The following is a 67,737-nucleotide window of genomic DNA, read 5'->3' on the forward strand; positions in this document are numbered from 1 at the left end:
AGTCGTGTATAAGCAAACGGAGAGGCCATGGGATTGGGCGACGGAGCTTTGGACAGCTATGTACTGCGCACGTATCGGTATTCAATGTTGGGGACAGCGGGACGGAGACCCAGTATCAACTTTCGGATGGGCGAGCTTGGCTGGGCTGAGATGCAACGGGGATCGATGGCACACAGGCTTGGGTTGTGGTCCTTGGTCCTTGATGCTTGGGCGTCAAGGCCCAAGACGAATCGACGAGATGAAGAGGGGGGAAGGGAAGGAATAGACACGATTGACGAGGGGCGACGGGGATCCAGTCTGTAGCTAACGCGAGAGCAAGGCCAAAAGGAAATGAAATGGAGCACCAGAGCCAGAGGACGTAGCTGGGAGCTCGAGTACTTTACTCGAAATAAAAAAGGAAGAGGTCTGGGTGACTGGAATTACAAGGGGAAAAAAATCAAGACGCGGATGGTAGTGAATACGAAGAGGGAAAGAGCAGCGAGGGGCGTCACGTACAGCAAACATTTGAGCGAGTTTGGACTGGAAATGACCCCCCTCTTGTCTCTGGCATCGACAGTACCGACATTGGCATCGGCATCGGTATCGGTATCGACGCCGACTGCGGCGCTAACGGTTACGATTCTGACGTCTTTGCAAGCAGGGCTCAAACGTCAAGTGCTTGGTCTCAGCTGTCCCAGGAGGTGTTTACTGGATGGGAGCGAATGGCCATTGAAAAGCGACTAAAAGAAGCTGCAGCACACGGCTCCGTGGATCACGAATGTGGACTATCACGGCCATAACTGGAGCAGAGGGTGGTATTTTAACAGACCCAGAGAGGTGGCATCATATGTGAGGTACATCCAAAATCTTCAAATTATCAGGACAAGAGTCATCAAGACACTTGAACCATGAGACCAGGTATGCTTGGAACTTGGTCTTGGTGTGTCGTGCAACCGCAGGGTTCCAGCTCGAGCTTCCAGCCATCTGCTCCCACGTCCTTGCGGCGTTTGTAATACATGAATGGATTGGGACACGGCAGCAAAAAGCTGGCTTGCTTCAGATGTCGCGCTTGACCTCACCGGGTTGATCCGTGCTCCCTACTTAGCAGGTATGGTATGGACACACTCCGTTTTGTCCTCCAGTGCTGTCTCTTGAGCCTTGCCCCCCGGTCCGGCAATGTTGTATGTATGTATCGTACGCTTGGGTTCGCCTCTGCATGCTTCGGCATTGATCTCTGTGCCAGACACAGCCTGACTAGCATCGAGGTCCGCCGTGGGCTTCGTGCTGGGATTGGGATTGAGTGGCATCGAGCCTGGGTTCTGGTTGCTGTCTCATGTATTGCTTCCTTGTTGTATAAGCATATTGGATTATGGAGGGGACAGACAAGTAAAATCCCTTTGGTCGTGTGCGTGCTCCAGTCGTTCGTCTGTGTCATGGAGCTTCATTGACAGCCAGGGGATCGATGGAGGAGCCAACAATGCATGAGACCCAATAAACTGCTCGGTAGAAGCATTTGTATGTATTATGGCTCCTGGACAAGCTCCATGATATCTCGGGTCGCATTTTGGTCCTGACCAGCCCTGCTGCTATGTTAGCGTCCGGCCTGTTTCCAGTGGAAGAAAGCCCCTACCATGCAGGAGTGTTCAACGGCGCAGTGCAAGGGCTTAGCGCCATCTTGCCATGGGGGTAGTGACCTAGGATACCGTACGAGAAGAGTCGAAATTTTTGCTAGACCTGGCAACGGCAGGCAGGCCATGTTGGTCTAAATTTAAGCCGGCACCCAAATCCCTGCTGTTCACGTACCAGAGACGGGAGAATAACGGATTGAGCATTCGCACTCGTGGCCGACCTCCATTGTTCGACCCGCCAACCCAGCCAGTTAGCTTAGCCATTCGGCTGTCTGCCCGAGAACGGGTACTCTGACGGCACCGCAGGTCACATGTTCCAGTGGGCGTCGGTGCGGCAGGAGCCAACTTGGAAGGTGCGGCTGTCTCGACTCGTCCTTGTCTACTGTACTTGGATGCTTGCTTCACACTTGAAGCATCAACGACCCAGGTTCTTCTCCATCATCCGCCGCTGGCATCCTGTTGTCTCCTCGATACTCTCCCCAACCCCATGCCAAGGCAAGCACCTACAACATCCACTCACACTGGCACAGATGTCATATTGCGGTCATGTTGGGGCCATGCAGAGAGGTCTCAACCAACCCCCTCCCCCCCCAATCGCCCGATTTGCGGCAAAAAACATCACAACGGCATCTATATACAGGACTCGCCTATCCAGCTCGTATTCCCATCTCCACATGTTCAATTGCAGTCGATATATCCACTCACAGTAACTGACGTGCGCGGAAGCGTGCCAACACATCAGGTTGAGGCAGCTTCTTTTCTTACAATTTACATTTACTCAATATTTTCCCCGTCTGGCCCCTGCACCCGCCACCGGTTCGAGGCAAAAGAAAGAAAGGAAAAAAAGCGCCGCCTCGGCACCTGGCCCTCTGTCGCCACTATTACTACTCCGTACTGCCAAGCACCTTGCACCGATGACGGCGGGGGTCAAAAGCCTGGAAGGGAAACCCTGGTAAACCAAGCCTGGGCCCTGCCAGGGAACAAGCAAGCCGTGAGGAGATTAGTCGTTGATAAAGATGGCCCACAGACATCGTTTATGTAAAAGCTGACCGTCTTGCCCAGAGACGACCGTGGCTGACGACGCAGGTGTCATGGCATGGCATGCATGGCCCATCTGGGTTTCCCATGTGCTTGGCGAACTCGGTGGCTGCACGCCCGGAGTCGAGCGTTGACGATGTGCCTCACGGACACCTGCGTCACTTGTGTCGGAGACAAACAATCCACTCCGCGTTTAATACTTACCGTCGCCATCGACGTACGCGCCACCTTGAGGCGTGTGCCTTTTGCAGCAATATTTAGTGGATCTTGTACATGTTGCGCTGTGGTGGCTTCTTTCGGGTGCGTATCCATTATGCCCGTCGATGTTGGCGCACCAGATAGTGCCGCCATGATGACAAAAGTACACATTTTCCCGCCTCTCCAACTTACCGGCAGTGTGGCACCGTACAATTTAGTGCAGCATTGGCACAAAGGATCCTGCCATTATCAACTATTCTGTCCTATATTAAGCCAACCTGCGCGCCATCCAAACATGGTGGTTCTCCCGCTGCCAGTCTGGTAAAACCAATATCTTCCGACAGTTCCATCAGTGGCAGAAGTGGCAAAGAACCTACAAAGAAATGGCGGTCTAAAGCAGTCTGTTCTTGGCTCTCGATCGTGGTCGTGGCAACAAAACCGTCTGGCGTACACTCGGTGCTGCACCATCCATAAAGTCAAGGTCCCCAAGAGGGCCATCGTCCACAACAAAGCAGGATCGTATCTCAGGCCAACCACCTCCATTCGTCCGCCCGCAGTGCTCTGGACTGCATTGGAACCCGTAGTTGCATATCCTACCGTCGGTAATTGGTCGTCCTCAAGAACAACTATCTTGTCTGAGCTTTTGCCGTGTCAAACAGACGAGCCACTCGACGTATCCCTTCTCGGATGGCAAACACTTATTTGCAAACCAGATGCAGAACACGTCCGGAACTAGATTGGCGCAAATTTTATTGCCTTTTTGCCTAGTACGCACATGTATTCCCTTCAGAACGAAGTTGGGATTGATTCATGCTCATTCAATCATGGCCACAGCCAGCCCGTGCCGCGTCGCAACTCTCTCAAACGCGCGCAAGGTGGGTGGCTTGTTATACATAATCTGGGTTGTATCCAACGAGACTTCAACTCAAGGTCATGAGTGCAAACTTGGGCGCGATTTCAGAAGTGCCGTACTGATCTTCCTCACCTCTGTGGGACAGGCACATGGGCCGTGCATGACCCGTCGATAACGACACCATTTTCTCAATACTAAACCAAATCTTTGACACTTGCATATACGACTTTGGAGACGCAGCAGTAAAAGCAATTTACTAAATCAGCAGAACAAGCCACCAGTCCGTCTGACATGAGGCGCCGCTCGCCTCCGGAGCTCCGGGCTTGTCTCGCCTTGGCCATCTTAACACCGGGCGGGTTCATTGTCACCGCTCCGGGAAGTGGTGTCTCAATTTGGACGAGATACATATCCTCCGGTTTGTTTCACAGCATTAATTATACTCTGGTACTAGTAACCCACCCGTTCTAACCGCTGTTACACGACATGAGCACCATTCCCGATGGATTGGGGCTTATCATCCGCACAGCGACATACGAAGTCCGCACAACATGCAGCTATCCTCGGTGTTTGTGAATCGCACGGCAAGATATGTGACCATCTTAAAATAGATCCACATTATGTTGCGCACCCGGGTCATCCCAGCTCTTATTTGCCATGAACTATTTCGGAGTCCTTGGAATTCACAAGTCATAGTATCCAAATCGGTGCACGGGAACCTATCTCCCACACGATATACAGGCCAATCCGCGGCTGTTGACAAAGTCGCTCCAGTTTAGCACGTCTGTCATGCCTCTTCTGACAAGTCCTTGCTACTATTCTGTTTCTCTAGGGGAACACGTTGTCATGTTGCACGGAAGGCGAATATTATTAGCGGGAGCACCGACCAAAGTAAGACATTTCGCGTGGGTGGGCCAAGCTATCCGTGAAACTGTGTCCCATTTGAGGCTAGCTCAACATGGGTGAGGTAGGGATCGAAGCTTCCTGGGCCGCTGGCCCCTGTCGGGGGCGAGCCGTTTATGAAACACCCCGCCCTCGATAGAATGAGGGTCCTGTTTTAAAACCTCGAACTAATGGTCCGTACGGAGTAGTACGTACCAGTCTCTCAAGTTAACCTACGTGAACCCAAGAATGAGAACAGTCCATCTCCTCAAGGGCATGAACTCGGCCATGGCGGCGGTGTGAAGTTGCGGCATGCTGACGAGCCACAGGTTTTCATTCTTCTTGTTGACCTACCTCATTGACTGTCGACATACTGCTACTAGTCAATTGCAATTGACCCCCTTCGAGTCTTTGGAGCCACGCTGCATGGGTTGTGTCTTGCCCTTTTGCCCACTCGTTTGGCTTCTTCAGGAGATAAGCCAGCCCAGGCAGTTCTGATGCAGACGCTCCTTTGCTCAGCTCCCAAGCGAAGGGGGAGAGTGCTGCCCTTGCGTTGACAAGAATTCCAGAAGCATACCCAACAGCCATTGTTTATTGTACGAATGTGCCGAGTACTGCCAGTAACACAGCGCACTCAACAAAGCGACCCAAGGTCCGGGCCGCCGCATTGGCTGTACAGGGTCGTTTGCAGTCTCCAGGTGCAACTCCGTTTCATCTCGATTGTGCCTGTCTGGAAATGATACATGGTTCATGCTGCTGGGCTTGTTGATGCTACGCTTGCTTCTCGGATTGTCATATTTCCGATGCTGGGCTCCTGGGAAGACGTTGGAGCAGGACTGTTGTCCATGTTTGAGAAACACAAGCATCCTGGAGATCTCTTTCTACATACGTTTTTACAGGGATAAAACCGGCAATGACTTCCTCTCCCAGACCTTCGGATTTCATAATCCTACTCCCTTTTCCCTGACGTTGGCTGGAAGCGAAATTTGAGGCACTCCTCTTTTGGAGTAGAATGAGGTTTATCATTGTTCAATGCTGCCTTCTCTTCTAGGAACTACCGTCGAAACAGCCCAATTCAAATTCGGTCGCTGTTAGGAGGGAGGCCCCCTCCCAGGAAGTTCTGGACCAAATTTCAGCAGGAGACAGGATACCAGTACCAATAATGAAGCTGCGTGTAAGTGAGAAATCCAAAGGCGGAGAAGAGTCCACGGATGATTGCAAAGCGTTTGGTCGCCTAGTGGCCCTGTAATATCAAATAGTTCATCCTGTTTGGGATTGTAGGTTTTTTTTTTTTTTTTTGCTCGCCTGCAAAGCACGACACACTTGCATGCCATTATTCCCTGTTATGGCTAGCATGTGTGTGCAGCTTTGGGCAGGAGAGGGGACAATCACACACGACACCGCCTAGACTGCTATTACATACCTCTCTTTGTCTCTTTGCAGATGACTTGTCTCCTGCTGTGCAGCCGAAACTGTTGCTCTGGACGACTGTTGACGAACAAGAGTGGCATCGGATCGACAACCGGTTGACAAGATCCTTCTGCCATTAGGGCACATAGACCCAGAACTGTGGTTTCAAGAGTCTACACGCCACTTGCTGCTGGCAAATACAAGGTGCAAATTATCTTTATTTTTGAGTTACAAGATGATGGGATTAATCTCATGACCACGATACATAATGGCTTAGATACTTGCCAGGCCAGGGACACTTCAAAACGGGTTTTTGTGCAGGGGTGGATGCAGAGAAGCAAGGGCCGCTACAAGCAACTGAGAGATGCAAAAGCGCTATTGAAAGACGATGAAATGGATCCATTGTCTGATGCATCTGCCCTGTTTAGTTTGATGCGCGGGAGAGGTCACAGGGCGACATCCTTGGCTGTGGCGTTTCAACAATGAGGCAACATCAGCATGGTGCCATGGTGGCGCGCAGCTTGTCGGCCTAAACAGATCAACTCCCACGACGACCGGTTAACCACGAGGATCCACGTTGGCGTTTACCGGGGTTTGTTTCACCAGCTCCAGGGTTTACCACGTTCCAGTGGACGGTCTGATTGTGGATATTTGGGGCAAGAAAAGACCAAAAGCAAAAAAAAAAGAAAAAGGAGAGAGACAGAAGCAGAGAGAGAAGGGGGGAAAGGAGGAGAGGAGACAAAAGAAGAGGGCGGCAAAGGAAAAAAAGAGAGGCCACCAAGACCAATATGGGAAATCTGGCGGAATAGGGAACGAGGGATAACTACTCAGTACCTACATATTGACAAATTGACGGCGACACAGAGCACCTCGCACCACTCGAAAACCCTAAAAAGGGACATGTGAGCAACCTCTCGGCCGCCAGGTCTCTTCTCCGTTTACCAATCCGATTCGGGCGAGACGGTTCAAGGATCAATTGAGCAACTAGACCTGTTGGCAGTTGTGTGGTTCGTCTAGATTGCCCTGTTCATGTCCTCTCTAGGACCGACACGGCACACGCTTGCCAGATTGTCTCGTCCTATCCCGTTGTCATGGGTCTCAGGCGGCGGACGACCCGTCACGGGCCAGCCTGGGATCCCGTTCTGAACGACTCTTTCCATCGAACCCATTCATCAATTATGGAGTCTACAATAATGCACTCCCCCCGCCGCTGACCTCGCATCTGGCAACGCCTTCGGCCCAGCTTCCACATGTACGTCTTCTGGCATGGAGGAGGGGCTCAATTCCTCTTGAATCCCTTTCGGGACAATGGTCCATTCCTCCCACAGACGGAAGGATTTCCACACCACGTCGTCGCCCTGAAGAGCTTTCTGCGCGTGTCATGTAAGCAACCGAAAGAGCGAAAAGAAGACGACGAAAAAGACACTCTCCTAAACTTGAAAACGAAGTACTAAGTCAACTAGTTGGTAAATCCCCCAGCATTGGCCGCATGCCGCCTGGGGAGCCAGCCCCCTTCATCTATATTAAGCCTACTTATGTACTATACAGGGATGCTGAACCTCAACCGTTCACAGTCAATACTACTTTACATAGTACTACTCCGTAGTAGGAACACAATAGTGTCACCGACGAGCCGCCCTGCAGCTGCCATTGGAGACGCCCAAGAACCATGAAAAAAACAAAACATGGCTGATGGCAAAAAAAACTTTCTCCTCACTGGGGCTCGTACAAGCTGATCTCCATTCACAGTCATGTACTTGATCTGCACTGGTTCCCGCCAATACCGGCACCAATCATTCACATGCCGCTTGTCAGGTATCCGTCACCAGAGGAGAGCCTGGCCACACAACTCAAACGAAGAGGCGACATGCCCAAGACCCCTGGTCAGAGTTACTCTGTATGTACATGCGTTATTGCGAACACATCGTCAGAGATGGGGTACGCGTTCCAGCCACCGATTTAATTTGGAGAGTCGATCCGATCCGGTTTGCATATATTGGGGGCGTCATATGCCATGCCTGTTATATGCCCAGAGCACAAATCAATCTACTACATGTCTACTCTGTGCGCGTGCCAGCTCCTGGTTATGGTGCATACATACATACAGCTAGGAAACAAACAAGAAAGCCAGGCACAAGCTACCACCGTCATATCCATGCCAGCCGTGATATTCATCCACCATTACCACCCCATTCCCCTTGTCGCGCTACCAACACGACAACTACATAGGTGCCGGATGAGCAGCGTTACTTTGTGTGTGTCCTGCTCATCTATATTTGCAAGACGTATATGACGGGATTCCCGGCGCAACATGTCCCCATACGAGGTCGTCGTCGCAAGCTTTCAGAAGAGGCCACGGTGAGCCCCGAACAAAATTTACCATGGCACGCCGAGCCAAACTTGTAGGGATCACAACGTAACCCTACCCCCTCCCCAAAAGTGCAAATTAGTGCAGTAGGATCGCCTATCGAGTGCGCATCACAAAGTCGGCCGACACAATCAGCCACGTGTCCCAATGTGCCGGTCCAGCAAGCGCACAATGCCAAGCGATACCGTGTCAAAAGACCTCGCACAAAGTCGGTGCTGCTATCTATTGCCGAGGCGGAGTTATTGCTCATGGTACTAGTATGATGAAGGGCTAGAGACGACGGGCTACTCCGTCATGTCGTGAGTCGTCTAGACCTCAGATAGAGTACCAGAACATCACATGGCAACGCATGTACCCCAGCGAGTAGTAGTATCAAGGCACCAAGCACCGCATATACCCACAGCAGAGGTCGAATCGGACCAACTCAAGCACAGCATTCACGCACGCACAATGAATCAAAGCAGTTGTTCAAATCGTTCATCTTTTCTATATACCCCCCACCATGCACCACCGTAAGCACCCAGCTTACAACCAAAACAAGCATGAATGAATCCTCGAGCCCCAAAAACAGGGGGGGAGGGAGCCCCTTGCAACACCAGAAAACGAAATGGGAGTGAGTATACAGTAGACTTTTTCTTCCTGGACATGAGATAGTAACTTGGATGTGATGAATGTTCAAAAGGTGGTCGGCCGTTAGACGTTAACATCGTATATATATAATATATATTGACGTGGTTATGCGGAATTTGTGACGGTAGAGTTTTCAAGGTCAGCGGTCGGGTATATTAGCTTGTGGACACTCGCTTCTGCGAGCTGTTCAAAGATTGGAAAAAGGAAAACACTCAAGAAGCATCACCATTGGGGTCGTCCGCAAGAGGCTGTTTCTTGGTCAACACCCCCTTGTGCTTCTCCCTGTCCTTATCGACGGGTTTTGCCTCGGCATCCCAATGCGCATCGCTGTTGTCCCGAGTCTTGGTCAATTTCCTCGGCTGTCTCTTGGGCTGCAAAGCAACTGGATCCCCCGTGGACACTGCCTCGGGAGTGCTCGCCTCGGTGGAAGGCTGGCTGTCGGAGTGGTTGGTAGAATTGCGCGTGAGCTCAGGCAAATGCATCGACAGCGTCCTTTGGTCGTTGTTGTTTGCGCTGAGCACGGGGCTATCGGCTGCTTGAAGGCTCGTCGAGTCCAGGGGCATGTTGTACACGGCATCTTCCTGCATTGGATCGATGATGGAGCTGTTGGTGGCTCTGGTATCCCTGAACACCTTGTTACTCGAAGCAATCGATGCCAAGCTTGTGCCGTTGGCCTCCAGGTCGTTTGGAGTTGTTGGAGAAATGGGACTGATTGGTGATTGTACAGTGTCGATAACGCCAGCCTTCTGTGCATCGGGTCAGTATGCATGTTATAAAACGTCATGATCGAGGCCTCTCTCTCTTTCCTGTGCGCCCCGGGGGTTTCGGTTGTAGAGGATAGGGAGCTTGGGGGAGACGCAGCCTTACCGAAACGTCGACATAGGCGTCCAGTTTCTTTTTCAACACTTCAGAACGGACCGGCTTGGCGAGGTAATCATTCATCCCGGCCGCCAAACACTTCTCCCTGTCTCCCTGGATTGCCGATGCCGTCATGGCAATCACCAGAACCTTGCGTACAGCCTCAATGGAGTCCTTCCTGATGAGTTTTGTGGCCTCGTACCCGTCCAACACGGGCATTTGGACGTCCATGAGCACAATGTGGTACGGCTCCCCTTCCGCAGCCTTTTTCCGCAGTCCCTCAATGGCCTTGAGCCCGTTTTCGTAGGCGACAACGTTGGGGTAGCCGAGTCGGTGTGCGTACTGGATAGCAATCTTTTGATTGATGGGGTTGTCTTCAGCCACGCAGATGCGGACGTCTTCCTTTGAGACCTGAGACAGGTCCATGAATGGGTTTGGCGAGGCCACCCTGTCAAAGGGCGACGTCATGAGCGAGTACCTGTCAATGGGCGGCGACGCCTTGCCGAGCGCGTCTCCAGCAGACACGTCCGCCTTGGCCTTTTCGAAAGTAACTGTGAACCAGGCGGTTGTGCCCTCGCTTTCTTCACTCTCCAGCTGAATCTTGCCCTTCATCATAATCTCAATCAGCGATTTGCAGATGCTCAGTCCCAGACCGCTTCCGCCGTACTTTCGCGCTGTGCTGGCATCTGCCTGGCTGAAGGGCTGGAACAGCTTGGCAAGCTGCTGCGCAGGGATGCCAATGCCGGTATCTCGGACCCAGAACGTGAGAGTCGCGCTGTCCTTGGTTTCGGCGTCCAGCCGTGCCCCTATGGTGACGGAGCCGTCCTCTGTAAACTTCAGGCTGTTTCCAATGAGGTTCCCCAGCACTTGATGGAGTCGGATGGGGTCTCCGTAGATGAGCATCGGCGGGAGGTTGATGTCCTGGATGATCTTGACGTTCTTCTTTGACGTCTTCTCCCGATTGCTATAGGACACTGCTCGGACAACCTCGCGAACCATTTCCTCGGGGTTAAAGGCAATAATGTACAGTTTCATCTTGTCAGCCTCCATCTTGGAAAAGTCCAAGATGTCATTGATGACTGTCAGCAGCAAATCTGCAGAAACACGGATCGAATCAGCCATCTCGAGCTGCTCCCTGTTGAGGTCACTGTCCCGCAGCAGCTCCGAGTTGCCAATGACACCGTTGAGTGGCGTCCGCAGCTCATGCGAGACGTTGGCAAGGAAAATGGCCTTTGCCTTGGCAGCTTCCTCCGCCAGCTTGACGTTCCGCTTGGCCTCTGCCTCTGCGTGCTTTGCCTTGGTCTCGGCCTCCAGGGCCTTGGCTAGGGCTCGCTTCTGAACCGACACCATCCCGCGGTTCTCGGCCGAGATCTTCTCGACACTCTTCATTGACAGGGCGTTGGAGTAACTGATGCCGATTTGGTTGACCAAGAGCTGCAAGACGGTGACGTTGCGATCCGTAAAGGACCCTGGCTCGCCTTCGAGGTACAAAACGCCGAGGAGGGGCTTGGTGCCGTGCAGGATGGGAATGGAAATGATTGCCTTGCCCCCGGGATACCGCTGCAGCCAGCCTCCATTTACATTGCCGAACCGCTCGTCCGCGAAAAGGTCGGGGATGAAGACGGACTCTCTGAAACGGGTACAGTAGAGGACGACATTTTCGGCGATGAGTGTTGATCCGGATAGCGGCAGGCCCGGTTCGTGGGCAGACGCTCCCCTCTCAGGATCTCCGCTTGCCGCCACACACCACGATTCCGTGTCATTGTCTTGGATGATGATGGCGGCGCGGGTAGCAGACCCGCCGCAGGTTTGCAGGATGACATCACACATTGTCTTGAGCAGCTCGTTGACCTGCAGCACGGACGAAATAACTTGCGAGGACACCAGGATCGCGTGCAGGTCAATCATGTCCAGGGCTGGGAGGCCGACCCCGTCCTCGGTCGGCATACGCATAGATCCGCGCCACGCACCAATACGTTCTCCCCTGAACTCGGACATGGCGTTGGAAGGAACCTGTGTCAGCTCGTCGCCATCCACCCCGTCGACGGGGCGGTACTGGGCGGGCGGCGGATCCGCGACAAAGTCTGTCTGGATGCCAACCTCGACGGTTCGATGATTCCGGGTCGGCCCATGGAGTAACAGGCTGTGCTCCTCCTCAATGGCAGACGCGACGCCGGCGGCGGCTATTTGTCGATACAGGCCCACCGCATCCTGGAGGGCGGCTCTGGCAGACCGTCTTGCTCGCCGTCTGATAAAGAAGCCAGCCATGACGTAGTTGCCGAGGGCCTCCTCGAATATGAAGTCGTGCTCGGCGGCATGGTCCAGCGCCTCCTCGTAGTGTTGAATGGCCTGGCCGTGGTCTTGGGACAGCTCCGCGACCTGAGCATTCAACAGCCTGGACCAGGATCGGTAGTTGACGTCGGACACGACCGACCAGTCCTCCATCATCTTGACAAAGCCGGTGAGCTCGTTGACAATCTCTTCCGTCTGGGCGGTGAAGTCGTCGGTTTGCGAGCGAGGGTCTTGCATGAGCCTCAACAGCTGGCCGGCTCGCGCCAGCCCGTAAAAGAGCAGAATCAGCCTGCTGTTCCGCGCCGACCACAGCATCGGAAGCTTCTCTACGCATTTCTGGCCAATGTCAATGGCGCGTTCGTAGTGGCCATACAGGAACAAGGCGCATAGCTCGAGACTCTCGTAGAATAGGGACGAGCGGTTGCTCTCTTGCGTCTGGCTCGTGAGCCAGCTCTTGTATCCAACCGAGTCGTGCTGGTCGTCAGTCATGACCCTCAACGGCTCGTGGGTGCAGGTCTTGCCCTGCAGGGCGCGGGAGAGCTGTCTGACGGCGACGAGGAGCGCGCCACCGCGCGTGTCCAGCGACCAGTTGACAATGTCCTCGCAGCCATACTGGCAAAACGCCTCCAGGTCGGAGAGGTTCTCGCTGGCAAAAAACTTGGTCACGGCGCAGAGTCCGTAGCTGAGAATGGTGGAGAGCCGGTCTCCGCCAACCGACGCCAGCTCAATGGCATCGTCCATCTGGGAGGTGGACAGCGACATGGAGTACTGTACATGGCCAATGAAGCACGAATGCAGCATCTGGCCGCGAGCCATGGAAAAGGCGTCTCGCGCAGAGTAGAGCAGGTCCTGGCAGATTGTGCCCATGTCGACGGCAAACTGCGTCATGTTGAAGCGGGCCAGGCCAACAACTCCCATCTGCAGGAAGGCCATGCCGGACTGGGGAAAGGCTCCACGGGTGAGGTGCATGTCCAGCATGACGAGCGTGAGGTGGTAATACTGCAGGCAGTCGCTCCACCATGCGGCAGAGGCCGTCTCCGACAGCACGGCTCCAATGGAAGCCGTCACGGGTGCCGTGTTCTTCTTTGGGTTCATGAGGGCCTGGCGGTCCATTTCCTGGACCTGTTTCGCCAGCTTGTGGAACTTCTTGTCGCACTTTTCATACGTGGGCTCGTCCTCGAGAGGTACGCCCAAGGCCGCCAGGCACTCCTTCAGGGAGATGAAGGCAGCGAGCGCGTTGCCGTTCTGGGCAAATATCCTCGACTGCAACACGTATGCCGGGGCCTTGTCCATTGCCGACTTTGCATTGGCAAAGAGGGTCGAGAGCAAGTCATTCGCCAGCGAAAGCTGTCCCATAAACAAGTGGCATTCCGCGGCGCGCAGGTAGAGCTGCATCGTCTCCTCGTAGGACACATCATCGGCATCATCCGACCACGGGTCGCCCTGCAGCAGCTGAATTGCCGCGCCATAGTACTTGGCGGCTGTCGGTCTGGCTCCATTCTCGGTGGCGGCTTGGGCGCAGTCAATCAGCAGCTTGCGGAATTCCTGCCGCACGGGGACTCGCATCTTGATGATGGAAGCGGCCTCGCAAATGTGACAAGCGGTGCTCTCTCGTTGTCTGGCCTCCACGGCGTAGTACTTTAGAAGGGTCTGGGAAATGATAAAATGCATGCGACGCGCATTACACTCCTTCAGTGCAGCCGAGGCATTGACGTACCTGTCATGCGCAAAACGGAAGCGGTCGTCAGTCTCGCTCGGCACGATGATGTATGCTTGGATGGCTGCTTGGAGACCAGCAATGGCCTCCGCCTCGGTGTATGAGCGTTTCGACAGGTTGGGGCAGCAGTTTGGAATGTCGTCGTCCCCGTAGTCAAACTCGCCCTTCATCAATCGACTGATAATCTCGAAAGAAAACGAGTTGCCCAGCAGAGCAGCCCACGACAAGACGGCCCTGGCCGCGGATGGCAGTTCGTCCAGCCTTCTTGTGATGAATCCGGTGTCTAGCACGTCGTAGTCCTTCTCACCCTGGAACTGTGCAAACAACCTGTCGAGATCGAAATGCCATATGCTGTCGCGATAGTCATACCAGATGCACTTTTTCCGGTGGCAGGCGCTGAGCATCTCCCGCATGTAGAACGGATTGCCAGCGGTTTTGGCCTGGATAACGAGGGCAAGCGACAGAATTTCCTCTTTTGGCCGGGACAGGGTGGCGGAAACATAGTCGAGTATCTCGGCCTCGCTCAGCGGCTCGAGACTGATCCTCGTGACTCGGGGTCGGCCATTCCGGTGGTTCTCTTCTACTTGGGCGGGGTATATTATCCTGTCCATCCTCTCCCTGGGGAGCTCCTCGGGTCTATACGTCATGATAATCAACATCTTCATCTTAGCGCCGATGATTTGGGTTATTAGCTCCAGAGACTCGTCATCCGCGAAATGGAGGTCATCGAGACAAAAGCAGATGAATTTGTGCGTGGTGAAGACTCGAAGAATATCCAAGCAAGTATTCATGAGGCGCGTCGTCTTTGTCGACGTGCCCGCGCAAAGATAGTCCTGAGAGCTCTGGGAGCCCGCCGTGGCGGCGGCATTGGCAGCTTGGTGCTGGCTCAGCGGGCTCGGCGAGCTTCCCGGCGACGACCCGCGCCGTTTGCCGCTACTAGACTTGACGCCACTTCGCTGGCCGGCCTGCTGCGAGTTGTTCGTCGATGGGCGTCCGACCATGGGGCTCGCCGACTCGGGCGGCCCCAGGAGAAACTCGGGCAGGCCGAGCACTCTATGCAGCATTGGCCAGACCGGTCGCACGTACTGTTTGAGAACCTGGTGGAAAGGTGTCTCTGTGTTCGTCTCGCCCCAAACCTGCTTAAATAAAGACGAGAGCAGCTTCAGCAAGGGACCAAATGCCGTCCTCCGGGCCGTGTCGAACTTGGCGGTGGCGCAATAGCCGCGCCGCCTCGCTTCTCCGAGAACACTTTGCACCAAGAAGCTCTTTCCAAGCCCCCCAGCTCCTTCAATGGCGACGACCTCGCACTGCCCACGCCGTCGAAATTTGGCGGCGCCCAGCTGTCGCGACAGGCTCGAGCCGCTAGACTCGGTCATGCCCCCCATCCGGCCACTCTCGGGACCGCCAGTGCTCTCCACGGCGCTCGCTGTTTCTACTGATATTGAGTGATGTCTCTCCCACGGTCTCGTCGGTCGGAGCTGTGGCCCAGATTGGTTCGAGGATACAGTCTCGTTTGATAGGGTCTGCGTGTCAGACAAGATGGACGGGTGGAAGCTGTTTCTGGGAAATTTATATTCTGACGATCCACCGCCCAGGTTGAAAGAGCCGCTCCTTCGGTTGGTGCCCTCTACAGAGCGTACAGAGCTTGCGCCCCCTTCGCTCGAGACGTCGTCGAGGACGACCAGTTCATTGGCCAGGCCAGATCCGTCCGGGAAGCGATTTCGGTTGCTGCCGAGAGAATGATTGCGCGAAACACGGTCAATGACTTTGACGAGCTCGCTCTGCTCTGCAATCCGACCAATCATGTTTGTCGGGAGTATAAAGAACGACGAGATGTCCTTGGTCCCAATCTCCAAGTCTTTGAGCGCCGTCGAGTCGCCATCGGAAAGCAGCTGCTGAACATTGACCAGGTCGTGGCGGAGCCCGCTTGCTGAGTGATAACGATCCGCGACATTCTTGGCCGTGCACTTTTGGATAATGCGCCCGATGACATCCGGAATGTCCATCCGCACCGTAGCCACGTTGGGCACCCTTCGGCCGAGCACGCCCTGGACGATGTCCATGGGGGTGTCCCCGGTATACACGGGCTGTTGTGTTAGCAGAGTCCACATTAAAATGCCCAGCGAGTAGATATCAGTCCGGGTATCGGGTTCCGCTGGCATTCGGCCAGTCTGTTCAGGACTAATGTAAAGGAGCTTGTTCTTGACGCCAACCTCCTTGGAGAGCGTCAACCAGCCGGTGCTGGTTAATCCATGCTCAAAGGACCTCAACCCAGTGCCAAAAGCCACAATCCTGACCTTGTTCTCCTCGGCGTTGAAGTGAAACGCGTCCCCCCGGATCTCACCGTGAATAATGCCCTGCCCATGATGAAGAATCTCCAAGCACTGCACAGCGCCGATGGCGAAATCCAAAAAGTATTCGAGGTTTATCGGCGGTCGTAGATGACTAGACGTTGCGGGGCGGTATGAGACGTACGCATCTCCTTCTTTTCGCGCCTGATAGAAAGCAGGTCCAAAGTCTAGGACTTTGCCCAAGTAGTTGGCACCTGGGTACTGATAGATGGCGACGGTGATGTGATTACGATCTCCAGGGCCGGGATTCAGTCGAAGTAGATCAATGGGCTTGGCAATATGCTCGCCTAGGGGGTCGGCCGTCCCCGCAACGTTCTTGGCGATTTGAAAAGCCCGTTCTTCTCGGAGATTGTGCGACGACACGCGGGCGACAACCGACTCTTCAACTATAGGAGGGCCATCGGCGGATGACGGCGGCGACGAAATGGGCGTCGACGGACGGTGCGGAAGCGGCGTTTTGGGGGTTTCGGTGCTCTGTGTCTCCGAGGGCGGGACATGGTTGCCATGTTCAGAGGGAGACGGCCGGCCAGATTGTAGCTTCGTGATGGATCCGAGGCTGGATTCGTTGTGCCCTGAGCTCGGAGGCGACGGTTTCGAGGATACAAATCGAGTTCCGAAAACGAGCCTGTTTTGCCATGTCGCCGACGTCAGCTCCTCGCCCAGCTTTGCCGCTTTGAACCAAGGCCAAAGAACCAAACATGTAGATGTAGATGTATTTATATATACATATAATATAAATATGTTTTGCATTCGAACCCGCGCCTCCCGTTGAAGAACAAAGCCCACTACCAATGCGGCAAACGAGAAATGAAAATTGTAAGAAAAACCCACCAGAAATCATAGCTCGAGTGGATGGGCTCCTTTGTTTCGTCCCAGGTGTAGCCAGCTATTTGGCGAAGGCGCTCGAATAGTCGAGGCGGCGGCGGGGGCCGCGAGTCGAGGACATCGTCAGGCACCAAAACGGCGCCGTCCATGGTGGGAAACAGTGCTGTCTACAGGACGGCAGCTTCGACTTGGAAGGGAATCTCTGCGACAGTCGGTGGTGGCCGAGGTTTCGCGAGCTGGATGGAACAAGGGCTGGTGGTCAAGAACTCAGTGGCTCAGACATGCGGTCGACGAGGCAAACCCAGATTCAGTGCCCATCCTCGGTCGGCCGGCGGCAAAAGGGAAACGCAGGAGAGGAGCAGAAGAAGAAGAAGAAAGGAAGGAACAAAAAAATGATCAAGACTCCGGCGCACGATGATGGCGAAATGCCATGCAGGCAGGCGATATGGCAAGAAAAGCGCGGTGAGGCAATGGAAGAAGCGGTAGTCGAAGCTGTGGCCGCCCAGTCCGAGTCTGGGATAATGACCCAGCCAAGCGTCGTTGTAATAGTGCTGGTGTGGTTGCTGCGGTCCAGTCTGGTGGTGTGCGGTCTGGTGCTGGCTGCTACCGCTGGCGTCTGGTACGGGGTGCGGCGCCCTACTGCTTCGGTGCTAGTGCCAGGTCAATCCAGCACTCTCGCCACGCCATTGGCCTTTTGCGGACGACTTCGTGCTAACTGGGCATGTGTACAGTGGGTGTAACATTTCCTGACTGGATTGTGCTGCAGAGCCAGCGTCGATCCACCACTCTCTCTCGTGCTGCATCCCACCACCGGACGCTCAGCCAGGCTGTTTCTATTCCTACTACACCCCGGACCGCGCACCAACACGCAAAGATCACCGTGCTATTATTCTATAGGCTTGTGCACTCGACCATCCTAGCCGTTCTTCTCTCTGCCCGTCAACTCGTCAAGCAGATATATCGACATTGTACTCTGTACATATGTACGAGGCATGTACGCCACTGTTTCTGCAGTGGGCCGCGGCAAAAACCACCAGTCCTCAAGTCCAACAGTTCGATACCGGGGGGCCGCTCGAGCCCGTCAAGACCAACCCTGGAGTGCTACTAGTAGTAGTCAATTTTGAGGAGCAGGAACCAGCAGCGGTTCCCAACGGTGCAGATGGCGCCGGGTTTTGCCCTCTGCGCGCAGATCAAGTACCACTCGTCCCAGAATCCACGCGTCGTTGGCCGCCTCTCTCCCGCACGGCTCGTCCACTCGACAAGGTCAAGGTGCCTTGAAAGAAAAGACCCGGCAAGGTCAGCTCTTGATGAAATCCAATATCCACGTTTGACCGGCGGCCTGAGTGCGGAACCACCCAGCCAAACAACCCTTGGATAAAGCCAATCATCCATCCCCCTTTTCACCCAAAACGACACCCATCACCAACGAGCCAATTCAACTCCACCTCGACCAAGATGAACAATGGCCTTGTCCCCGCTTCCAACATATACCGAAACGGGGTAAATAGAGTACTAGTCATTTCTACACAGCTCTACATTCGCCATCACGCGCTAGATCATCTACCGCATCCGCAGCCATAAGCCATATACGGAGTATGTCCCTGACAAACAGACGGCACCTAGGAGCATGCCATGTCGACCTTCTACCCTAAACAGTCACAAACTCGACCAGACAAAGGCTCGAAGCTCTTCCAACCCCCAATAGTGACACCAATTTCCCCTCGTACAAGGCAAGTGGGTACCTCACCGAGTCATTTCTTCCCGAAATGCCTCGTCCCCGTACAGTCTTAAGGAAGAGAACAAAAAAAAAGGATTACCAGTCCTGCAGCTGTTCAGCCGTCAGAGCACTTCACCTGGAAAACTCCAAATCTCGAAACGGCCACGTATACCCGGTTTCATGGTGAACAGCAGTGGACTCGTCAAATAGTCGCCAGGCGCCGCGCCAAATGGATCCATGGCAACCGACATCGAGTCCTTTCCCCCCTTCTTACTCCGTAAGTACACGAGCCGCAAACACCTGTCTATGCGTTGTGTACCGTCAAGTGAGACTCGACGCATGGGCCCAGGCGGCAAACCAGTGGAATGATGTCACTTGTCCGATACGCTCGCCGGTTTAATTGACCCCCTTTGCGTCGCACAAAATAGTAATGCTGTTTGCCTCGTTGCATGCGGGCTTGCTTGGCCCGGCACCGGCGCGGGGACTGGTTGCATCACACCACATCTTGCAGAGTACGTACGGAGCACCTATACGCATGAATTTGCCGCCACCGATAATGTGCTCGTTGATACGACCCGGGCTAGTCGCCTAGCGTCTCGAAATAGTCACATGCTTTTAGGAAATACGTAATTTATAGCCTAGCTATTGCATAGTCTAAATCGAGAGCGGCCCAGCTCTATTCTCTCTTTCTCGACCGTATCTATAGTTCGAAGTTTAGAAGAGATCAAATTCTATGCCAACCTCCCTTCGTCGCGCGAGTCTGGCTGATAACTGCTGTCCCTAGCATGACCTAGTATCAACGTCCCCCCACCCGCTCTAGATATCCCGATATGACCCGAAATCCATCATTTCATAAGACTCGCAACATTTGTTCACCCTATCACCTATCGTCTGGGAATGCTGGTTTCTCTTGGGTGGTGGTGGTGGTGGTTGTTGTTTTAGGATTAGATCCTCATGGAAACCGGATCCACATTCCCCATCATTCTTTCCCATTCATGTTTACCCTACCATATTCCGCCTTGTCAATTTCATTCAATTGACCTGCTTGGAGGACTTTCGGCTGTGGCCGCCGTTAACAGAGACCTTGGATGAAGCACGCTCACGGCTGGGCAAATCAGTGCCGTTGGTAACACCATTGGTGGTGACGTGGGTGCCATTGGTCAGAGCAGAGGAAGCAAAGTTGAAGGACTGAGCCAAACGTCGCTCCTCGTTCTTGCGAGTGTTGACAAAGTCGGGATAGTTGAGCGTCAGTTCGACTGCACCGTTGACAATGTGGTCAACAGCCTCGACGCCCAGCATGAAGGAGTGGTCCTGGTTACCAACTTCATATCTCCAGCTGCCAAATCGACCACGAGACAGAATGTCCATATCCTGGAGCTTTGGCAGGACCTGCTTCAGCACACCCTCACGCTCCAGAGACGGCGTAGGATAACCGTGGTCAAAGGCGCGGTGGTAGGTGGAGACGATTTCGTCTTCGGGCTTGAGCATCTCAGTATTGATCAATCCCTGGATGCTGTCCTTGAGCAGGTTTTCAACGTCGACGGGCTTCATGGAAGACTGCGAGACTTCCAACATGATGGACCAGTAAGGGCCCTCCTTGGCCTCAGAAGACGTCTTTGTGCCGTCGGCAAGATACAGAGTGGGCAGTTTGGCGTCCTTCTGCGGCTGGTTGTAAGGAGAGTAGTTGGAGAAGATGGTGGCACGGTAAAAGGGGCAGTTGTCCTCGGGGAAGTAGAGCTACAAGGCACAGTTAGTTTGTATTGTTCGATGAATGGGGCCCAAAAGAGAGTAAATCTGCAGGTCTTACCCAGCACTTGTCACCGATGCGCTCGGGGCGCTCACCGCGAATACCAACACCAACAACGTGGGTGGTGGAGTAGAAAAGCTGCTTGGTAAGGCTCATGAGCTCCTGGTTGCCCATCTTCTCGGCGAGGTGGTCGACAGCCATGGTGTTGACCAGCTTGCCATAGCCAATGGTGGTACCGTCGGCAAAGTGGACAACCTTGTTCTCAGCGTCGACTTTGGTAACCTCACCCTGCTTGCCGAAGCGCTTCTTCTCCTTGGGAAGAGTGTCGGCGACGGCGATCCAGATACCACCGGTACCATCGCGGGCGGGGAACCGGAAGGTAGCGTTGGGGCCCCAATTGCCGGCAACCTTGTTCAGGATGACATTCTTGGTGACGGTCTTGATATCAGGAGCAGCGACACGCTCACCGAGCCACTCGCATTGCATCTAGTTTGGTTCAGTCAACCTTGAGGACGGAATTTGGGAGTTATGACAGCGTCAACGGTGTCATCCTACCTTTGTGGTGGGAACGGCCCAGACCTTGTAGTTGTATGGGCGCATAAACATATCGGCAATACCCTCGCCCTGCATTCTCAGAATCCACTGGTCAAAGTCCTTGGGCTTGGTGTTGGCCACACGGCACTCCATGGCCGCATCAATGAGACCATCAATGGCCTTGACCTGGTCCTCCTTGGGCAGGATGGAAATGTTGTTCTGGAAGGGATAGGGGACCCAGAGGCCCTTGTAGCGAACGTAGGAGATGCGCTGGTGAGTGTACCAGTCATCATCCTTGGGAAGCGCCTCGTCGAGACAGTCGTCGAAGTACTTGTAGTGGGAGAAGATGACGTGGCCGCCAACATCGTAGAGCTGTTTGGGAATGGATCTGGTTAGCCTACAATTGCCTTTGAATTGCAAAAGGTCGCGCGGAGCGAGTAATCGAAGCAGCGCCAGCCAGCCTCGGGATGATGGAAACTTACGAAGCCCTCGTCGGTGGTATCGGTGCCGGCGAGACCACCAGCCTTGTCTGAAGAGTCAACAATCAGCCATGATGGGCCGTTCTGCGCGGTAAGAAGAGAAAAGAAGTTAGCAATCGACCACCGCACTAGGATGAGAATCTGGCGGTGAGGGCCTCACAATCTGATTCAGTCGCTTGGCAGCACCGAGACCAGTAGGTCCCATGCCAATGACGAGGACATCAACGTTACTAAAAGAGATGTGCGGTTAGTCTGACTGATTTTTCCATCACGTCCCAATGCGCTCAATGCACTGTAGGCGGTTCCCGAGGGCAAAGGCGAGGAGAATGGCAACAATCAACTCACATGTCGGCGCCCATGGTGGGGATTGTGATGCGGTGACGGCACAAGCGTAGATGAAAAGACTGGTAGGAGCAAACGAAGTAGCGTTTAGCCACAACAAAATGCGACGCCTTGGAAATGCGATGATGCTGAAGGAGCAAAGAGGACAGACTGCGATCTCAAACCAGCGCGGGAATGCAGAGGGATGCTAGCAACGCTGACTGACCGACCAGTTGCTGTAGATATGTTGCCAGTGCTCAAGGAATTGTTTTTCTGTGGATCCTTGGACAGGCGGCTGCAGCAAAGGGGAAAAGGGGAGGGGGGCATGTCTGCTCCATGGAGGGGCTAAAATTATGTTGGATCCAGGGGTGGACGGAGACCAGCACTTACGGCCTGGTTGACATGGACCCCTCCAACTTGGGCAAGCCACTGCCACTGCCACTGCCACTGCCATCGGACCTTGAAAAAGGCTCGCGGCACATGCAACCAGCCATGCACCTTTAAAAAGGTTGTGGCTGTGGCTGGGTGCTCGCTCGCCGTGGTTTGCCCACGAGGTCACGGCCGCCATGCAAGATGAGGACGCCGCCCCCTTTCTCCCACCTTCCAATGCCATTGACCACACACATCTCGCCCACGCTTCACGGGCCAGCATTCCGGCGCCCATGTCCTGTAATATGGACAGGCAGGCATCGTCGACCGTACAACGTGTATACCGCATACGGGTCGGTGATTACAGCCGAGTACTCTGTACTGGTCTGTACTACGGAATCTCATCTTGTATACTCTATTTACCTGGAGCCAACAAGACAAGCACCCCTTGCTGCCCAGCGAGAGCTTAAACGAGTGGATACCACACAAATCTCGACCATCGATCGTCAAACCTGTTGTTCACAGTGGTACGGAGTACTCCGTATATTAATTATGCCGTGGACCTTGTCTGCGCAACGGTCAATGGGATGTTGATGCCTACGACCCCAGAATGAAGAATCCAACGACCCCCAACCGCATCTTTCTGGTCTTGTACGGAGTACTCCAGCTGGGAAACAACACATGTATGACCGCGAGCTGCGCCGTTTTAACCTCGAAACTGCGCGCTGGTGTACGGGACAGACACTCTGTACCCCGTACGCGGCAGCACCACCAGACCCCTTGGGCAAGATCTGCAGCTGGTAATAAACGATGAATGATTTTCACTCATGGACCAACACAATGCTAGTACATACGTACCACAGAACGTAATGACAATGACACGACAACACGACGTCCCACTATTATTACGGAGTATCTTCATCTCTTTTTTTCTCGCACTATAGCCAGCCCCCAGCGGCCTGGTGAGCCAGGGTAAGGTACGTGCAATTTCCTGAGATGATGGTCACCGAAACGCCATTATCATCATTAATGGCGTTGCTCTGGTAAATATTGAGCCATGATATCAGTAGCAGCTGTCCCTCTGTAACTACGACTGGTACGGAGCACATGATAAGCACTGGTTTGACTGTCGCCCATGCTGTCGCGCACCTGACTAGTTTGCCCGTCCCAGGATGAACTTTCAAGGTGCGAATGTTACAATGCACCAATAAGGAGGAACCGTGGTCACCTGGGGCTGGACTTGGAAGGTAACACGGGTTCAAAAGTCTTGATATGCGAACTCTGAATTAGCGACTGTACTACGGAGTATATAGAGTGCTTGTCAGTTTACAGAGTGCGATTATCAGGGACGAGCCTGGCTCGCTTACCACGGCTATCTACTCCCAATGCCACGAAGATGCATCCTGCCTCGTCACCCCTTGCCCATGGTACAGAGACAAACTCAAGTCGGACAGGAGTGAGGACGAGTTATCAAACTGCCTGTCCGTATTACGCATGATAGGATTTTACTCGAGAGCACCACGGGGTAGGTGTTGATCAACAAGCATGCAAGCATGAAACCGGCAAATGAATATTCGCAGTTGATATTTCCGAACATGGCCCGGAAAAGGCTTCATTTCTCATTGCAAGCATGTCCCAGCGTCATTTTTGGGAGACAGCCCATCCTGAAAAAGATCAACAGACGCCATGACGAAAAGCCGATAAGCCGCTCAATCAGAAGCTGACCCGTGCTGCGGTAATGTCCACACTCAAACTCTGAAACATGAGCAGATCAAGATCGGCCATTCGTCCATCCCTGGCTGATGCCTCGGACTTCATCCGTTGTTGTTTTACCACGGAAAATTACCTGTTGCCATTTAATTACCATCAAACAGCCATACTTGCACAGAAAAGGGGGGGGCATGGAGCAGAGAGGGTCGCAATGAAACGGCCTATTGCTGTGGGCCGCTGAAGCCGCCAGGGCCCACAAAAAATGGGCGGCGGGTTGGACATCCACATGACGGCGCAAGCGGCATGTTCGAATAGTACTCCGTACTACGGAGTCGTTGTGAAGATCTATGGGCTGGCTGGGCGGGTGTTGTATTCCGCAAGGAGCACTATGCGATGCATCGCTGCCTCCATTGGACGTTGAGAGCGATCATGATTTTCCAGGGCGAAGCGCGAGGCCAGGAGGTGAAGCCACGGGTTATGACGGAGTTTCCTCTGGGAGCTGGAAGAGAAGTCGCTGCTTGTGTCTCTCTACTCAAAGCAGGTGCATGAGACAAGACTACCAACGTTGCATGCGGATTCCCGTCGACTTACTCGGTACTCGAAACCAAATTCGATTGTAGAGCACGCCGGCAGCATATCTCTCTCAACTAGTACGGGGTACAGTGCGGGCTGCTGGCCGTCTTCGCTCATGCCCGAAGCGATTGTCAGGCTCGATACCCGCCAGGCGCCCGTCTCGGAACATGGGGCGGACAGTCGCCTGCAAGTCATTCGAATACTTGACGGCATGGCAAACGACGGCATGCATGGTGGACAATGATTCGAGATGTCAGAGAGACAGATCTGGATTTATACACATTGCCAAGCTTCGTCGTTAAAGGCTGGGCGCGCGCTAGAAACTCCTGGGGATGGGCGGTTGTGAGAGAAGGCGGGAAAGAAGAAGCTTGGCATGCTCGTGGCTGCGAGCCCCTGCGAGCCGCTCATGTGCCCCCTGTCGAAACCCAAAATACTAGTGAAACTGTGGGCAGCATTGAAGGCCATTTTCGCATGCCTCACTTTTGGTGCCGGGTAGGGACGTCCAAGTGGCCGTCTCAGCATGCCTTGATCGAAAACGGACAAGACGCTGTTCTCTTGACACTCAAGACATTGGCCCGTACGAGCATGACTCCCTCAATAAAGCACAGCAATAAATGCCATGATATTCTGGGCCGGCTTCAGAAGGCCCAGACGTGATTCATTGCACGCTCGGTGCAAAGGAGCCGTGTTCCAAGTCGAGCATCCCAATCGACAGTCTGTCCTCTGGCCCGGAGTCCGAGTCAGGCTTTCTTGACAGCTGACGCAGAAGGCCTGCGGATGGTTGTACAACGGAGGGTTTCCCTCCTCTTCTCTGTCTTTTTTTTTTAATATCCTCTCGCTGTGAGATCTGCTGTCAATCTCAGCTCCAAAGCCTCTGGCCATGGATGATCCGTAACTCATATCGTGTATGCATGCTGTGCTAGCTCCACCTAGTCGTCCAGTCTCCCTGTCATGGCGGCGTCGAGCCTTATCAGTGGACGGGTAACATTCAGTCGGTTCTTCAACGTGGGTGACATCCGGCGGTGTGATTCGACACCCACCCACCAGGTTGTACCCGTTTGCAACACTGAGTACTCGGCATAATCTTGCAGCAGACCGTTGAAATTTGGCGTGTTGGCCTGTTGGGGTGCTTTGCCGTGTTTGGGACACGGTAGGGCCCATGGTGCTTCAGCACTGGAACTTGTTGTAATCTGGACAAGAGTCAGCGTATTTCGACGGAAGATGACTCGGGAGCAGTTGGCGAGCTTCGCTTTGCCAATAGCACCGGGTTGTCGATCTGCTGCACTCGGTAGCCTGTTTCTCCTCCATACGGCCCACGCACGCGCGTCACGAACGGATCCCGCTCCCACACCCCAGAGCAGGGTCCTTCGTGTTTCGGCACGTCACCGTGAGCAACACTACTTCGCCACCGTGCTTTCAACACTGACCGGATTCGAAGGCTGGAGCAGTGACCAGCGGCCAGTACCAATCAGCATTTGGTATGCTGACTGTGCGTTCACCAATTGACGCCGTGAAAGGGGGAGGGGAGGGCCGAGTACAGGTGGTGTGAACGTCTGCGTGAATGCACCTGCCCAGTAACGGTCCGAGACTGCACCCCCCTTGCTGACTACAGAATAGTGCTCCATACTGGCTCAGTGTTCAATGTTCCGTTCTGGCACTCCGTTAGCATGCAATTGAGAACTTGCTAGGGGGCTAGGGTGTGTGTCAGCAATTGAGCCTACCAGACTTGTGTCAATGGTCCTCTCGTGCCCGCAACGCACTCCATTCCCGTCACTCTCCTCCCCCCCTCTCCAATTTTATCCTCCCAGCAAGACTAGTTCACCTTCTCTTACGGAGTACTCCGTAGAAGCCTTTTCTTCTTGCTTCAACCAATTACTCTTTATTTCCTTTGCGTGCCTGAGCCCCGGCTATCGCTTTGCACGATTAGGTGCCACCAACTAGACATTTGATTCTTATTCTTATTGATAGTCCTTTTCTCCCCTTGTTCTGCCGAAGCCTCGTCAATTGCATAATATCTGCCGGCTTCGCACACACACACCCTTTTTTTCTCTCTTTCTTTCTTTCTTTCCTTCTCCACCCAATCCGCCAACCTTTTTGGACCCAGTGTCTTTTTGCTAGAGGACACGGCAGTCCGTCCGCTCGTTTTGCGCGTCGCCTCAGACTCCTCGACATCGCATGCATCACCACAACCTTGGCCACTACCATTAAGGAAACACATCATCGCGCCATAGATACATCCTCATCATGTCTGAGGAAAAGTCTCGCGTCTCTGGCGAGGTTCCCCGTGCGGAATCCTCGTCGCCCGTCTTGCCCACGGTCAATCCTGCAGTTGAGAAGCCCCAGCCTCCCAAGTCTGTGGTTCATCCTGCCTTCTACGTAATGTAAGAACGACAAACGATTTTTCAGCTGTGGAGGAGAATGCTATGGGCATGACATTGGTTGCTCGTACCACAGCGCTGACATGAAGTCTAGTGTTTGGATTGGTTTCAGCTCGTCGGTTATTCTGTTCAACAAATGGGTTCTGGACACCTTGAACTTCCGTATGTTTTCCATCCTCTGCTTTTGCGACTTGTTGTCCCGGGGACTCGACAATGGACAAGTTGTGCTAATCGAAGTCGTCGTCCAGGTTACCCCGTCATCCTGACCACCTACCACATGGCCTTTGCGACTATTGCTACACAGCTCATGGCTCGATTTACCCCTCTTCTGGATGGCCGAAAGACTGTCAAGATGACTGGACGTGTCTACCTGCGTGCTGTGGTGCCCATTGGCCTGTTCTTCAGTTTGAGTTTGATCTGTGGAAACCTGACCTATCTCTACCTCTCGGTCGCTTTCATCCAGATGCTCAAGGCCACCACGCCCGTCGCTGTCTTGATTGCTGGTTGGTCTCTGGGAGTCTCCCAGCCCAACCTGAAGCAGTTCCTCAACGTGTCCGCCATTGTTGTTGGTGTCATCATCGCCTCGTTTGGTGAAATCAACTTTGTCTTGGTTGGAGTCCTGTACCAGATTGGAGGCATCATCTTTGAAGCTCTCCGCCTTACCATGGTTCAGCGACTTCTGAGCTCTGCCGATTTCAAAATGGACCCTCTTGTCTCCTTGTACTACTTTGCGCCTGTTTGCGCCGTCATGAACGGTGTTGTTGCTCTCCTGTGGGAGGTACCCAAGGTTTCCATGGCTGATGTGTACAACGTTGGCCTCTTCACCTTCTTCCTGAACGGTCTTTGCGCTCTGATGCTCAACGTGTCTGTCGTTTTCTTGGTAAGTAGTATTGCGACAACAATACGTGGTTCTGTATAGTTTCAAACATGCTAACAGGAAACCCTAGATTGGGAAGACTTCTGCTGTCGTCCTCACCCTCTGTGGTGTTCTTAAGGACATCATGCTTGTTGTTGCCTCTATGATGATCTGGGGCACTCCTGTCACTGCCCTCCAGTTCTTCGGTTACTCCATTGCTCTGGGCGGCATGGTCTATTACAAGCTTGGCTTCGAGCAACTCAAGGGCTACATGGGCGAGGCTAGCCGACAGTGGGCCGAGTTCGGTGCTCGCAAACCTGTTTTGCGCAAGATTGCCATCATTGTTCTCGCAGTTTTCCTCTTCTTCTCCTTGTTCACTGCTCTGGCTCCCTCATACGCTTATGACCCTACCAGGCTAACCAACACCGTGGCTGGTCTCGGTAAGACTGGTGCTCAATAAATGACGAACCGCCAAGGCTCTGTAGGCGGGCGAGTGGACTTCGAGCTATTACATGCACTTTTTTCACATGTCAGAGATGCTATCGGGGTGTCAGTCGCGCATCAAGGTAGTCAGTCTCTGCACCACGTTACTGTCAGCAGTAGCAAAGGCGTTTTTTATTCATGCTACTTCTTTCAGTGTGCTTTTTATTTTCGCCTTCGTCTTTTTTTTTAAACTTCGAATATGCCATTACTTCCCGCACAGCTGGTGGCCAAACAAAAATCCAACTTTGTGAGCTCTGATTTTAATTTGGAGACAAGGGAAAGTGGCTATGAACTTTTTTAGTCGGTTGCAAGAGAGACGCGCCTCTCAATCGTATTACGCATATAGAGCAAACTTGGGGCGCTGGGCGCTGGAGCGCATTCCTGGGCGGAGCTTGCACGGGACGCGGCATTATGAAGTGTCTAATCTGATGTACTTTAGACGACGTTTGACCTATAGAAACGTAGAGATGAAATAGCCAAATTTGGGCAACGATGTTGATGCTGAGTGACCTGAGATTCTGGTGAAGCTGAGGCTGACTGTCCCATGAGCTTGCACGTCGGTCCAATTGACGGGTGACGCATGAATACAATGATCAAATGGACAAGTCATGGATCAAGAATTTGATACACTTCAAGATGTGTCTACAGTCACATGTATCCACAGCTCATCTATCATAACGCGACAACGTCACGCCTCCAGTCAATCGCATAACTGGTTACAAACGCTGTAGAATGGGTGTTCTACTCCAGAGTATCATATCCTGGAACAACACACCACAATCCCGGACAGCAACCCCCAAAAACCATGCAGTTTAAACCACATAAACCAGATGCCTTTTGTTGCTTGTGCAGTTTCCCGTATGCACAAGTTTGTAGGTCTTCACGCGGCAAAAAGAGCAGACTGGATGCAAAAAAAATAATGAATTTTTGGTTGTGTTTAATGAACTTTCATTTCATTGAGCCCATAACCCTTGCCATGCTGTTCACAGCCTGTGTCCTGCCAACTCCCGGTCCATAACGTTTAAAATCCTACAGCCCAAGTTAGTTGTCGCTCTCCGATTGTTGCAAAATGGCACCCCTCGCATTAAAGCAAGACACAGGAATTGATTGCGTGGCAAGATGGATGAGAAGAAAAAAAGACAATGGGAACACATACGCAGAGGGGTAAAGAACCAGCGGTTCTTGCCGCTTTTGTAGCGATCCTCCAACACAGTCTTGACCGTCTTCTTCGCATCCTCGCGCTGGGAAACCTCCTTGAAGGTCTCGCCGGAGATGGCGCCCTTGAGACCCTCCAGCTCGAGGGTGTATCGTGTGGGCATCAGGTGGTTGTAGTTGATCACCTTGATGAAGGGCTTGATCTTGGATCGCTTCTCCTGGCGGGTCTTGGACATGCGGCGCGTGATCTTGGAGGGGTAGCGCTCGATGCCGGCGACGACGGCGTGGCCGAAGGGGTGAGGCTTGTTGCCGTTGTCGACGGGCTGGATGATGACGACCTGCAATGTTCCTGTCAGCGATTTTTGTCTTCTTGCTGATCGCGCGTCTCGAGTGATGCGTCTATTTCTTAATTGTCCGGCAGTGTAGCGAGCGTTAATTTTGAATCGGACTCCAATGCGTTCTTCTTTCCAATTTTCTTCATCCCGTCCTGTCTTCCAGCACTTTTCTTCCTTGTGTCATGCAATGGGATCCGTGTTCGAGGATTGGCAAACGCTTCACTGCCGGGACGAGACGCTGTGTGTATTCTGTGTCTTCTTTTCAAATCGTACCTTCTTGCCGGCATATCGGCCACGGGTGATGATGGCGACTCGGCCGACCTTGAGGAACTTCATTTTGTCCTGCTGTGTGGTCGGGATTGTGGTTAGTTTGGGGGAGGGTTTCGACGTCGTGGACCGTGGACCTAAGAAATTCCAGTGCAAATTTTGGGGTTTGTGGGTTTGGCAAATTTGGGGCAAGCGAGTGCATGTGCTATATCACGTGATGAATTTTTGACCTGGGCTTGAGGTGCTGTGTGTCATGATTGGCGGATCTGGGGCCAATGGTGTGCAAGCTTCACACTCCACGTACTCCACAGTACAGCCAGCTTCTACTCCTGACAGCCCAGGCCGAAGCCTCGTTCAGAGACCATTGCTGCACTCGCGCAGAGATTGTCACGATGCCTGCACCTACGTACATCATTTCAAAGATCGCTGACCCCATTTTTGCCGTCTTTATTGGCATATCAGCTGCGGCCATGCGCATCAATCGGGAGGAAAAGGCCAAGGGGTACACCACCCAACAGACCATCGACAACGGCTTACGGTATGTAGAGGAGCAAACGATTTTTGGCATCAATACATTGCTGATAGATCACCTCAGGCGTATCGGCTTGTCCAAGAAAACGGCATGATTTTCGCATCAGCCTGGAATCAATTAAACGCCTGCTTATGATGTAACCCTAGCAAATGACCCTAATCCGACGCTCCAATAAATACCCTAGGGCAATAAGTCAGAGCTTCTTGCACTTTTTCTTCTTCTTGTTCTTGTTCTAGCTCCTGCTCAATGAAATTCTCTACGCATCAAAAGATGGCCCGTATTCCTTCTTCATGGCCTCCCGAACAATCTGTCCGCATAGCTTGGCTGTCGGGTTGACGCTCACAGCCAGCCCCTTTGCAATCTGATTACCATAGCGACCACCATACGCCAAGTCGTGCGAGGCAGCCTGCTCAAACTCGACGCGATTCCAGTTGGCCTCGGCTCGACTCTCGTCGATATGCAGCAGTCGGTCGGACAGCAGCTTGGACGTGCGGAGGTAGATGGCCGCGCGCTGCGTATACGCCATGGACAAGGTTCGTGCTGCTTGGGGCGAGATGGGAGTCGACAGGGTAGCCGGCGACAGTAAAGAGATGGATGTTTCCAGGTCTTGTAGGGCGCGGACGGCTGCCTTCTTCTTCTCCGTGGCGTCGGGCTGCTCAATCAGTGGCAGTGGTATGCCGGTGGTGATTTCGAGCAGCATGGCGTCTCCGTAGAGCCGTCTGGTGATTTGCGCGCGGTTATTCCGAGCGCTGGCGTACTTGGGAAATTCTGAAATGAGAGTGTCTAGCTCGGCAAGGCAATGTTGATACCCCTGTATGGCTACTTCGTTTGCATCTTGTGATTGGGATGCGCTGAACTCGGTCTCCAGGGCCTGGATTTTGGCAATGATGTTGCGCTCTTGCTGCACAACCTTGTCATAGTCGGCCGAGTTGGTGACGTGAGGGTCGCGGGGCAACGACTCGTCGGTGATGACGCCAGCAGCCGGGTTGGACTCGGGGTCCTTGATCTTTTCGAGGACGTTGACGTCTCGCGTGCTCAGATTGACATGGGCCATGGTATTTGCGTTGCAGTTGGAAGTGCGGTGAATGTCCGACTCTTATTTCGGTTCGGGTTGGTAACGTGAGTAAAGAGATATGCGGGTTGACGGAGGGGCACTGTATGGCTACTCTCAGCCAGATTCCCCTTTCTTTTTTCCTTTCCTTTTTCCTTTCCTTTTTCTTAAAAGAAAAAAAAAAATACATCCAGCACCAAGGCCAGGTGGGATGCAGACACTTTGAATACCGTCAGTGGCAAACCGGGTTCAATGAGCCGATCGTGGACGTGCGGGATACCATCTCAAAGTTCGCACAACAGCGGCAAGAGCGGAACTCCCTCAAAGCCGGGACAGCTTCGCCATGTGGACCGTCAATGCAACCAACACACTCAAGGAGTGGCATCGAAAAACTACCTGCTTTTTCATCGCCCTTCCGTTCCCCGCCATGCGCCAGTAGATGTGGAGAATGCCGTCGACGGTCGCATCGATCAGAGAGGCATGAGTCGCATGACGACGGCGAGAATGGCAGACTCCAGGTGGGCCGGCAACAGGCGGCTTACTTCGGCTGCAAGCCCGCCGTGCGGAATCGTGCCGTGACGGCGGTCGGCTCTGCCGCCGAAGATGGAGGGGCCGCTTCGGATGTGGAGGAGCGGCTCACGGCCCAGGCTGAGCCTCATGGCAGGGCGAGGATGGCTGCAAGTGCGTCCATGGTTTTTTTTTTTTTTTTTTTTGGGGCATGGGCCAGATCATGTCACTTGTAATACGCACCCGAGTATTTGCTACGTCCATCGGCCCATTGTCCCTGCACATGAGCATCGTTGCATGTATACCGCGGGCAAACACCGAGTAACAACAGAAGGGCAGCAAACAACATGTCCGGCTTCTCAGATGCGTCCGTACGCAGCAGTCCGGAAAAGCAACAGAAACCCAAAGATTGGCCCGCTGGCTCCGCCACAAGGGCCCCAATGTCCCGGTCTGAGACAAGATGATTTCCCTGCCGGGCCCCGATCTGGTTGTCCCCCAAAAGACGCCACCCCAATCTCGGCGGCCTAGCACTGGCATCCACCAAGCACCCTTTACTTAGACCGTGAGATGCCATGTGCGGGCGATTTCCGGGGGGAAGGGCGGCCGTCCGAAGACAGACCAATCTTGCGCGAGAGGATACATCTTACGCACTACGGAGAAAAGCTTACGGCCACTTCGGGTATGTGAATTAAGAACCGCGTGCCAACCTCTGTCTCGCTGTGATGGAATGGGACGGGATTCCATATTAAAGGAGTTGCCCTTCCCACACACCCCTTGGCATCTTTTTGATTTTTACTTTTCCTTAATTTTGTTTTTTTGTCTTGGTATGACATACAGATCATTCCATTACACACACAAACACGCACGCACGCACGCACGCACCCCTTGCCACAGCCTTGTCTCCGTGACTACCCACGTTTTGTCTTCTTCCTCGCTCTTTCTCTTAGAAGCAGTGTAGATACCCGGGGTTCTTCTTCTGTGACGCTGGGAAGAGTCCATTGTGTCCTTTGGTTGACACCCATCTTACACAACATACACAACCTACAACAACAACACCCATCATCAACATCAACGCACACAAACACACAAAAGGACCAGACAGAAGATGGCTCCTTCAGCAGTCTCACCTCAACAGCGACCCGTCGACTCGGGGGTCGTCCAGCCTCAGGCCGGCAACTTCACAGGCTACGACCACGTAACGTGGTGGGTTGGCAACGCCAAGCAGGCGGCGGCCTACTACGTCAACCTCTTTGGCTTCAAGCACATTGCCTACCGCGGCCTGGAGACGGGCAGCCGCTACTTTGCGTCGTACGTGGTGGGCAACAACGACGTGCGCTTCGTCTTCACGTCGCCGCTGCGGTCGGCAGCACACCTGGGACCCGAAGAGCCCATCAGCCCCGAGGACAAGACGCTCCTCCTCGACATGTACGCCCACCTGGAGCGGCACGGCGACGCCGTCAAGGACGTGGCCTTTGAGGTGGACAATGTCGAGGGCGTGTATCACAAGGCCGTCAAGGAGGGCGCCGTCGCCGTCCAGGGCCCCCAGCGCCTCCACGACGCCGAGCACGGCTCCGTCACGACGGCCGTCATCCGCACCTACGGCGACACGACGCACACGCTCATCAGCCGCGGGTCCTACTCGGGCCCTTTCCTCCCGGGCTTCCGGGAGGGCAAGAAGTCGACGGCGAGCGTGACCCTGCCCGACGTGCGCCTCGCCCGCGTCGACCACTGCGTCGGCAACCAGGACTGGGACGAGATGGTGTCAGCCTGCGCCTTTTACGAGCAGTGCCTGTCCTTCCACCGCTTCTGGTCCGTCGACGACAAGCAGATCTGCACCGAGTTCTCGGCCCTGTCCTCCATCGTCATGGCCTCGCCCAACAACCTCGTCAAGATGCCCATCAACGAGCCCGCCGCCGGCAAGAAGAAGTCCCAGATCGAGGAGTACGTCATCTTCAACTCGGGCCCCGGCGTCCAGCACATTGCCCTGCTGACGCCCAACATCATCGACGCCGTCACCGCCCTCCGCGCCCGCGGCGTCGAGTTCATCAACGTCCCCACCACCTACTACGACACCATGCGCCAGCGCCTCAAGACGGAGAAGCGCAACTGGGAGCTGAAGGAGGACCTGGACACCATTCAGCGCCTCAACATTCTCATCGACTACGACGAGGGCGGCTACTTGCTGCAGCTGTTCACCAAGCCGCTGATGGACCGTCCCACTGTCTTTATTGAGATTATTCAGCGCAATGAGTTTGAGGGCTTTGGTGCTGGCAACTTCAAGAGTCTGTTTGAGGCCATTGAGCGTGAGCAGGCTGAGAGAGGAAACCTATAAAGTTGGAGAGATGAGAAGTTGGGAGAAGAAGAGTGGAGCAAAACAATGGCAAGCATGTATTCTGTCGTTTGGGCTCACTGTTGGACTTTTTGTCATCGGGTGCCCCCCCTTTTTTTATTTTGCCTTTTCTACCGGGAGGAGTCATCGTCTTATTAATCACGCATGCATGGAATGAGCCTACGACGAACATGTCTGTCGCCTTGGTTGAGTCTACTTATATTTTACGTGTCTGGTTGCGGTTCCATCAGCCGCTATTCGAGGGGGAAATAAACTCCATAGTCCAATTTTTTTCTCAATAAAAAAAAGTGGAAATGACCAAAAGTATACAAAATAGTCCCGAGGTGCGCCGTCCTTTTAAGTGAATATCAAAGCCATCCGTGGTCGGCGTGTTTCCAAAGATCTTTACCTTCCCCTATCCCCTCGGTTATACTACAAACCGGAATTTATGTCGCTTGGTAACCCATGCTATTGTAAATTCAAAAATAGAAAAAAACCTCTCTTCTGCTCTCCAGATATTTCCCCGAGTGAAGGGTCAATCTGCCTAGGTGTCCACCTCCATCGCCCCGTTTGTCTGGTGACTGTAACCGTTGCCGTTGACTGTCGCAGAGACGTCATGGTGGACGGTGCTCTGGCATCCCGGACAATTGTGAATGACTTGATGCGCAAAGACGTCGCAGTCAATGCAAAAGTGGTTGCCGCATACTTCGCAGGCATACCTCCCGCTTTCGCTAACTCCTTTAGCTTTTGGATGGCGAGTGTCATCCTTGGATTTTTCTACCCCGTCAATCTTGTCCTTTGGCGGTTCGGGAAAGGGACATAAACATGAGAAGCAGACGGTTGATCTTGTGGCCTCTGCCCACGACACCTCGACCCAGTTTCGTAGAGGGAAGAGATGGTGATATGATCGAGCCAAGTGCGTGGATAGAATCAGTGTGAGTCCACAGGCTGGGCATTCAGCAGGCAATCGGCAGACACGCGCCGAACACCTCGTACAATTATATCCCTCCCTGAGAGGTTTGCTGTGGCAGGCGCAAAAGCTAATAGCTCCGCCTGGTGCGAGCGTCCGTGAGGGAAATCCCATCATCAGCAGGCTCGCCGTGTTTTGCTCCGCCGTCCTTGTCACAGGTGGCGTGGTGCCAGCAAGGAACAAGTCTCTAAAGTGAACTTCGTCCATGGCAATATTGTACTGGGAGTCATCCCCTGCATTGGTCCTGGAGCACAAGTCGGCACAAATGGCGACTTGGGCCGACAGGCCGACGATGGAAACTCGAATCTTGTCTGCGATGAGGTTGGAGATGGTTTCGTGAATATCTCCAGGATCGCTCGACAACAAAGCGCCGTAAATGATGAGGACTTCCCGGGTTCCGTGCGAAGGCGTGTGACTGTAATCAGACAGAGTCAGTATAGCGTCAACTCACGACCCCTCCCTTTCTCTCCCCGTGGACGTTGCTGCAGAGGGGACTCACAAGAGTGCACCGCGACACATCTCCAGCGCATTCTGCAAACTAGGGTTTCCCTGGGGATCCTGCCCCTCGACTGCCTTTAGGCGTTCAATGTGCTCTGCGGGATTCCCACCCAGGTCGCTTATTCTAACAGCGACGCCATCCCTCATGCCAATTATCCCCAGCTGCGAAATGGGATTCTGCTCAAAGAACTCCCTGACAAACGCTAGTGCGTAGCTGATGGTCAGCCTGTACCGCGTGGGAAGCAAATCCTTCTCCGCCATGGCAAATGACATGTCGAGCACCAACATCATGTGCCGTATAATACCTCGCTGAAGAGGCGTCGTATCACGCATCAGCCGCCGGCGCTTCTCCGCTTCCAACACTGTTAGGTTGAGGATGCCATCCTGATCCTCCTCGGGCAAATTCGTTTCCCACGATCTTTTTGACTTTTCCCAAGCCTGCTCGCCGTTTCTTTTCTGCTTTCGCTTCGGCCGAGACGATTTACTGCGAGCCGACGGGGCCTCGTCGTCGGTGACCTGGTGATCGACGAGCTCATCGTCCGACATGTCGGCGACAAACTCGCCGTCAGAGTCGGCCATGGCGGGCTGGAACCGATGCTACCGGATCGCAATCGAATTTTTTTTTCCCTTGTGTACCTTGAAAGCAGATTCAAGTTTTCCTAACCTGAATTTGTTGCCCTCTCGAGGTTGCGTTGGGAGCGGCCAATGTTGTGATGAAGAGCGATGAAAAGGGCGAGGCTAGCATGTGGAAGCTGCAGCCTCGTAGCAACTCCACCAAAATGGCAAGCTCCAAACCGGCCAATGACAGCACCAGGAAGTAAGTCTGGCTGGTGTATCTGCCACTTTCACAAACACAGGACACGCACAACGACATCTTGCTTCGAGACTTTAATATGCATTAAGTCGTTACATTGGGGTATATTATGGAATTTGCATCTAAAGCGGCCGCAGCAAACATGCCAGGCAAATAGCAATGCATTCACCATGGTTCATCGAACGAAACCTGATCCAGCCGTCGTCTTTCTCGCCATCTCGCTTGCATCTTTCAAACCAACACGTCTCTTCTACATCACTCCACCCAGCCCGACCCTTGTCCACAGTGTCTGTGGATTTGACGTCTCTCGGGGACAAGGCGGCGTAAAGCACGTCCGTTTCTAAAATATCCAATCACTTCGTCGTCATACCCGGAGGAGCGTTGGCCCAGACAAAAAAACTCGGATGCTTTCGACAGTCCAATCCTGCCCCTCCAAAAAGACAAAAAATAAACTAAGTATAAGTGTCGTCGTACTTTCCATCAAACATGTTTCCGTTGTCTGACTAATAATTAAGTCGTCGATCTTTAAAAACGAGAGAAATAGAATATGGTCAACATAAAATTTGGATAAAACAATGCTTCCTCCGTTGTAACGCCGTATCCGATAATGGGAACACCTAACCAAAGACACAATGCCGCCAGCGTACTAGTCGTATGAGGCGCCGGTTTGCATTGGCCAGTCGTCTTCGGTAATGCTGGACCAGAAAATCCACACAGCAACGACGGAGAGCAGAGTGAATAGTGTCTCGAACAAGGCTCCGTCAATCCCACCGCTGGTACCGTCGCAAATAAATCTGCTAATGGCGTAGTTGAAGACTTGGCCAATGGCAAAAAGCAAAGCAGCGGCGGTCAGATAGATCATGGGTCGGATCTCGCCGAGCACGCGAAGGACCAAGATTGCTTCCAGGACGAAAAAGGCGACAAGAAAAATGAGAGGGATGAGCTGGTACAAGACGTAGAGAGCAATGTTTCGGTTAGGAGCATCGTAGCTACTATTCCAGTAGCCAGTCCATTTGAGACCGGTGTCGAGCGCAATGTATCCAGTTCCAATAAACAAGACGCCGGCAGAAACAATGAGCAGTCCCAAGGAGAGCGGGGTTCCATCGTCGATTAATTGATAGCCAATGACAGCATTAAGCATCAGAATCCAAGTTGTAGCAATAATCATGCCAATGTGGATGGCACTAAAGACCTGCGAGGTTGTTTAGCAATGATGGGCTTGACTGCTTGACACGTTGAAAGGGGTTGACTTGGACACGCACCACTCGAGCAGTCGGGTTTAGGGGGAAGCCACCGACGGAGAAGATTTCGCATATGCTAATGATGATGTACCCAGCTAGGAATACTTGCATTTCCCTACCGAGGTCCGATATTAGTGACATGTCCAGGCCTCCAAGGCAATAAGGGGGATGCTCGTCCTCACCTGCGACCAACAGCCGCCCGTTTCCTCTCGGATCGCAGCAACAGGACAAGTGAAGTGGCAATGGCGGCGCCACAGAGAATGATTGAGCCCAAATTAGCCAGGTGACGGTTGTTGCTCAGCGGGATTCCAGTGAGTTGGCATCCTCCCCAGGGGCCATTCTGGTCATGTCTCGGTCCTGAGAACAGCTAGAAGGCAGCACACGTTAGTCGGGATTTTTGCTATTCAAGGGCCATGGAGAAGCTCATGAGATGAGATGGCCTGGCATGTCGGAAGTCGACTCACGTTACACACTGGCAAGGTGGAGTCCTTGCAGAAGTCCTGCAAAGGTTTGTTAGTCCAGAGCACAATTGCGATTGATTCCCAAGTCAAAAGCACAGAGGACGTACGTTGAAATTTCCAAAGTCGGTCGACCCCATTTTGACTGCAGGTGGTGTTGTAGAGCGGTCAAATGTCGCATTCAGGAATGGGGGGCACCGGGACTGGCACAGTTGGGCTCAGCGTCGTCGCAGGTTGATCGGGATACGACTGGACCAAATGGCGCGCTGAGCGGTGGGCGAATTCCGAGGTTCGCTCAACTGCAGAGTTGCAACTCGAATTGAAAGCAATCAGATTGCTGCTGTGCGGTGCAGCTCCTGTCGAGAGTGCTTCAACGGGTCCGAGACGGAGGCCGAGACGGAAACTGACGGGCACAGGCTGGTCGGGGGTAAGAAATGTCAGGCTGAGAAGACGCGTATCGCGCAGACGCTGCAACGACGTTGAAATGGTTCAAGGTTGATGTAGGTAGCGACTGAATCGGGAAGTCGAAGGCAGACCGTCGGGGAGCGACAGGAACGTCGAGTGTTGTTTTTCTGAGGGAGAGGTGAGGCGATCGACCGACGATTGCTCCCTTGGGTATCGAGATGTGCGTGAGGGAGCGAGTGTGGCGGAGGTTCAATGTTCCAAAGTCAAGTTCTTGGGGTCGCCCGCTACGGGGGGCCAGGGAGGTATAACAGGCGCTGAGGATCTCTAGAGGGCCGCTTTCAAGCCTCGCTAGGTGGGCTGGTTGGCTGGTATGCCGGGGGTGGCTGCGGTGGGACGTCTTAAGCGTGCTCCATACTCCGTACTTGGTAAGTGATAATAAAAGGCTGGGGCATTGAGCAGGGGGTAGGCGGGCGGCAGCCAGCAGCTTTGAATTGAAGCCGGTCGACTTTTACAATAGACCAGACAAGACACACTAGTACTCCGTACTTGGTGTTCCGCAGCTCAACCCGACTCTTGTGGTACTCCGTACAAAGTACATATACCTGCGTGAGTACTTGGTACTCCCAGAACAATAAACACGGCGTTGGCCATTGTCCAAGCGTGCAACACCAGATGAATCCAAGAATGGACATTCAAAATATTAAATCGGCCTTTTTTTTTTTTTTTCCAGAAACCTCGAGCCGTCCTCATGTTGAGCGTTCCGCAAGCTGGAAAGCCCAGACAATCAGGTCCATTCACACAAAGAGCCTGCCTGGTCCAAACCAAAGGCGCTGACACTACTCCGTAAGGTCCAAACCTAGGCCGCCTGCACTCGTGCGTCGTCTGTGGCCTGTCGCATGCTGCCTTTGATGTTGTAAGCTCAGGCTGCGTCCGTTCTAGCATGGAGTACGGAGTACAAGGCGGGCAGTGCAAAATTCCAACCTTAAAAGTTGTACCTAGATACCTGGGTGCTTGGCAGTTGGCAGTTCGCAGCTGGCAAGCACCTGGCCCTCAGCTGGAGCGAGGCAACGAGTGGCTGGGGTCGTGGCGTCTGGCCTTGGCGACAGGGACAAAATGACCAGGCGCCAGGGGCAACACGATTGGCCGGGCCGCATCTGGTCTGACCCTGGCTTTTGTCCCTTCCATGACGAGACGCCCACTCGCCCTCTTCATCACCATGTTGCATTGTCTCTGCTGCTAATATTAATCTGCCCTCCTTCTCAAGACCATCTGGCTCTAGCTTCTGGTCGGTGCATCTGCTCATGCCACCACACCCGCGCCGCCTTCCAAGATGATCTTTTTTGGTTACTACCTGAATTATGCTAGTGCTCCGCGAACATGTGCGATCGGTGGGACTGAGCATTTGGATTTGAATTAGAGTCAAAGTGTTCGACAAGGCAATCCAATGACCGCACGTGGTACGAACCAGCCTGATTTGCCTTTACTCCGTAGATTGAACTGATATGCCACAACAGTTTACATACATGCAGAGCTGGACCCTTGCCGTCGGACTCGTCCCTGAACTCTAAAGGCAAACCAAGGCGCCATCGACGCGAACGTGCTCTACACTAACTTAATACTAGCATCTGCATGCGGACATGAGGACATGCGGACAGGCCCGCTGCGTTGCATACGTCTGGTCAAGAGTGCCATCGATGACTTGCAGCAGCCCTGTTCAACCCCGTCCAAAAGCAGCACCACTGGTGCGCGGCCGAGAACCGTAATCGATCAGTTGCCCTTTTTACAGCTTCCATTTCAATCCACACATGCAGGAACGGAGCATAAACTCCTTTCTTGGTGGTGTCTGGTCTTACAGTTTTGATGGGAACGGGTTCAGACCCACGACTGTCAAAGTCGATTCCTGTGGAATGCAGGGTGACCCCAAAATACCGGTATTGCAGCACCACTATGAGTCGCTTTTCTTTTTTTGCCGATAGCCCATCCTATTCTATTTCCTCCGTACGGAGTAGTACAGCATGGAAAAAGACGGCTGACGGCTTATTTCATGGAAGAGGGGATGAGCATGCGCGTCCAATCCTAGTTGACCGGCCCGCTTGCTCATTTTAAAAATTATTACCGGACCACCAGTTGACTTGCATCGCGCAAAACTCATTCGCACGCTAGACAAGCATTGAGCGCTCGTCAAATTACACCTCGGCTTGGCCCCTGCAAGAGGCAATCCGTTCCTTCTGTACATATGTAGTGCATTGTGTTGCGGAGGAGTTGGCTGAGTTGATGCATACTTAAGTAGGATACGAGAATCTTGATCAATCACCACGAGGCTCACAAATACTAGGCCCAGGTTGGCAGGGCATAATGCACAACAATGGAAGAACTTGTTCCGTACGGAGTACTCCGTAGTCTACCGGCTGTCTTGCTTGCTTTAAAATCTCTGGCGCATCTTGGGTCGATTCGACGTAGCCGGAGCACTTTACTTTTGAACCAAATCTTGGTCCTTGCGGCGCCTTTGTGCCTGTCACTCGTTGGTTGGGAAATATTATGCCTCTGCCGTGTTGGCTCCGGGCTGTTGGTTCTTCTTCCATGCTCCCTCGAGACATTCATGCACATGGTGCTGGGGACATTTTATGCATTCTGGCAATACCTAGTCGATGGGTTTGTTTCAACAACACCAAACTCGAGCCGCCCTCGAGTACTCCGTAAGTCACAGCCAATCCGGCTCCACATCCAACTGGCAACTGCTGCCCCTTTGGTTTCAGTCATCTAACGTGGACGGACCCCAAAACTGTCTGCTGAGGCCAGCAATGGTACTAGCTGACATTTGACGGCTTCTACGTTTCATGTTGTAGATGTTGCCTTTGCATGTTTGGACACTACATCATGATGCGTGTGTAAGTTGGTGTGCTGAGAATTGGCCCCTCATGGCCCCTCATGCCATTGTTCATTTACGATTTTTTTTTTTTTTTGGAAACGCGAGGGTCTCGTCAATCCCTTCGCATGATATTGGACCCACGCCATACTATTCTTTGATACAGGCCAAGCCATCCTTATGCCCGCGTTGTTTGTTGGCAACAATGGCAACTCGATGGGAATTGCCGCCCTCTGCTGCCTTTGGTCAGCTGTTCCAGCTGTTCTCGTGCGAATCTAGATCTCATCTCATCACATGGAGGAGTAGAGTCTGACAGCAATTCCAGTAGTAATGAATATTGGCGGATGTTGAGGCGTTGGAGAGATTCCGTTGCTTCACTTACTCTGGAGGATATAGGGTAGCCGTGCGTACCTGGGCTAGATTCGCAAGGCACCAATACTGTAGTGTATTCGAGTATGGCGCATGATGGCAAAGTATACTGTCTTGGGTCTTTGCTGCCACTGAAGACAAAACATGGCCGTATGCTCCTGTGACGCGACGCTGCTCTGCCCCCTCGGTGTAGATTGCTGAGCGTGCAGGGGTTCACCTAATGAAGGCGAGCCACAAAAGAGTTGTAAAAATGGGGGGCCAACATTGAATGGTAATAGGGCTACAAGACTGACGTATTGAATTCCACGATATTTGCAAGTCGTGAGCTGTTGACTGTGATGTTTCTCGACTTGGAGACGGCTGTAAAAGGACATGGAGCAACACCATGAGTGGCTGCTGCCGAAACGAGATGATTTCAATGCCTAAACAAGTAGGAGCGATCAATACAACCGCGCCCTTCCGAGAACCCAGTGCCGAGTTGGAGGCGAGCCACCCCACGACCAACTATTACTCTGTACAACTCAACACTTGATGAACCAACCGTTGTCTGCCTGCTTAAGACCACACAGGCCATTTCTTTACCCTCATTGAAGCCGCAAAGGTTTACTGAGAACTAAAGCTACAACGGGCACTCAGAACAAAGTCTCCAAAATTTGCCTGTCATTTGTGTGACACAGAGTCGGTCTGTAGTGGACGGCGAGACGGAACCAACTTTCATCCTACGGCCTGAATGAAATGACTGTATCAACTGCAGTTATTTGCCCGAATGGCCGGCACCGGATGCTCTTCTCTAACTTGTATGCAATTGCAACGCCACACGAATGATGCCCGTCCGTCGTTTCGCGCGATTTCCGCCAACTTGTTATTCAAGAGATAGATTGCCATAATGTAAGTAGAACACTGGCACTTGTCTTAAGTGACAGAACACAAAGCAGAAGCCCAACGACAGCACGAAAGAATCCTCGTGAGAGCACTGCAGCATTGCAAAGTTTTCTCAGATGGCAAGTGTTTATCCATCCTGCCAAGTTCCATGATACAGTTCCTCGGCTTCGTTTGTTCGAATTGACAACAAGATGACTCTCTCTTGATCCCATCGCTGTGGCGTAATGTTCGGGGCATCTCGCGAGAAACCGACCATTTCCCCCCGACCGGGACTCAAGCATTAATCTTGCACATCTTTAAGGCCCCTCGATCTCGCTAATCCAGCCCTCGAGGACAATCTTGGCGTTCAGTGGAAGGAGCAGAATCTATAGTTTGGCTCTGCTGCATCTCGTAATACCAGCGTAAGTTGCGTCCTGCCAAGTCTGCCGGGTAACAAGCTGCTGATTTGTGGCATCGTGCCGAGTTTGCGACGGGAAGCCAGGGCGGCGATCAATATATAAATTAAACGTTCATCTCCGCTGCTCACTTGCTCGTAAGCTGTCCTTTGGGTTATATTACGGCCTCTGGGACTAGTTGTTACTCGTCTGACATGACGATAGGGATCACACTATGGTGATAGCTTTGCTATGTTGGACACGCCGCCTGACAAGAATGTTCTCAAGCTCCTTGAGGAACAGAGGCGATACATTATGGACGAGAACCAACTATATCTAGGAGTGCTCCTGGAGGCAAATTTGCACAAGTTGCCATGATCAGACCTCAAGCCGGCATGGTCAGCAGTGTCTATGATTGGAGCCGTCCTACCTATGGCCCAAACCACGTTGGCTGGACAAAAATACTGAAAGATGTTAATGCTTTTGTTTTTCGGACACGGAGAGGCAAAGGAGAGGGCTAGGGGCAACTGCTCAAGGCAAGAAACCCACATAATCCCATGTGACTCCAAGGCTAGTTTTGCCTTGTTTTCAGAAAAGCAGCCTACGAAATGTTCGTTTCACGGGTTATTCAGACTTTTCCATCAACAACCCCCTCCGCCACCTAGGTGTTGGTGTGTCGTAATGTCCTGTCCGAGCATGTCCTTCAAGATAGTGGCGCCGCGAGGGGATAGCTGTACGTCAGGATGCAAGATTCTTTTAACAGCATTTCAGCATCTTCCAACATGCCATTGTATCACGTCGGGCCCTTCTTGGAGAAGTTTACTCGACCATTGGAGTGTCTCCTCGGCAGACTTTCGTCAAAGCCGGCCGCAAACCGTCACCCGCAATGTCTGAAACCAAGGTATTGGCAGGAAATAGTGATGCTTGCATTGTTCTTTTCATCAAGCTTGCGGAATTGAGGCTCATGCTGGTTGTTAAACAACCACTCACCGCCCACACTCATCTTACAGCACGTGCAGTTCGCCTCATGTCGGCAGACTGATCCGGGCGGCAAGAGTTTACCAATAGGCCTGGTTGTGGCGAATCAGTGGACCACCAAATAAATACATCCCAGATTTCCCGAAATCGGTCAATATGTCATCGTCTCGCGAGTTTCAAACCGTCGTGCCATTCCAACTCCATACTCAGCATGCTGTATCCGCTACCTTTATTCTTCGTAAGCTTGGCTGCCTATCAGCAGATGTGTGGGCGCAAAAACGAAAGCAAAAGGTCAGATTTAACCAGACACCGTTGAAAGATGTGCCTAATTTTGTACCTTGCTAAACCATCAGAAGATACTGAAGGAACTGGCCGCCGCTCATGGGTGGCTCCCTCCGCCAATACTTCAGAATTAGAGGCCACTAGGTATATATCGCCTTGAGCAGATATTCGGTGCAGATTCCGAATTTCCGCTTATGGAGCTATTTCTCTTTCACGTCCGTCAAACTGGATATACCTTGCAGCAACTATTTCTACGCAGCCTGGCGTTTGGCACTGTTGATCCAACGAATTTGGAGATAATATTCTCCAGCAATTTTAAGGGTAAGTTTATCTTAAAGTTATTAGCCTAAAAAAAACATATAATTTAGAGATAAGTAATATTTAATAAGTAAAAGCTAGACGGTTCCTCTGGCCCTAGGAGAGCAATCACCTTTCCGATGTTTGGCGATGGCATCTTTACCCAGGAAGGCGAGGCCGGAAGCGCTCGCGAGACCTACTCCATCCACAGCTAGTACAACGAAATATTAAGATCTTGCGGTTTTTGCAGAGCCTATTGACGACTTTTTGGGTGAATTGCCTCGAAATGGTGGTGTAGTCGACCTTCAGCCACTTTTCTCTCTCTTTACACTGGATGTAACAACTGCATTTCTCTTTGGGGAGTCTATTTACAGTCTGAGGTCAACAGACAATAGCCAAGAATAGACTTTGGCGACAGCATTTGACCTTGCACAGATATATATCATCAAGAGATACCGTCTTCTGGATCTTTACTGGCTTGTTGGGGTCTCCAAGTTCCGCGATGCCTGTTGTAAAGTGCACGAATTCGCTGATCAGGTTATTAACCAAAACATTTCTGCGAGCACCTCATCAGATGAACCAACCGACACAAGATAAGTCTTCTTAAAATCTGTTTCGAAAGCCTGTCCTGACAGAACCAGTAGTTTGGGGACAAATTATTAATATTCTAGCTGCTGGCCGTGATACTACCGCTTGCCTGCTCTCCTGGGCCTCGTCAGTTTATTCATGACGCCTCCTTCAATGTAATATATACTAATGTCCATGTATGGCTCCTTGATTGTTCGGCATCCTGGAGCAATGGACACGGTACGAACGGAAATTTCTCAACATGAGGAAGGCCCATTAAACAGAACGCACTTGCGAAACATCCACTATCTGTAAAATACGCTGAAAGAGAGTAATATTACCCGGCTTTAAAATATGTGTATAAATGCTAATAGTCAAGCCAACGCTTAGGTTGTACCCTTTAGTGCCAGTGAACACTAGGACGGCGATTGAGAATAGTTACTAGTCTCCCAGTGGGTGGTGGACCCGACAGGAAAATCCCCTGTCTTAATACCGAAAGGTTTACCCGTGGCTTTTAGTGTGTATACGCTTCACCGCCGTCCAGACCTATATGGCATGGATGCCAAGTGCTTCCAGCCAGAGAGAGATAAGATGAGAACCTGTCTCTCTTTAAGGACAAGACCGCTCATAACTGTAGATATTTACCGCTTAGCGGTGGACCGCGGATTTGGCTGGGAAGTACGTTTTTCGGCTATATAATTTTGAAAACTTATTAGGTGGCGGAACCACATCTAAGCAGTGGACTTTACTCTCACGGAAGCTACGTTTACCATTGTCCGAATATTCCAGCGCTGCCTCAATATCCGGCTTCCTAAAGGAGAATCAACTCATCCTGTTAGCGTTGGAAAACAATAATAACACTTGTCTTACAGATCACAGATGGCCGCAAAGTGGAACTTGTTTAGGAGAACGTGCCGGCTGGTTACGAATCACATGGTCGACATTAAACGACTTAGTCTAAGTCATTCAAGGCTTTACGTCTTGATGATTCAAAGCCATTTGAATCGAGAAACTTGCACCGGACGTGGCCTGAGCCACATGACGGGAGCGGAAATCCCTCTCGTTTGCCATTGTTGGCCATCGAGTAAGTAATATGAAATTCTCTACATGCTCGCTGTTGACCTTGTTGTGCCTGGCGACGTTTCTGAACAGCTTATTCGTTCCCTGCCTCTGTGAGCGTGGACGGATGCAGACACCAGCGCCTTGGGATGCGCCATCTGTTTCACACAAAATATGGTGCCTCCAACCTGATTTGCGACTACGATGCGGCAAAACTCATGGCGCCCACGGGTCCCGGCTGCAAGTGACCTCTGTGAAGAGGTATCGGCCATACACACAGATGCCTTGGCCACGAGTCCTTTGACTCTACCCGTTCTTATACAAAACCTGGCATCTTGGCGACTGCAATATACGAGCGGTCTGGAAGGATTGGGTTTCGGCTTCCTGGGTCAAGCTCCAGACCCTGCAACATGCCCTCGTGTCTCACGATGGTGTTGACGACGTTGACAAAGTGGGTGCACTGCCGCTTTCCTATTTAGGATTGCAGCATGCCAAATGTTGGATATCATTGGCCACCGCTGGCCCGCCGCCCAGACATGGTGCCCATCCCAACTCCGTAGGCCGCCGGGAAGTTGCCTTGTTAGGTGGTAACAGTGACACTACCAAGGAAATTAGGCGTAGGAGCCTTGACATTCACCTGGGCGCCGCCTCTCTGCGAGGTGTTGACGAGCTCGGAGTCCAGAGGGCCGGTATTCCTGCGCTTTCCGCCTCCGCGATTGTTGTTCTCCCTCTGAGGAGCCATTACGAAAAGTTGTTATTATTTACGAAATAATAAAACGAAAAGTTTATTATTTGCTTATTTGTTTGTTTGTTGTGTTATTAATCATGATGTTATCGCTGTTGTTGCTGCGTGGGTGGGGAAGAGAGGAAGAGAAAAGGCTTTGTGAGATTTCGTCTCTTCACATAGTCCATGCAACGTTTTTTTCTGCGTGGAAAACATTGTTTAACAGCGAACTAAGGGTATAAGCAGCCCACGGGTGATGTCAATGGCAAAGAGTCAAGCCATGGATAACGAGTGGCTGCGAGAAACTGCGTCTATGCCTCACCCTGTCGGTTCAACTCTACAACAACTATGTCTGGAGCAGCGGAACGGCATCCTGGCACAGAGTCCGAGTTGCCCAACAATTGAACCCAGCTTCTTCAGTCATTTCGCATCCCTGATCGCCGAGTGCAGCCAACTCATCGGAACAATACGTCTTGCGGGGTTCGGACAATCTCAAAACGCTCATTGAGGCACTCGACACTCGACACTTTGAGGAATGATTCCATTATATGAGCATGTTCCCCAGCACCGAATGCGCCCTGTTGGCTGTGAGATGATACATTTCACAAAAAGTAATATCAACCGGTAAACATGTCAAAAAGTATCACACTTAATCTTTTCTGCACGAGCTGCGCATGTCCGCCCGCAACGCGGCATTGCCAAGCTCCCAAGAAGAGAGGCGCACTTCGGAACCGCGACGCATTATTGACCTCGATGAAGAAGAGGAAGAGAAAGAAGTCAGAGGCAGAAAAACGCCAACAGCTCACCCTAGAGCCTCGGTCTGAAGATGCGGCGGCGGCCGGACCGGTGAGCCCAGCGCTACTCACACCTCAGCCTTCGGGCCAGCCTCCTGCAGACAGTGAAACAACATCCCGGGAAGCTTACAGTGATTAGCCCCCGGAATTCGAAAAGTAGACTACTGGCCGAGGAAACTCTCTTCTTCCAACGGTGCCATCCCGGCGGACTGGCGAGAGGTCGACAGGTGGAATCGGCCAGGCCAATAATCCAAGTCCAGGGGGAATCAGGCCAATGGTAAAGAGGCAAAACGTTTTGCGGTTTGGCTAGTTTCTGGGGAGAGAGTACTTGTGCGGATGGCCTTGGGGTGTGAGTGAAGTGAAGGAATCACAAGGGAGCAATGTACGTTGATAATGTTTAATACAAGCATCCGTCTTTAGCATCTATAGCCATCGTAACGTGTTTCCATTCAGCGACGCCAGCATCCCAATGTAACATAAGTGAGCGGCATGGACGATTTGTAACTCCATCTTCATAAAACTCAACTTATCCCAACGATGCTGCCGTCTTCTCAATTCAAAAAAGGGTGAGAGAAGCAAGCGGTGAAAACCCTAAATGAAACAACATATCGCTACTGTCAGTGAATGTAAATGTCCATGTGCTAAATAGCCTCTTGGGCTACATAAACCAGTAGAAACCGCTGATTGGAGTAGATGATTCTTGTCGCCCAATCCATCGTCATATGCGTCAACACGTGGACAATAAGGCGAGTTCTCTGAGCAATGTCCTTGTAGTTGGTATGCTTGTTTTCTGACTTGATTGTTGGCCCCGCAGGCCTCCGAAAGAAGATTATTCTCACGATAAATATTGACAAAGCATCCATCTGCCACTCGTATTGCGTCTTCGTATTGCAGACAGGGGTAAATGATCGATAGACTGAAGGCTCTAGTTGCTGTCAGCAAGTGGAAACTCGTCTTGCCCAATATTTGTGTCCCAGCCCTGTTTTTTATACATTTCAATCAGCATGTGGACTGTGGCAATAGCGCAGGCGTGTTCGGGCAATAAGGCCATTTTCTTAGGCTGTGAGAGAATGATTTAGCAATTTTTTTCTGCCTCTTACAAGTTTGTTCTCATGGTGATTCGGCAGGTACGCATAACCCAGTTACACCAGCAGATGGCCAGGATGCTCTTAGAGCTTCTTGTTCCCTTTAAAAAAGTAAAGCAAGTGTTAAATTTAGTTACTTGTATTGTCCGACATGTTATAAAGTATGTAGACCTGGTAGAGGTTCAATTTTGTCATGACCATGCCTGCGTGCTTGTCTCCCAAAGTTCTGCACCCTGGTGAGCTCTTTTATTTCTCGTCCATGGTAGAAGTGAACTGAACTTTTATTTGGCTTTTTATTTTATTTAATTTGTGTATGACAGGTGCCATCAGGCGCTGCCATCACAACTTGATCTTGTTGCAGAAGCAAACTCTGTGGAAGATGCTGCAACTCTGCGTGGAGCTGGTAACTTGTAATGATTAGTTGGGCCTTGGATGTACAACATCTCAAAGAGTAAACATGTAGGGAAATACTTGATACCGCAAATCTATTCGCCGCCATCCAAGATGTTAATTTTGAGGCGTCAATGCAACCTGGAGTTCGTGTCGCCGCATTCGTGATGGGGCGCAAGCCATCAAAGGCAAACGAGACGTGTTGTGGACATTCCAGATGACGTTGGAGAAAGCATTCAAAAGCTACCTACCGCAAATAGAAGCCAGGCTCTAGGTAAATGTCTTGAATGTCTTGGGCCCGGATCAATCGGGAGTCTATCAGACTCCATGTCCTTGACGGTCAAACTATAACCTCGTCGGTTCGTGCATGTCCACCTAGAACTCGGTGCTTGGGACACTCGCGGTCGAGATGACAGGTCGTAAATAAAAATATACAAGGCCGCTGGTCGAGTTTGCCTTCACGTATGAGGTCAGTGGCCAGGGTCCTAGTGATCAAGATATTTAAAGCACATGGTCAGCGGGATGCCCTTCTCTCCAACTTCAACCCTCAACGAGTTTGACCTCATCAACCCGTCTTGTTGAATCCACAATGGCCTTGATAGAGCGTGTTTGGGAGATGGTGACATCCTTTGTCACCATCGTCTCCCTTTCAATTTTGCCGTGGAGTGGTCACACGCCCCAACCACAGATGCCTCTCAGTCCTGTAACTCCTGTCAACCAAGCATTAGATTACCCCAGCTTTACGCCGCCGGGTAGCTCAAAAGATTCGACTCTTCGATGCGCGTATCCGAATATGAAAGGGTGGGAGCCCTGTTCCAGTCCACTAGACCGCAGTTGCTGGCTCCGGCGCAAGTCCGACGGGAAGCGTCTTGATATCAACACCAACTACGAGGACACATGGCCGACAGGAGTAGAACGCCACTACAAAATCAATCTAGTCGACAGCTGGACCGCGGCAGATGGATTGAACTTTTCGCTAGCTAAGCTGTTTGATAACCAGTATCCTGGGCCATGGATTGAAGCATGCTGGGGAGATCGGTATGTGGTCGTTGAGCGAGTGGTTGAGACTTGGGAACCGGCGCTGACAAGCTTGCAAAAAGGTTAATCGTAAACGTCACCAATAACTTGAAGCAGAATGGCACCTCGGTACACTGGCACGTAAGTAGGAATCGTTGACTATACAGGGTTCAAAACTTACCAGGCCTCTTTCATTAGGGTATCCGTCAGTTAAACACCACCCAGATGGATGGCGTGAATGGCGTCACGCAATGCCCGACTGCGCCCGCCGACTACTTCGTGTACAACTTCACTCTGACGCAGTACGGAAGCTCTTGGTACCACAGTCACTACTCTGTGCAATATGCCGATGGCTCTGTCGGGCCGCTGACCATCCACGGTCCATCTTCGACCAGCTGGGACGAACCCGTCAGTCCGCCCCTGATACTGACTGACTGGTATCACAATTCTGCATATGAAGTGGTGTCGGGCGGCAGCGACGGCGGCCAAGACATTTTGCTCAACGGCCGTGGAAATATCACGAAGTACACCTGTGGCCAAACGAAAAATTCAACCGTCATCCTGCCCGCAAGGAGCATCGTCTTTGAACCCCCACGCGCAGGGCAAGGGTGCAAGAAGTATCTTTTGCGTGTCATCAACACGTCGTTCGACACTACCTTTGTCGTCAGCATCGATAACCATCTTCTTCAAGTGGTCAGCGCCGACTTTGTCCCCATCCAACCCTACACAACGACGTCCATCCTAGTTGGAATCGGCCAGCGTTACGATGTAGTCGTCGAAGCAAGCCCGCGCGACACATCTAGTCCGCTCGACAAGAACGGGAATTATTGGATTCGTACCGAGATTGCAAACTGCTTTGGTAGAAAGGTCCCAGCTTGTTCAGATTATTCCGAAGTTGCCATCCTGCGTTATAATAAATCCAGCACTGTTGATCCTTCCACCAAGAAATGGCCCGACATTCCGCTGAGGTGTTCTGATGAACCATATAATAATTTGATACCAATCGTGCCATGGACTGTCAAAGCTCCAAGCAACGGGCCTCTCAATGAAGTGGTCCCGCGCTATGGTGAAGAGTTTGATGTCTATTTCGATCGAGATCTCATCGGTACAGACTCTCCCGTCGCAGGTTTCACCATGGATAACGCTGTCAAACCAGCATCCATCCGTATCAACTACTCCGATCCAACGTTTTTCCATCTCAATCCTCAAGATACCAAGCCCTGGCCTAAACTCTGGCGGGTTCAGCCTGAGAATTACGCCAACAGTGAATGGGTAAGAAGACGCATAAAACAGCTTCCCTCGCAAATAAGCAACTAACCAACCAAACTTGATAGATCTACCTGGTCTGGTATAGCCTTCAGAACCGTACAACCGGCGCTCACCCGGTATGTAAGGCGTGCCCAGCACATGATGAATGGAACGCTGACTGCATCGCAGATCCACTTGCATGGCCATGACTTTGCCATTCTTGAACAAGCTGAAAACAAGACGTGGAATCCAAAGAATATGAGCTTGAAACTCGACAACCCTCCTCGCCGCGATGTCGTTCTTTTAGATACCACTGGCTACGTGGTTATCGCGTTCAGAGCCGATAACCCCGGGCCGTGGCTTGTACACTGCCACATTGCCTTCCATATTTCCAGGGGCTTGGGAATGCAAATAATGGAGGACCAGAAAGGCGCTTTCGCCAAGTGGCCGGACAAAAGCCCTGCCATTGTCGAGGCCAAGCGTGTTTGCCGGAACTGGGACATATGGTACGGAAATATGAGCAACTGGGCAGATAAACCAACATCGGCAGGTGGTAATTGCGTCGAAAAGAGTGCAGATTGGTGCTTTCAGAATGATGCCGGAGTGTAAACCGGACGAGTTCCGCGGACATTAGTACAGGATGTGTATGTATGTACGTATTGCTCCTGATTCTATGAGAACCATAATTCAATAACTGGCCCCAATACATCCTGTAGCCTCTGGATATCTTCTCTCCTCTTTTCTTTTTTTTTTTTTCTTTCTTTTTAGTTTACTTAGTTTGTGCAACTTGTTAAATAACGTGTGACGGTATGAGATGTTGGCAACTACTGCCCCAGAAACGGTGCTGTTGAGTGACTTGACGTGATTCAATACGTATTGCCTCCGACTGTAGGCCGTTGATCGAGCGACTGAAAGGTACCTGCCAGTTGAACTGATTAAAACGCGCCTCTTCCAGATGGATGCCCCGGCGGCTGGGAATGGAGAATCAAGCTCTCCTGGCTCACATCAGTCATTTCCACGGGCTTCCCGGCCACTCACATGGACGAACACAACAATCACTCCCAAACTCACTGATGCACCCTGGGCATGCCAGAAAAAGGATGTCCTAATGTACTCCCACAAACAGAACCAAGCATAGGCCTTGTAAAATTTCAACAGCAGCCACCACTGGGCTCGTGCCATCATGTGTGCCTCTCCCTGACCGCTCGCCAGAAAATAAATGTCATTCCCGGATTCGCATCTCCTTCAAGCCGTGCAAGCGAACCTGACTTTGCCCGAGATCATCGGAACCGTTGCGATCCGGGCGGTGTCCTGCAGCGGCGCGACCACATAGTGGTAGACTGCATCACGGAACTCCTCATTGTCAAGGGACTCAAAGTCGCACCTTAAGTCGCATTTAATGCAGTGCTCAACGGCGTCTCTGTAAGTCTGGCCGCCGGAGAATCCAATACGCTCCAGGACACTTGAGGTGCAACTGAAGCCGTTGTCTGACCGTATGTTGAGAAACACAAGGGCCGGGGTGTGGGAGTATTTGGACTTGACATCATCCCAGAAGTCGTAGATTGACTTCCACAGCATGACCTCCATCAGTAACACGCCCAAAGCGTGCAGGGACGGGTTACTATCGTAGCTGGCCGAATCGTCCCAGCCGTCATCGTAAACAGCTGAGCTGTTCTCCGGTTTTGTGGTCACAAAAACCTGTTCGTAGTCCGCTTTCCCATGTCGTCGGATAAAGTACACATCTTTAGAGGCGAGCTTGGGGGGTATCCAAGGCGTGCCGTGTAAATGGGGCAGGCTAGCCGCAACAACGGCTGCTATACGGTGCCTCCAAGATAGAGGCGGGGGTCCAGGGCTTTGGTCAAGTAGACTGCTAAGTGACACAGTCAGGCAAGTGTCGCTGTTATCCGAGGATGTTGGGTAGTAGACCCCGAATTTGGATGGCGGGTTGGCAGATGCGTCTGCAATGTAACCGTAAATTGCACTCTGCGGTTTCATGCTGAAGGATTCGCAAAGATTGGAAAGCTGAGGAAATTCTGCTAAATTATCCTCGGGCCGAATCAGCTTTCCTTCCCGCTGGTTACCGGCCTGCAAGGTGAGATGTTGCAAGGAGGAGGTTGCGTCTTCCGCGAATCCAATTTTTATTTTAGAAAGATTCAATCTTTTTGCCTTTGGGGTTGGACGGACATGGACAGGCTGCTTCCTCTTATTCTCCCGTGGCCATTCAAGATCCGCAGAAGCACCTCCTCCCAGGCCCAAGTAGTGTGACTCTGGTCCCTAAAACGCTGCGGCTCGTTCGCAAAGGTAACATGAAAGTCCAGTTTCCTGACAGTCTTTTCCACATCTTGGTCTATACATATGAGCGGTAGGACAGGGAGCCCTAGGTGAACGTTGTGTGATTGCGCACAGCTACAAGGTAGACTCGGTCGCAGAGCGTTGTATATACTCCATGTCACAATTTTCAAGAGACCGGATAGCTTGCCTTCAAAAGTTCGTCTCTGGAGGGTTTCGTTACGGAGGTTGCCTGCCAGGAGCATCTCCAATTTTCTATTCGCATCTGCTATCTTATTGACCGCGTCTTCGTGCTGGGAGACGTTTACCGCAATCGCGGCAATTTTAAGCAGAGCACGCTTTCCAACGACGCTCCCCTCCTTGACCTATGACGGTTTTTAGTAAACTCGCTGAAAGGTCGCGATATTCCCGTACATGTTGTTCTTAGAACGACATGAACTGACCTCCATGTCTGAACCTAGATCCAGTTTTACCCTCAGTTCCTGCAGGGCCTCCTTGATGTTTTCCACGAGATCCTTGAAGTCTTCTGTGGTATAGTCGAGTCGTCGTTCGACCTCTAGGCTGATTTTGTCGTCTCGCCAAAGAGGGCCAAAAGGTTCTGCCAGCAGCGGTTTAACGCAATCCGCAGGCACGACCCCCCCTAAAAGTGTTTCGCAGGTGTTTTCGAGAATCCTCTGTTCGGTCCTTAGGGACCGGGCCAACGCGTGCATTACCTTAGCTCGCCGCCGCAGTATTTGGATAGTGCGGGCGACGCGCTCATAGTGCTTTACGGCGGAAATAACGAGTGGAATTGTTCCAAGAAGCACTCCGACAACCTCGAACCCGGACATGGCGAGATGATCAAGCTTGACAGGACGGCTCTGAGAGTACAGATGTGCCTCACATTAGCGAACCGCGATGGGGTTGAACAAGAATTAAAGAAGGAACAGACTCCCCATTGGTCGTATAACTGAGGGGTGCTGGTCATCGTACAAAGCAGGCGTGAGCTCGATGTAGGACATGATTCGACGCGGAGAGTCCTTATGCGCAAGGAATGGAGTCACAGCTGGCCGCTCTTTCCTCCTCAATGTCCATCTCGGTCCCTCAAAACAACTCGACCATAAAAACAGCGCAGGAGAAGCGGGTGAAATACATATGGCGCCAAGCTCGATTGCAGACCGAGTAGCACAATGTTTAGGCGGCTTCAGAGGCATTGCTTCGGCCTGCCGCGACATGCAGCTAGATGAGCGAAAGGAGAGCATCATCGCGGCGGTCAATGACGAGCATGCGAGGTTCAAGTTATGGTCTAGAAATATCGGTGCCCACCGCACTGGACTTGGTTCACTGGACCATCGTCTTCGGGACTCCTCTCCTCTCCTCTCAGACAGCAAGTAGCGAGGCTTCTTGATGAACTGGCCACGTCAATCGATGAAGGTATGTCCATCCAATGGCAAAATGAAAAAAAAAAAAACACATTCTAAAGCTGCTTAGTTGAAGCCATATTGAGCGGAAAGGCGACGCCATGGGACGAGGAGGTCATAGACGGCTGCGACATTGACGCCGAGTTGAAAGAAATACTTGGGGATGAAAAGTTTGAGTTCAACTCAGAACTGGATCAGTTGTCCGTAGATATCGCCGATATTATCAACTCCTTGCTGCGGCTTTCCACGACGATACGGAATCCAGCGCCGCATGACCACTTCATGTCGACTGAATACGCAGAAGATAGTTACTTTAGCGATTTCGATGCTCGACACGTGGAGGCCAAGTACAAGGATGCAAACCAAGACCTGTTAGACGACTAGGCAAAGCAATATCCAGGAGGCGGCGGCACTTCAAGTACCGCGAGTCGCACCATGCCAAGTTGTCTCAAGGCCTTGACCTCGACCAAGGCTGCACCGAGGCGGGAGAAAAGAGCACAGTTGCGTCTTCGGTGCCTTTGGCTATGAAGGACCCCGGGAACTCGGCGCCATTGTTTGGCGAACTAGACGAGGACGACCACTCGGAGACTGGAAACTCTCAAACATCATACGCCACGACCGCACCAGAGTCCGAGAAACTGCGAGTCCCGCCTCTTCCAGAGCAGTACAAGAAAGGGCCCTTCCAATGCCCTTTTTGCTTCATGTTGATATCTATAACTAACAGAATTCAGTGGAAGTAAGCCTTTGCGCAGTGGAGGCTAGTCTAAAGAAATGTATCGCTAATGAAGCTTGTCAGATAACATGTTATGAGCGACCTTCGCCCTTATATGTGCCTGTTCGAAAACTGCCTCACTGCAGATAAAGAGTACAGCAGGCGTCACGAATGGATGGACCACGTGCTCCAAAAACATTGGAAGACCTGGAGATGCCCAGGCTCATGCCAAGGATACTGGTCCCCTCAAGCGTCCCTTAAGCGACACGTGCAAGATATACACTCGGATATCATAAGCACCGGAGACCTGAATGCTAGTATCGCAAGAAATGAGCGAATGAAACTGTTAGACGCAAAGACCGAATGCCCGTTGTGTAGGAAGATTTTGGACTCGATCAAAGAGTATCGGCAACGGTAGGCAAGCACCCAGTCGACCTGGCTCTCTTTGCTCTTCCCAAAACCGGCGACAGGGAAGATTCAGACGACTATGACGAGATGGGTGATGACAAGGCGGTTGATAGTAGCGAGGTGGACGACGATAACAATGTACACGACAATGACGAGGTGACAGTTGATAACGGCCTGGACCAAGCCGACGAGCTGGACGATCAAGCCGAGCTATGTACAACTGAACGTAGAGGGAGACACGAAATGCTCCAAAGTGATGACAGCAGATCAATTCCGTCTAAAAAGCAAATGCCAAAGGCATCCTCTCATTACCAGGCCAAAGTAAACAGGGCTTGGCAATGCGTGCGTATCACCGTCTACTTCAACACTCGAGATTAGATAATAATATGCAATAGTGCTCCTGCAATGGTGGCTGGTTCTCGGTTGCTCTAGACTATTTTTGCCCGCATTGCCAGGTGCCCCGTTGTAGCAATTGCTTGTACGCGGCGCCAGAAGTTTATTAGGGGGACAGAAGCCTCTATTGATTCAAAATTTAATCATCAGGCCAATATGAGTTTTTCATACTTCCGTTGTGTATCACCAATAGAGCTGTTATTGCTATAAGATGCAATATTCCAAGTTATTTGATTGCAAATCAACCTACCATAGACCAAGTCTTGGACCCCTAGAGGATGGTGAAGTGAGAGCGTCTCGATTCCAAGTGAGGCGAGGAGATGAAATAAAACTACTTGATCCATCGAGCAGGATATAGAGCCACGGTGCTTGCAATCTATAATAGCTCTAGACGGTGGAGGTCCCAATAGCTAGCCTGTTGGTTAGTCTGTTTGGGCCCATCGACGCATCGTGAATGTAGGAACAGGCTATTGTAGACAAGCATTGCCTTCATCTTACTCTCCCATCACTCAGATTGAACACGTTCCGGTCTGGTGGACTAAATGAAATGATGAATGCCATCACCATATCCTGTTGTGTTGTACATGATGACCCAAAGACATAATCCCCAGGCTGTCTAGTCCCCTCGATCAGCAATGCTTATCTTTCAAGAAAACCAAAAGTATTAATGCAAGAATACCCCGCAACCCCCCCCCCCCCCCCCCCTTCTCCAGTTCTAATCCTCCTCTTTCTTGATGTCGCCATTATCCTCATCTTTAATGGTCTTCCTCGGAGGAGTAAAGCGGCCGTTTTTAAAGACTCTCCGTAGCTCACAGGTCTTCGCATTGCTCCCACCAGCCTTGCACTCTTCGCATTGTCTGCCGTGGGTCACAAACAGTACATGCAGAGGGTATTTCTCTTCATCGGGGACAACCGCATCCAAATGGGCCTGCGTTTCTTCTCTGCCAGCAGCAGCTGGTCGCCAGCCAAGGAGCCCGGTAATGCGGTGGACGTGGGTGTCGACAGCAAAGCTTGGGCGCTGCAAGCAGAACAGCAATACGCAGCTTGCCGTTTTTGGCCCTACCCCCTGAAAGGAAATCATCTCCTTCATGGCATCCTCGTCCGACGCCTCAAACAAGTGGTCAAGCGAGTAGAGGCCGTATTTTGCCTTTGTTTGCTGCAGAATGCCAATGATGACTTTGCTCTTGGTGGCGGCCAAGCCACCGGTTTGAATCGACTTCTCCAGCCTCGCTTGGCCACCATTGGCAATCTCTTCCCACTTATCGCTACCGCCGTATTCTTCATCCATGCTCAGCTTGGCCCGGGTGCTGTTCTTGTTGCTTGTGTTCTGTGACAGAATTGTGCGCACCAGGGCATCTAGGACCGACGGCGAATCTCCGCAGCCGGCGGCATTGGTCGGAGCGACAACTTCTTCTGGGCGAAGCCGCTCGCCGTGGCGTTTGGCCAGAATCTTGTGAGCAGCCCTGCATTCTTCCGCGGTTGGGCGTGCAAAGTCTGGGTACGGGGATTTTTTCGAAAAAGCAGAGAAGGACTTGAGTTTGCGCTCTTTGAGAATGTCCGCTTTGGTCGTCTCCGTCTTGATACTAAAATCCCGAGCGCTGATTGTTGAGATGTGCTTGGCTGAAGGCGACACAGGCTCAGCCTTGACCTTTTTGGCGTTGGGCCTCTTTGGTAGGTTTGGTGAAGCACTGCGCTTAATTGCATGCGATGCAGCCTGTTTGTCGCCGGAATGTATCTTGGTTTCCACGGCAGCTTCCTTCTTCACGTTCCTGGCACTTCGCCGTAAAGGAGCCACAGCCGAGGCGGCCATGGGACTGACGGGGGAAGCGTTGGACGCTCAAACGAGCTGACGATGGGATATTTTCCGGCAATAGAGTCAAACCTCAAGAGCATAGTGCATGTGAAAGATAGGCCATCCCAATTGGGGTTATCAATGGATGCGAAGCCGTCTGTGAAGAGTGGAAGTTGACCACGGCTTGGGGTCTGTGGACTTTGTGGGGGCACTCGACATCGGGAGTCGACACAATGGCCCGAACGGCTAAGCTAAAACGGTCAACGTCTGGTGGGCCTCCAGATGTCCTGAGCTTCACCCCAGACGCCCCTGTCACGAAGCCGACTGAACTGTCAACTTTGACATGGACCTTGAAAAACCGAAAACCCGTCCGCTGTTTCGCAGACAACAAACAGGCCCGAGGCCCATCGAGGCCTATCCAAGATATGTAAGTTGGGCTACAAGCAAGCAGACACAAATACAACCTCAGAAGCAGAGGCCGAGCCTCTTAACTTTCACAAATATTACAGGACAAAGCCATTGACTTGTGCATTGTTATGCAGCCTCTCTTCCCGCAGCTCCATCTTATTCGAGCGGCGGCAGCAAACAACACACCGAACAATGTCCAGCACCTTGGTTGACGTTGAGTCCACTAGCATGGATAATGCTGACACTCTCCATCATCCATCCGGTCGTTATTCCTTGCTCAACCCCAGATGCCCCGCGTCTTACATTCGACGGGCCCATCATGAGCATCGAGTGTGCTGCTAATGGGGCTGTCATACTCTCAGCGACTTGGAACGGTAGTACGTCATGACCTCAATAGTATGCAGGAAAGTATTTATATAGCGCTCGCGACACACGTGCTGCCGCTTTTCCTGCTCACCAACTCTGGAGGGAACCAAAGTACAGAGTACTGAGCTGCATTTTAAAGATGAACGGATTAATGCTAGGATCAGCTGTACTGGCGTCTTTGGCATTGCCCCCAGCTTGTGCGACGACAGACTTTGACTACGTGATCGTGGGTGCAGGTACTGCTGGCAACGTGGTGGCAAACAGATTGTCCCGGGATCCCAACATCTCAGTGGCTGTCATCGATCCAGGTGCCGACCAGCGAAGCAACCCGAATGTCACAAACCCGATGATATGGCTGAACAATCTGGGGACTTCAACAGACTGGGCCTACCAAACAGTTCCACAAGCCAATGTCAGCAATCGTGTAATTACATTTGATGCGGGAAAGGGCATAGGAGGCACGAGCTTGATCAATGGTAAGTCTGGGCCGAGTCGTTGGGTCCCTTTTTTTTTTTTTTTTTTTGACATATTCATTGACATGAAAAGAAGGCATGACATATATTCGCGGGGACAAGGCTCAGTTTGATGCATGGGAGCAGTTGGGAAATCCCGGTTGGAATTGGGCCGCAATGTTCAAGTACTACAAAAAGGTTGAAACGATATTCCCACCAGCACCGGCGCAAATTCAAGTCGGGGCGTCGATTGAACCTCGGTATCACGGAACCAGCGGCGAACTGCATGTAGCCTTCAACCCAGCCCTTGAAAATGGTCCACTGTACGATACGCTTAGAGATTCCTGGGCCGTCATGAAAGAGGGTGTGAACAGAGATGTCAACGGAGGAACAACCAAAGGATTCAGCGTTTGGCCACAAACGATGGACCCAAAGGAGAATAAACGATGGGATTCTGCCACTGCATTCTACTGGCCCATTATAAGCCGCCAAAACCTCAAACACCTCAATGGTACAGTATCCAAATTGCTTTGGAAGGATACGAATGCAGCATCGGGGGCCGAGGCCGCCGGCGTGGAATATCTTGGCCCTGACGGGAAAAGGAGGATTGCCAAAGCCAGGAAAGAAGTTATCATCTCAGCAGGAGCATTGCGAACACCTCTTGTTCTAGAGCATTCCGGCATCGGGAACCCTAACCTGCTCAAGCAGAAAGGCGTCAAGGTAGTTGTTGATTTACCAGCCGTCGGAGAGAACATGATCGACCAAGCACTCAGCTCCTTCTTCTACACCACCAATGCCACCGTCAAAGGCTACACTCCATACAGTACATTTGTAACCGCGGCAGATATTTACGGCAGCACCGTCGACAAGGTCGCAAATGATACCCGGGCAAAACTTGGCCCATGGGCCCGGCAGCTTGCGCAGGCCAGCCACGGCGGCTTAAATGCTTCCGCCCTGGAGCGCATCTTGGAGATTCAGTACAATGCCATCTTCAATACACACGCCACACTTGCCGAGATCCTTTCCACCGCCCAGGGAGACAAGATCGGTACTTCATACTGGGACCTCATGCCCTTTGGTAGAGGAAGCGTTCACATGAGCTCCATCGACGACATTAACAACCCCGTCATTGACCCCAGGTACTTCTCCATAGACTTTGACCTTGCCACCCAGGTTGAGTCGGGCAAAATAGGTGTCGAATTCTGGACCACCTCACCTGTGAAGGAAATAATCACGGGCCAATTTGCTCCCAACGCAACGGTACTGCCGCCGGGGGCCACGGATGAGCAGTGGAACAAGTTCCTCGCAGACTCGAGCAGTTCCAATTCCCATGCCATCGGGACCGCGTCCATGATGTCCAAGGAACTCGGCGGCGTAGTCGACTCCAAGCTGAAGGTGTACGGGACAAAAAATGTGAGAGTGGTGGATGCGTCCGTGCTGCCAATGCAGTTTAGTGGACATTTAACGGCAACTGTTTACGCCGTCGCAGACCGGGCGTCTGATATTATCCTCGGGCGTCCAAGCTGATCTTGCACACGCCGTCTAATGTACAACTAGATCGGAGTGTCAGTGAAATAAATCTGCATGCAGTGGATCGCTAACCACCAGCCCAATAAAAAAATAAAACGCAGCGGCCCCAATACCACCCGTCTCCTCGTCTATGAATTACTCGGTATATGTATCCAATATCCTCACGCCTCCCAATCCATGCTCTCAACCATCCACTCCCAGTCCCAGCCATTCTCGACAGCCATCCCGTCGCCATTGCCGTTCTGCAAATCATCCCCAACCTCTTCCTTAGCCAAAAGATATGCCTTTTCCAGCCCCTCGAGTATCTCGGCAACAATCCAGTGCAAATTATACATCTTCAAAGGCGGCGTCTCCTTGTCCTCGGACGCATCCTTCCACCTATTGCGCAGCTTCTTCGCCTCCCAAAGCGCCTTGTGGACGTCTCCGCTTCCCAGTACGCCGTACAGCGGATTTTCCTCCTCCTCGAGCGCCTTCAGCACATTATGATGGTACGCATGCGATGAGTTACCGGCGGGCCGTGTCCCATCCCACCACGAGCTGCCCCCTTTCACAGACACCCCAAAGACCCGGAGCAATAGCACAATAGCCTGCTCGATCCACGCGTAGAACTCGTGGAAATCAACCTTGAAGTTCATCTCGGCGTCAGCCGCAGTAAAGTGGCAGTCGGCGGGGTCCAGGGCACGGCTATACGAGTTCCCGAGGTCGATGCATTTCCAGCGCACCCGCCGGCAGGCCTGCTCGAAGCGGCGGAAGGATTTGACACGGGAGGGACAGCCCGCGTTTGCTGCTGCGGGTGCTTGTGTCGCCGGGAGGAAGGGGGTGATGGCGGCTGTGGTGGTGCTGGTGGTGGTGGTGTGTGAGCCGGGCGTTGATGTCGACGTTGCTGAGGGCGCCGCGAAGCCGGACATGGGCGGCGGCAACGACCTGGACCTTGTGTCGTGCCGGGCTAGGTCGTATGTCCGGCGTGATGAGGGCATTCCCGCCGCCCACATGGAGGTCTGTAGGCCACGCTCCATGGCGAGTCGTGACTCGTGAGAGCGTGGCGGGCCGATGAGTTGAGGTTTGGTCTCAACTTGCTGCGTGTATGAGGCAAAAGAAAAAAAAACCAGTCGTGTCGGCCGTGATCATCAGGCCCGCGTGGTGAAGATCAATGCAGACCTTTGTAAGGCTGGGGGGTATTTATATTCGTCTTTTCAATGGGAACGAGTTTCAAAGGTATTCATATGCGCGTGAACGAGACGCCTTGCGGCCAGCTTCGAGCCTTGGTTCATGGTCAGTTCAGGCGGCTGGCATTGAGCAGTGGACGAATAGGAAATCACGCCGCTCGCGCTCACCTCCACAATTCTTTACCACCAAGTTCCAACACGCAATGTTTTTGAGTCTCTGTACTTGCTTCAATTCAAATAAGTCGATAGCCAACATCGTTGCCGACGGGTATGCTCAATGGCGAAATTCATGCCGGGGAATTGGTTACTCCATGTCGTGTTCTGTGACGATGGTGGCCTCTTGTCCGGCCTGTCTTCCGACTGTGGCCTGTCCAAGCACCGCACAACAGGGCGGAACAAGGCTACGCTGAGCGCATGGGGATGCCGTTGATCAAGCTCTCCGTTACCCAGCTTCACAAGGCCATTTGCTGTCTCATCTCTCAAGCCAGGTGCGCAACGGCCCCGACGACCGCCGAGCAGTCTATGTGCGTGCGATGTAGCAACAGCGATACGTCACCAAAAGGTCGAGACGTTACGAGCGGTCCTCACACACACTTACCAACTCTAGATTCACAAACAAACCGAAATGGGACCAAAAATATGCATCGTAAACCTACTAGCCCTGGAGCATCTGTACAAGCTCAACTATAGTCGGCTGCATCCAAACCAAAAGCGCGCTACCCTATCAAATCAGATTTTCCAAACTCCACCAAGAAACAAATCTAACCAGACTATGCTTGCGTACATCGTTTAATTTCGTAACCCTTTAGTCGCACACTCATAATTGACCTTTTCGACACTTATTCGGATCCCCTGATTTTCTTGGTTGCTTTGGCCGTGCCGATGTGGGTATTATGCACCTAGTTTGTGTCATTAGCATATCGTGAGCCTGATCTGGAGGGACAAGCAATCGTTACCTTTGTAGCAAAGCGTAAGCTTGTCAGCGTTTCCTTCAGGTGCGTCTCTAATGGTGAAACCATGACAAACATGAGTGTTTTGCTGTTGCCGCCTAAACTGTATTGCAACAGGTGCGTGAGCTTGGAGTTTCTGTACGGAACATGACCAGATCCTCTGCCAAGAGCCTCAATCACGTCACCGAGACAGCTCAAGCTCTTATTGATATTCTGTGTCTCCTTCATCCGATCGCCCTCGGCTTGTGAGTGCTTCAACCGCTCCGATCCAGCCAAGTCAACGAGATTCAAGGTGCCTTCACACCGCTCGCCGGTAGCCATGTTCTCACCGACGAGCTTCAGGATGAATACGCTGTGAGACCGCGAAGACCGTTCGTTCGCCTTGGTGGCGGCAACTGACCGGTTCTTTTGTGCTTCCTCAAGGATTCGCTCCACACTAGACGCAGAGTTGAGCTGGACCGTCTTGCAGTTAACAATGGTTGTCTGCTTGCGGGCTTCATCGTGCCGGATCTCCAACTTTCTTGACCTTGCCTCCGCAGACCGGTCGTTGGGAGCAAGAAGGTCGTTTAGTTCCTCATTGTAGACTTCCACAAATGAACCCTCCATTGTGTATTCCCAAGACTTCTCCTTGAGTTTTGTCATGGTGTCGTATATCATGTGCGTAGCTCTGGGAATCATGCCATCCTCGGAGGACATGGTGTAGGTCTTTCCAGACCCCGTTTGGCCATAGCAGAAGATGCAGACATTGTAGCCATCCAAAGCACTCTGGACGAGCTGAGAGATTTCTCCAAAGATTTCTTCATTCTGAACGACGGGGGCAAAGACGCGATCAAACTCGAAAGGATAGTTCTTTCTTGACACAACGCCAAGACTGCTTTTCTCTTCAGGTCCCGCCAGGACAATTTCTGCCGACGTCTTCTCATCGGGGAACAAAATACCAGCCTCTGCGGAGGCATCGTCGGTAAGGGCAGGCCGAACTCGGCACATGACGCGTATGTTGCCCTTGAGTTCCTGGTATTTGTTGAAAAGGACCCGCCTCTCCGTTTCTTCCTTGATGAGCTTTTGACGGGCTTCGTCGGCCGCAGCAAGAGCCTCTTGCAGCCTCGCCTCCATACTGGCAAACGAGTCCGATTGTGCTTTGCTATCAGATTCTAGGAATTCTACGTGGGACCGAAGTGAGTTGATCTTGGCTTCTAGCGTGGTGTTTGCCGCGGATAGCTCTGTAATGTTTGTCTGGAGGCTGCCTTTGAGTGACTTCTCACGCTCGAGGTCGTCCCTTAGACTGTCGCACTCTAGTCTAGCGTCTCGGATTTCTCGATCTTTCCGCTGCAGCTCTAGATTCAAATCTTGTTGTTCGTTGCCCATGCGTGCCCTGAGCTCCTGGATCTCTCGGTCTTTCTTTTGGCGCTCGTCTTCCAATTCTTGCTGATAGTGTCGATTCAGCGCATCAATTCTGGCCTGGTGCTCTTTTGTTTCTTCATCTTTTAACTGATCCAATTCTTTGCTAAGATCCTCGACAACCGTCCTGTGTTGCCTAGAGAGATCATCAATGGTGTCCCGATGCCGCCTGTTCAAGTCTTCGATGTCTCGCTTTTGCTGCCATTGGAGCCTCTCTAGCTCGTACTTTGCTTGCCTGATTTCGTCTCTTGCCACGTCGAGGTCTGTTCTCATGGCTTCGTTTCGCTCCTCCAGTCTCTGGCGATGCTCTTCAAGCTCCGAGACTACAGCCCTCATTAGCACGACTGCTCTCATGTCCAAATGAACCTCGAAATGGTGGCTTACCTCTGGTCTTGGCAAGTTCAAGGGCATCCTCGTGACCTTTCCGTTCCACAAGCGTCGTGTTCACCATATCTTTCAGCTCCCTGAACTGCGATTCCATGCTATCAACTCTGCCGTCAACGTCCCATGCTGCAAATGGGGCCAAGTTAGAATCTTTCCTGAGGAATTTATGAGGAGAGGGGGACTTGGTTGGGGAGCTTTTGAATGATGAGATGCAACTTTCCACCTTGGCCAATTGCTTCATCATTTGCGATTTACTCGGTGTCTTGGGAGGGACTGCCTAAGTCTCCGATGAAACTGAGCGAGCTTCTTTCGGCTCCACCCTCTTCGCTCTGACTGTGATATTCGGCGCGAGGGTAGAGTTTGAAGAAGATGAAGAAGAAGAAGAAGTCGTTCTTGATTCATGTCTAGATGCCACTCGACATCCATCGGCCGGTGTGACATTGTCATATATGCTCAGGCTTCGGAACTTTGTTGTAAGAGAACTTTCTCTGCTGCGGGAAAAGGCTGGGGTTGACTTCATGTGTCTGAGTTTCGTGTTTTGGAGGCTGTTGTCACGGTTTGGGCTCAAATTCGTACCATTAGTGGATGTTGTGTCTTCGAAATGTTCTTCTGGCCGATGACCGTGTGCCGTCCGCGGCCTGGCGGCTTGACTCTTTGACCTGGCATGGCTAGATCGGAACGTTGTTGGGTTTGATCGATCAACTTGATTACGGGTGGGACCGAAACTCTTCGCAAAGCCGGTCAGTGACGTCGGGGCGGCTGTATTTGTAGCGTGTCGAGTCGGTCGCTTAAGCTGAGTCGAGTTGTCAGATTTTCGGATAACTACACGCATCACAGCAGCCCTGGCGGCAACCATGTTGAGGAGCCCTGGGAATTGTCCTAAAAACTCACCTGTGGCAAAGTTTGTCCCTTGATAGCCAGTTTACTAGCAGCAGATGTAGAAATAGACGTAGAAGCAGACGCTGGATACTCGGCAGCCCGGTCGGCCAAAGGTTTGCGCTTCGGATCGGGTTGTTGTGCTGTGGTGACATGTCGTCGATTAACTTCTGAGGCGCATCACTCACACAAAGACTTTGGCAGTATCTTACCCGGCTGTGGGATCTCTCTTTTCAGATGAGGCTTGAATCCAGGCGGAGCTGGAATTGCTGTCTGCGCGCGAGCATTGTGTTGCGATTCGTTCAGTTCGGCCAGTCCTATGTGAACCGCTGGACCTGGCAGACGGCTGATCTTGGATACTCGCAAAGGCTGCAACTGGGAGTAAAATAGCCATCGCGGTCAGTACGTGCGCATCGGACATGGTCGTCATACTTGGGCAAACCAACCTGTATGTCTGAAGTCTCCATGATGAATGGTGTATATCCCACGGAATCAAATTTCCCATTCACCTAGTGGCGAAACCCAGATGTCGTGACGAACAATCAAGTGGGCGAGGGTGAGAGCCGTGCTCCTTCGATCCGTACTCGCGGTCGACTTGTCGCAAAGAGAGTGCTGGCAAGTCGTTTGTTTGACGAGTGTTCAAAGTTGGGATGAATATGATCATAGAAAAGAAACCAAGGGCCAAAGCGTGCTATTGCTTCGAAAAACTATTTGGCTAACCCACATGGGCTCACTTGGCCGGTCGGTCTTGTACTGGTGGAGTAACTGGTCGTCCGCATGCTGAGCGTGTCAACCCGTAGATAATCAATGTGTGGCGTTGTTTATCTGGGTTGCGGGGGGCAACCATCGTCGAAGCCGCCACACGAGTCTCTCTCAGCCTCGCTCAGCCACACCACCAACATAGCTGTCAAATGAACAAACTCTCTTGCGCCGCAACGCCGACATTCACATGCCTCCAGGGTTGCACGCCAAAGAATGACATTCTCAGCGAAACATTGATTGTTCCCACCCTCCACGGCGAGCCAAGTCGATCCGGTTGACCCAACCAAACCACCCACACCCCAGCCTGAGCTACCCGACGTCCTAAACCCCGACGTGCAGAAGCTTATCCCACCAGTAAGTTGCGAGCGTCGCAACCGAGACGGACGACGGAGCAGCGAGCGGCGAATCTGGCCTTGTCCACACATCCCATCACTCGCAATAGATAAATTGCTCCACCCTCTGAATCGCCAATACTCCTGGTCGTTCGAGGGGGTGCCGGACTTCTTTCCTCGTCGACTTTGCCATTCCTTTGTTCTATCCACGGCTCATCAGCTACTCGAAGCTGCTCCGTGCATATTGGCCAAAGCGACTCTGGTGAAGCTCACAGGGCTGCCTATCGATCTTATTCTACACTGCGCCGTATAACTCTGCCGGAGAGCTTCCAGCCAAGTATCGCCAAGATGGAAAAGTATAGCCAGTTTCGGGATCGAGGTAAGAACCAAAGCTCAAGCAATGTAGAGAGGGCTTCTTTGATTACCCCGTCC

General features: G+C 52.2%; 18 protein-coding genes across 18 annotated transcripts in view; 7 read left to right on the forward strand and 11 right to left on the reverse strand.

The window, feature by feature from the left end:
• Positions 1-9,195: 9,195 nt before the first annotated feature.
• Positions 9,196-17,175, reverse strand: MAA_04771 (Protein kinase, catalytic domain protein; the record flags this gene model as incomplete). The annotated part of the gene is made up of 3 exons (XM_007822867.1): positions 9,196-9,729; positions 9,851-16,826; positions 17,033-17,175. 3 exons carry the CDS (start codon positions 17,173-17,175, stop codon positions 9,196-9,198), a joined length of 7,653 nt encoding a protein of 2,550 aa, XP_007821058.1.
• A 243-nt stretch (positions 17,176-17,418) lies between these two features.
• On the forward strand, positions 17,419-17,766 carry MAA_10654 (uncharacterized protein; the record flags this gene model as incomplete). The annotated part of the gene is made up of 1 exon (XM_011412372.1): positions 17,419-17,766. One exon carries the CDS (start codon positions 17,419-17,421, stop codon positions 17,764-17,766), a length of 348 nt encoding a protein of 115 aa, XP_011410674.1.
• Positions 17,767-19,775: 2,009 nt separating this feature from the next.
• On the reverse strand, positions 19,776-21,862 carry MAA_04770 (FAD/NAD(P)-binding domain-containing protein; the record flags this gene model as incomplete). Its single annotated transcript, XM_007822866.1, has 6 exons — positions 19,776-20,480; positions 20,551-20,976; positions 21,046-21,396; positions 21,507-21,587; positions 21,664-21,733; positions 21,849-21,862. The coding sequence occupies 6 exons, from the start codon at positions 21,860-21,862 to the stop codon at positions 19,776-19,778; spliced, it is 1,647 nt and encodes a 548-aa protein (XP_007821057.1).
• A 4,858-nt stretch (positions 21,863-26,720) lies between these two features.
• MAA_04769 (triose phosphate/3-phosphoglycerate/phosphate translocator) lies at positions 26,721-28,170 on the forward strand (the record flags this gene model as incomplete). Its single annotated transcript, XM_007822865.1, has 4 exons — positions 26,721-26,857; positions 26,949-27,016; positions 27,103-27,734; positions 27,802-28,170. 4 exons carry the CDS (start codon positions 26,721-26,723, stop codon positions 28,168-28,170), a joined length of 1,206 nt encoding a protein of 401 aa, XP_007821056.1.
• A 1,044-nt stretch (positions 28,171-29,214) lies between these two features.
• MAA_04768 (Ribosomal protein L27e) lies at positions 29,215-30,019 on the reverse strand (the record flags this gene model as incomplete). Its single annotated transcript, XM_007822864.1, has 3 exons — positions 29,215-29,222; positions 29,350-29,686; positions 29,957-30,019. 3 exons carry the CDS (start codon positions 30,017-30,019, stop codon positions 29,215-29,217), a joined length of 408 nt encoding a protein of 135 aa, XP_007821055.1.
• Positions 30,020-30,738: 719 nt separating this feature from the next.
• Positions 30,739-31,536, reverse strand: MAA_04767 (uncharacterized protein; the record flags this gene model as incomplete). The annotated part of the gene is made up of 1 exon (XM_007822863.1): positions 30,739-31,536. One exon carries the CDS (start codon positions 31,534-31,536, stop codon positions 30,739-30,741), a length of 798 nt encoding a protein of 265 aa, XP_007821054.1.
• Positions 31,537-33,145: 1,609 nt separating this feature from the next.
• On the forward strand, positions 33,146-34,372 carry MAA_04766 (4-hydroxyphenylpyruvate dioxygenase; the record flags this gene model as incomplete). Its single annotated transcript, XM_007822862.1, has 1 exon — positions 33,146-34,372. One exon carries the CDS (start codon positions 33,146-33,148, stop codon positions 34,370-34,372), a length of 1,227 nt encoding a protein of 408 aa, XP_007821053.1.
• Positions 34,373-34,913: 541 nt separating this feature from the next.
• Positions 34,914-36,416, reverse strand: MAA_04765 (TFIIH basal transcription factor complex, subunit SSL1; the record flags this gene model as incomplete). The annotated part of the gene is made up of 3 exons (XM_007822861.1): positions 34,914-35,317; positions 35,366-35,754; positions 35,839-36,416. The coding sequence occupies 3 exons, from the start codon at positions 36,414-36,416 to the stop codon at positions 34,914-34,916; spliced, it is 1,371 nt and encodes a 456-aa protein (XP_007821052.1).
• An 881-nt stretch (positions 36,417-37,297) lies between these two features.
• On the reverse strand, positions 37,298-38,490 carry MAA_04764 (chitin synthase export chaperone; the record flags this gene model as incomplete). The annotated part of the gene is made up of 5 exons (XM_007822860.1): positions 37,298-37,843; positions 37,914-38,007; positions 38,075-38,259; positions 38,357-38,392; positions 38,461-38,490. 5 exons carry the CDS (start codon positions 38,488-38,490, stop codon positions 37,298-37,300), a joined length of 891 nt encoding a protein of 296 aa, XP_007821051.1.
• An 8,519-nt stretch (positions 38,491-47,009) lies between these two features.
• MAA_04763 (uncharacterized protein) lies at positions 47,010-47,171 on the reverse strand (the record flags this gene model as incomplete). Its single annotated transcript, XM_007822859.2, has 1 exon — positions 47,010-47,171. The coding sequence occupies one exon, from the start codon at positions 47,169-47,171 to the stop codon at positions 47,010-47,012; it is 162 nt and encodes a 53-aa protein (XP_007821050.2).
• Positions 47,172-50,011: 2,840 nt separating this feature from the next.
• MAA_04762 (Multicopper oxidase, copper-binding site) lies at positions 50,012-52,296 on the forward strand (the record flags this gene model as incomplete). The annotated part of the gene is made up of 5 exons (XM_007822858.1): positions 50,012-50,460; positions 50,523-50,580; positions 50,638-51,711; positions 51,774-51,824; positions 51,877-52,296. The coding sequence occupies 5 exons, from the start codon at positions 50,012-50,014 to the stop codon at positions 52,294-52,296; spliced, it is 2,052 nt and encodes a 683-aa protein (XP_007821049.1).
• Positions 52,297-52,932: 636 nt separating this feature from the next.
• On the reverse strand, positions 52,933-54,806 carry MAA_04761 (uncharacterized protein; the record flags this gene model as incomplete). The annotated part of the gene is made up of 3 exons (XM_007822857.1): positions 52,933-53,772; positions 53,928-54,341; positions 54,420-54,806. 3 exons carry the CDS (start codon positions 54,804-54,806, stop codon positions 52,933-52,935), a joined length of 1,641 nt encoding a protein of 546 aa, XP_007821048.1.
• Positions 54,807-55,188: 382 nt separating this feature from the next.
• On the forward strand, positions 55,189-56,874 carry MAA_04760 (zinc finger domain-containing protein; the record flags this gene model as incomplete). Its single annotated transcript, XM_007822856.1, has 6 exons — positions 55,189-55,346; positions 55,439-55,747; positions 55,777-56,040; positions 56,108-56,112; positions 56,235-56,462; positions 56,507-56,874. The coding sequence occupies 6 exons, from the start codon at positions 55,189-55,191 to the stop codon at positions 56,872-56,874; spliced, it is 1,332 nt and encodes a 443-aa protein (XP_007821047.1).
• Positions 56,875-57,604: 730 nt separating this feature from the next.
• Positions 57,605-58,699, reverse strand: MAA_04759 (endonuclease III; the record flags this gene model as incomplete). Its single annotated transcript, XM_007822855.1, has 1 exon — positions 57,605-58,699. The coding sequence occupies one exon, from the start codon at positions 58,697-58,699 to the stop codon at positions 57,605-57,607; it is 1,095 nt and encodes a 364-aa protein (XP_007821046.1).
• Positions 58,700-59,594: 895 nt separating this feature from the next.
• On the forward strand, positions 59,595-61,434 carry MAA_04758 (glucose oxidase; the record flags this gene model as incomplete). Its single annotated transcript, XM_007822854.1, has 2 exons — positions 59,595-59,931; positions 60,002-61,434. The coding sequence occupies 2 exons, from the start codon at positions 59,595-59,597 to the stop codon at positions 61,432-61,434; spliced, it is 1,770 nt and encodes a 589-aa protein (XP_007821045.1).
• A 164-nt stretch (positions 61,435-61,598) lies between these two features.
• On the reverse strand, positions 61,599-62,453 carry MAA_04757 (fungal specific transcription factor; the record flags this gene model as incomplete). Its single annotated transcript, XM_007822853.1, has 1 exon — positions 61,599-62,453. The coding sequence occupies one exon, from the start codon at positions 62,451-62,453 to the stop codon at positions 61,599-61,601; it is 855 nt and encodes a 284-aa protein (XP_007821044.1).
• A 989-nt stretch (positions 62,454-63,442) lies between these two features.
• On the reverse strand, positions 63,443-66,678 carry MAA_04756 (kinesin related protein 1; the record flags this gene model as incomplete). Its single annotated transcript, XM_007822852.2, has 7 exons — positions 63,443-63,502; positions 63,560-65,274; positions 65,336-65,461; positions 65,912-66,128; positions 66,227-66,354; positions 66,424-66,586; positions 66,658-66,678. 7 exons carry the CDS (start codon positions 66,676-66,678, stop codon positions 63,443-63,445), a joined length of 2,430 nt encoding a protein of 809 aa, XP_007821043.2.
• A 975-nt stretch (positions 66,679-67,653) lies between these two features.
• MAA_04755 (vacuolar protein sorting protein) overlaps positions 67,654-67,737 on the forward strand; it is a gene marked incomplete at both ends in the record, with an annotated part of 1,080 nt that continues 996 nt past the window's right edge. The window contains one exon of the mRNA XM_007822851.2: positions 67,654-67,684. Coding sequence (XP_007821042.2) covers positions 67,654-67,684 — 31 coding nt within the window. The remainder of the gene's footprint in view (positions 67,685-67,737) is intronic.

The sequence above is a fragment of the Metarhizium robertsii genome, assembly GCF_000187425.2.
Source record: "Metarhizium robertsii ARSEF 23 chromosome Unknown MAA_Scf_1, whole genome shotgun sequence".
Taxonomy (NCBI): Eukaryota; Fungi; Ascomycota; class Sordariomycetes; order Hypocreales; family Clavicipitaceae; genus Metarhizium; species Metarhizium robertsii.